Genomic DNA, 72089 nt, shown 5'->3' on the forward strand with positions numbered 1-72089 from the left:
CAGTGTCCCTGATCAGGCCTCTCTCCATACCAGTCAGTCAGTGTCCCTGATCAAGCCGCTCTCTCCTTACCAGTCAGTCAGTGTCCCTGACCTCTCTCTCTCCATACTAGTCAATCAGTGTCCCTGATCAGGCCTCTCTCTCTCCATACCAGTCAGTCAGTGTCCCTGACCAGGCCTCTGTCTCCATACCAGTCAGTCAGTGTCCCTGATCAGGCCTCTCTCTACATACCAGTCAGTCAGTGTCCCTGATCAGACCTCTCTCTCTCCATACCAGTCAGTCAGTGTCCCTGACCTGTCTCTCTCCATACCAGTCAATCAGTGTCCCTGATCTGGCCTCTCTCTCCATACCAGTCAGTCAGTGTCCCTGATCTGGCCTCTCTCTCCATACCAGTCAGTCAGTGTCCCTGATCTGGCCTCTCTCTCTCTCCATACCAGTCAGTCAGTGTCCCAGGCCTCTCTCTCTCCATACCAGTCAGTCAGTGTCCCTGATCAGGCCTCTCTCTCCATACCAGTCAGTCAGTGTCCCTGATCAGGCCTCTCTCTCCATACCAGTCAGTCAGTGTCCCTGATCAGGCCTCTCTCTCTCCATACCAGTCAGTCAGTGTCCCTGACCTCTCTCTCTCCATACCAGTCAGTCAGTGTCCCTGATCTGGCCTCTCTCTCTCTCCATACCAGTCAGTCAGTGTCCCTGACCTCTCTCTCTCCATACCAGTCAGTCAGTGTCCCTGATCAGGCCTCTCTCTCTCCATACCAGTCAGTCAGTGTCCCTGACCTCTCTCTCTCCATACCAGTCAGTCAGTGTCCCTGATCTGGCCTCTCTCTCTCTCCATACCAGTCAGTCAGTGTCCTTGACCTCTCTCTCTCCATACCAGTCAGTCAGTGTCCCTGATCTGGCCTCTCTCTCTCTCCATACCAGTCAGTCAGTGTCCCAGGCCTCTCTCTCTCCATACCAGTCAGTCAGTGTCCCTGATCAGGCCTCTCTCTCCATACCAGTCAGTCAGTGTCCCTGATCAGGCCTCTCTCTCCATACCAGTCAGTCAGTGTCCCTGATCAGGCCTCTCTCTCCATACCAGTCAGTCAGTGTCCCTGATCAGGCCTCTCTCTCTCCATACCAGTCAGTCAGTGTCCCTGATCAGGCCTCTCTCTCCATACCAGTCAGTCAGTGTCCCTTATCAGGCCTCTCTCTCCATACCAGTCAGTCAGTGTCCCTGATCAGGCCTCTCTCTCCATACCAGTCAGTCAGTGTCCCTGATCAGGCCTCTCTCTCTCCATACCAGTCAGTCAGTGTCCCTGATCAGGCCTCTCTCTCTCCATACCAGTCAGTCAGCGTCCCTGATCAGGCCTCTCTCTCCATACCAGTCAGTCAGCGTCCCAGATCAGGCCTCTCTCTCTCCATACCAGTCAATCAGCGCCTAATGAGGCAGATTGATGAGGGCTACATTTTCTGAGCTAAACTGACGCACCTCCAACAACAACACATATAAAACCTTACATAATTCTGCACAAAAACAATTACAATTTTCTCTCAACCTTTTCTCTCCATACCAGTCAGTCAGTGTCCCTGACCAGGCCTCTGTCTCCATACCAGTCAGTCAGTGTCCCTGATATGGCCTCTCTCTCCATACCAGTCAGTCAGTGTCCCTGATCAGGCCTCTCTCGCATATAGGCATTTTATGACACTTTTTACATCATGCAGGTTTCTCCGATCAAATAGCCTAACCTAAATGCCACTCAATCAAATAACAAACAACATATCCTAACCACAGGACAGGCCAAAGTAAAATATGACAATATGGAATTGACAATAACAACTGTTGACCTCGACCCCCTTGTATATAGCCCAGCTATTGTTATTTAGTGCTGCGTTTTAATGTCTAGTCTGTTGTTGTTTGCTATCTATCTATCAATTCAATTCAATTAAATTCAAGGGGCTTTATTGGCATGGGAAACATGTGTTAACATTGCCAAAGCAAGTGAGGTAGATAATATATAAAGTGAATATATAAATATATAATATATAAAGAATATATAAAGTGAAATAAACAATAAAAATGAACAGTAAACATTACAACTATCTATCTATCTATCTATCTATCTATCTATCTATCTATCTATCTATTTATTTATTTAGTTAGTTAGTTAGTTAGCATTTAGGAAAGGTATATCAACCCACCCGTTCATATTACCTTGGCTTCACGTCTCCATGCTCAGCCATGACTTCTCCCTTTCACGGTAGGGTCTCTCTGGCTGATCGACTGAGTGGCTAGCTATGGTGCCATGGCAACCCCCTTACTTCCGCATACTGTAGTTACGTCGTTACGCCGGAGAGTGGCGCTGTGACCACTTGTTTGCTTGAGTTCAAGATATCTAGATTTATTCAAGAATCTATCAAAATGAATAAAGGGGACCTAACCTAATGGTTGTTTATAGGTTTGTATTAATCTATTCTGAATAAAGAGTTGATCTATATTAGGAATATGTTTTTCATGATTGTCATTAGCCCTATGGGGTGTGTGATTCATTAAATTGGTGCATCGGTCTGTCGTGCTGTTCTGTGCATTTGTCCAGATTTGTCTTTTTTTCCCCAAAAGGTCATTAAAAAGCTCATGGCTGCAGTAACCTTTCATTGTATACAAACAAAACTACATTTCACATAATGCATGTGTCAAGCAGGCTCCGCGTGGTTCAGTTCAGTCCAAAAGATCAGTGCTGTCAGGACCGCAGGGGGCCGGATGGGGGAGCGCGGTCCACGGCAGACCGCGATGTTATCGTGGCACTGACTGTAGCCTATAAATACCGGGAGGCGCGCAGCCTACCTAAGAACACTGGCATTAATCTAAACACGGCTTGAACTGCGAGGAGAGGCGCTTACATTAGGATCCTACTACTGGGATAAACGCCTCAAGTGAAACGGAATATAAACCGCTCGAGTTCTAGTCTAGTGTCGCTCGCCTGTGCGACGCACAGCACCAGTAATACTATGGTGATCAAGGTTTACATCGCCTCCTCCTCGGGATCTGTGGCGGTGAGTGAGTTCGTGCGCTGATAGTATGTAGCCTATCCGTAATAAAATCTGTAGGATGTATTTTCTTCTGTGTGAGTTGCATCAATTGTACAGATGCAGACAGTGCCGTGAGGAGGGAATGTGTCCATCATGCCTTTTGATATTGTTGTTGACGTCGGGGGAAGGGGGGGGGGGGGGGGGGGGGGGGCTTATGTAAGTTCTCTGACTGGTCTCCTATATGCTAGTGAGGAAGTAAGAATCTGGAACGCAGCCTGCTATTGCCTTAAGTCCAAACGTGTCTAGTCTACTTTGATTTTTAAAACATGACTATAGACATAGACGTGTGATTTTTTGTTTGTTTTTGTTTTTGTTTTTTGGTGTGTGTGTGTCTGTTTAAGTTCATTCAGTGTTTTTATTCTGAATTCCAACCCATTAGCCCTCTACACCTTAACCTCCATGTTTTAGGGGGGAGTTTGAGACCTGCATCTAGTGTAGAGTCATTAAGAGGTTAGTTTTAATGACTCTACACTAGATGCAGGTCTCAGAGGTTCAACCTGCATGTTTTAGGGGGGAGTTTGAGACCTGCCTCTAGTGTAGAGTCATTAAGAGGTTAGTTTTAATGACTCTACACTAGATGCAGGTCTCAGAGGTTCAACCTGCATGTTTTAGGGGGAGTTTTAATGACTACACTAGATGCCGGTCTCAGAGGTTCAACCTGCATGTTTTAGGGGGCAGTTTTAATGACTACACTAGATGCCGGTCTGAGGTCCAACCTGCATGTTTTAGGGGGGAGTTTTAATGACTCTACACTAGATGCCGGTCTCAGAGGTTCAACCTGCATGTTTTAGGGGGGAGTTTTAATGACTCTACACTAGATGCCGGTCAGAGGTTCAACCTGCATGTTTTAGGGGGGAGTTTTAATGACTCTACACTAGATGCCGGTCTGAGGTTCAACCTGCATGTTTTAGGGGGGAGTTTTAATGACTCCACACTAGATGCCGGTCTCAGAGGTTCAACCTGCATGTTTTAGGGGGGAGTTTTAATGACTCTACACTAGATGCAGGTCTGAGGTTCAACCTGCATGTTTTAGGGGGCAGTTTTAATGACTCTACACTAGATGCAGGTCTGAGGTTCAACCTGCATGTTTTAGGGGGCAGTTTTAATGACTCTACACTAGATGCCGGTCTCAGAGGTTCAACCTGCATGTTTTAGGGGGCAGTTTTAATGACTCTACACTAGATGCCGGTCTGAGGTCCAACCTGCATGTTTTAGGGGGCAGTTTTAATGACTCTACACTAGATGCCGGTCTGAGGTTCAACCTGCATGTTTTAGGGGGGAGTTTTAATGACTCTACACTAGATGCCGGTCTGAGGTTCAACCTGCATGTTTTAGGGGGCAGTTTTAATGACTCTACACTAGATGCCGGTCTGAGGTCCAACCTGCATGTTTTAGGGGGCAGTTTTAATGACTCTACACTAGATGCCGGTCTGAGAGGTTCAACCTGCATGTTTTAGGGGGCAGTTTTAATGACTCCACACTAGATGCCGGTCTCAGAGGTTCAACCTGCATGTTTTAGGGGGCAGTTTTAATGACTCCACACTAGATGCCGGTCTCAGAGGTTCAACCTGCATGTTTTAGGGGGCAGTTTTAATGACTCCACACTAGATGCCGGTCTCAGAGGTTCAACCTGCATGTTTTAGGGGGGAGTTTTAATGACTCCACACTAGATGCCGGTCTCAGAGGTTCAACCTGCATGTTTTAGGGGGCAGTTTTAATGACTCCACACTAGATGCAGGTCTGAGGTTCAACCTGCATGTTTTAGGGGGCAGTTTTAATGACTCCACACTAGATGCAGGTCTGAGGTTCAACCTGCATGTTTTAGGGGGCAGTTTTAATGACTCTACACTAGATGCCGGTCTGAGGTCCAACCTGCATGTTTTAGGGGGCAGTTTTAATGACTCCACACTAGATGCCGGTCTGAGGTCCAACCTGCATGTTTTAGGGGGCAGTTTTAATGACTCTACACTAGATGCCGGTCTGAGGTCCAACCTGCATGTTTTAGGGGGCAGTTTTAATGACTCTACACTAGATGCCGGTCTGAGGTTCAACCTGCATGTTTTAGGGGGGAGTTTTAATGACTCTACACTAGATGCCGGTCTGAGGTCCAACCTGCATGTTTTAGGGGGCAGTTTTAATGACTCTACACTAGATGCCGGTCTGAGGTCCAACCTGCATGTTTTAGGGGGCAGTTTTAATGACTCTACACTAGATGCCGGTCTGAGGTCCAACCTGCATGTTTTAGGGGGCAGTTTTAATGACTCTACACTAGATGCCGGTCTGAGGTCCAACCTGCATGTTTTAGGGGGCAGTTTTAATGACTCTACACTAGATGCCGGTCAGAGGTTCAACCTGCATGTTTTAGGGGGCAGTTTTAATGACTCTACACTAGATGCCGGTCAGAGGTTCAACCTGCATGTTTTAGGGGGCAGTTTTAATGACTCTACACTAGATGCCGGTCAGAGGTTCAACCTGCATGTTTTAGGGGGCAGTTTTAATGACTCTACACTAGATGCCGGTCTCAGAGGTTCAACCTGCATGTTTTAGGGGGGAGTTTTAATGACTCTACACTAGATGCAGGTCTGAGGTCCAACCTGCATGTTTTAGGGGGCAGTTTTAATGACTCTACACTAGATGCCGGTCTCAGAGGTTCAACCTGCATGTTTTAGGGGGGAGTTTTAATAACTCTACACTAGATGCCGGTCAGAGGTTCAACCTGCATGTTTTAGGGGGGAGTTTTAATGACTCTACACTAGATGCCGGTCTCAGAGGTTCAACCTGCATGTTTTAGGGGGGAGTTTTAATAACTCTACACTAGATGCCGGTCAGAGGTTCAACCTGCATGTTTTAGGGGGGAGTTTTAATAACTCTACACTAGATGCCGGTCTCAGAGGTTCAACCTGCATGTTTTAGGGGGGAGTTTTAATGACTCTACACTAGATGCAGGTCTGAGGTTCAACCTGCATGTTTTAGGGGGGAGTTTTAATGACTCTACACTAGATGCAGGTCTGAGGTTCAACCTGCATGTTTTAGGGGGCAGTTTTAATGACTCTACACTAGATGCCGGTCAGAGGTTCAACCTGCATGTTTTAGGGGGGAGTTTTAATGACTCTACACTAGATGCAGGTCTGAGGTTCAACCTGCATGTTTTAGGGGGGAGTTTTAATGACTCTACACTAGATGCAGGTCTGAGGTTCAACCTGCATGTTTTAGGGGGCAGTTTTAATGACTCTACACTAGATGCCGGTCAGAGGTTCAACCTGCATGTTTTAGGGGGGAGTTTTAATGACTCTACACTAGATGCCGGTCAGAGGTTCAACCTGCATGTTTTAGGGGGGAGTTTTAATGACTCTACACTAGATGCCGGTCAGAGGTTCAACCTGCATGTTTTAGGGGGCAGTTTTAATGACTCTACACTAGATGCCGGTCAGAGGTTCAACCTGCATGTTTTAGGGGGCAGTTTTAATGACTCTACACTAGATGCCGGTCTCAGAGGTTCAACCTGCATGTTTTAGGGGGGAGTTTTAATGACTCTACACTAGATGCCGGTCTCAGAGGTTCAACCTGCATGTTTTAGGGGGGAGTTTTAATGACTCCACACTAGATGCCGGTCTCAGAGGTTCAACCTGCATGTTTTAGGGGGCAGTTTTAATGACTCTACACTAGATGCCGGTCTGAGGTTCAACCTGCATGTTTTAGGGGGCAGTTTTAATGACTCTACACTAGATGCCGGTCTCAGAGGTTCAACCTGCATGTTTTAGGGGGCAGTTTTAATGACTCTACACTAGATGCCGGTCTGAGAGGTCCAACCTGCATGTTTTAGGGGGGAGTTTTAATGACTACACTAGATGCCGGTCTGAGGTCCAACCTGCATGTTTTAGGGGGGAGTTTTAATGACTCTACACTAGATGCCGGTCTCAGAGGTTCAACCTGCATGTTTTAGGGGGGAGTTTTAATGACTCTACACTAGATGCAGGTCTGAGGTCCAACCTGCATGTTTTAGAGGGGAGTTTTAATGACTCTACACTAGATGCCGGTCTCAGAGGTTCAACCTGCATGTTTTAGGGGGCAGTTTTAATAACTCTACACTAGATGCCGGTCTCAGAGGTTCAACCTGCATGTTGGACATCTTTTACGTCATTATTCCTGGATTAGTAACCGGAAGGTTGCAAGATCGAATCCCCCGAGCTGACAAGGTAAAAAAAAATCTGTCCCTCTGCCCCCTGAACAAGGCAGTTAACCCACTGTTCCCCTGAACAAGGCAGTTAACCCACTGTTCCCCTGAACAAGGCAGTTAACCCACTGTTCCCCTGAACGAGGCAGTTAACCCACTGTTCCCCTGAACAAGGTAGTTAACCCACTGTTCCCCTGAGCAAGGCAGTTAACCCACTGTTCCCCTGAACAAGGCAGTTAACCCACTGTTCCCCTGAACAAGGCAGTTAACCCACTGTTCCCCTGAACAAGGCAGTTAACCCACTGTTCCCCTGAACAAGGCTGTTAACCCACTGTTCCCCTGAACAAGGCTGTTAACCCACTGTTCCCCTGAACAAGGCTGTTAACCCACTGTTCCCCTGAACAAGGCAGTTAACCCACTGTTCCCCTGAACAAGGCAGTTAACCCACTGTTCCCCTGAACAAGGCAGGTTAACCCACTGTTCCCTAGGCCGTCATTGAAAATAAGAATTTGTTCTTAACTGACTTGCCCTAGTTTAAATAAAGGTCAAATAAAATTCTAAAGGCCCTCTTCTTTCAGCAGGTACCTGTACGCACAGCAGAGCCAGGCATAACACCTTGTCTGTATCACAAATGGTACCCTATTCCCTATGAAGTGTGTGGGGGGGGGGGGGGGGACAACAACAACCATATTAATTTATTTATTTAAAAGACAGACAGTGGAAAGTAAGCTTACATCATGTACAGCTTGTTGTTGTTGTTGTTGTTGTTTTGTTGCGTCAACCTACATGGACCTAGGCTGCAATATCACATGGAAGTGCATCAATCTCAATAAAGCCTACAGAGTTTTATCCTCTATTAAAACTGCTGCCCAACAACACAAGGTAAAGCAACATCCCAAGCAATACCCTACTCCCTATGTAGTGCACTACTTTTGACTAGGGCCTACATGGCTCCCATTAGGGCGGCTCTGGTCAAAAGTAGTGTAGTACTATAATAGGGTGCCATAGGGCCCTGGTCAAAAGTAGTGCACTTCATAGGGAATAGGGTGCCATTTGGGAAGCACCCTGTACAACTCTCCCACTCTAGGTGTGTGTTTATCTGACCAAGGTTGACCAAAGTCCATGTTTGCCTCTTCTAACAGTGCTCCCTTTTCTCTAAACCAGGATGTCCTCCTCAACTGAGATGTGTCCCAAATGACACCAATTCTCCCTATGGGCCCTGGACAAAAGTAGTGCACTGTGTAGGGTATAGGGTGCCATTTGAGATGTGGTCCTGTAATGTACTGCAGATGGCCCTGCACCCTTGGTATGTGCTGTTCAAACTTAAGGTCGACCGATTATGATTGTGATTTTTCCACGCCGATACCGATTTATGTTTTGTGTGAATATGTATATGTGATAATTACAGCAATACTGAATTAACACTTTTTTTTTTATTTTAACTTAATATAATACCTAAATAAAATCTATTTAGTCTCAAATAAATAATGAAACCTGTTTAAATAATGCAAAAACAAAGTGTTGGAGAAGAAAGTAAAAGTGCAATATGTGCCATGTAAGAAAGCTAACGTTTCAGTTCCTTGCTCAGAACATGAGAACATATGAAAGCTGGTGGTTCCTTTTAACACGAGTCTTCAATATTCCCAGGTAAGAAGTTTTAGGGTTGTAGTTATAATAGGACTATTTCTCTCTATACCATTTGTATTTCATATACCTTTGACTATTGGATGTTCTTATAGGACCTTTAGTATTGCCAGCCTAATCCCGGGATTTGATAGGCTTGAAGACATAAACAGCTCAATGCTTGAAGCATTGCAAAGAGCTGCTGGCAAACGCAGGAAAGTGCTGTTTGAATGAATGCTTACGAGCCTGCTGCTGCCTAATACCGCTCAGTCAGACTGCTCTATCAAATCTTAGACTTAATTATAATATAATAAACACACAGAAATACGAGCCTTAGGTCACTAATATGGTTAAATCCGGAAACTATATATAATTTTGAAAACAAAACATTTATTCTTTCAGTGTAATACAGAACCGTTCTGTATTTTATCTAACGGGAGGCATCGCTAAGTCTAAATATTCCTGTTACATTGCACAACCTTCAATGTTATGTCATAATTGTGTAAAATTCTGGCAAATTAGTTCGCAATGAGCCAGGCGGCCCAAACTGCTGCATATATACCCTGACTCTGCGTGCAATGAACGCAAGAGAAGTGACACAATTCACCCTAGTAAATATTGCCTGCTAACATGCATATTTAGTTCAAATAAATTCAGGTTTAAAAATAAATGCTTGTGTATTGATTTTAAGAAAAGCATTGATGTTCGTGGTTGTACAATGGTGCAACGATTGTGCTTTTTTTCGCGAATGCTCTTTTGTTAAGTCATCACCCGTTTGGCAAAGTAGGCTGTGATTCGATGATAAATTAACAGGCACCGCATTGATTATTTGCAACGCAGGACAAGCTAGTTGAACTAGTAATATCATCAACCATGTATAGTTTGATAACATTAAACTTATCTTATAAAAAAACTATCTAGTAACTTACCTGGCTCCTTGCTGCACTCGCGTAACAGGTGGTCAGCCTGCCACTCAGTCTCCTCGTGGAGTAACAGGTGGTCAGCCTGCCACTCAGTCTCCTCGTGGAGTAACAGGTGGTCAGCCTGCCACTCAGCCTCCTCGTGGAGTAACAGGTGGTCAGCAGCCTCCTCGTGGAGTAACAGGTGGTCAGCAGCCTCCTCGTGGAGTAACAGGTGGTCAGCCTGCCACGCAGCCTCCTCGTGGAGTAACAGGTGGTCAGCCTGCCACGCAGCCTCCTCGTGAAGTAACAGGTAGTCAGCCTGCCACACAGCCTCCTCGTGGAGTAACAGGTGGTCAGCCTGCCACACAGCCTCCTCGTGGAGTAACAGGTGGTCAGCCTGCCACGCAGCCTCCTCGTGAAGTAACAGGTGGTCAGCCTGCCACTCAGTCTCCTCGTGGAGTAACAGGTGGTAAGCCTGCCACTCAGCCTCCTCGTGGAGTAACAGGTGGTCAGCAGCCTCCTCGTGGAGTAACAGGTGGTCAGCAGTCTCCTCGTGGAGTAACAGGTGGTCAGCAGCCTCCTCGTGGAGTAACAGGTGGTCAGCCTGCCTCACAGCCTCCTCGTGGAGTAACAGGTGGTCAGCAGCCTCCTCGTGGAGTAACAGGTGGTCAGCAGCCTCCTCGTGGAGTAACAGGTGGTCAGCCTGCCCCACAGCCTCCTCGTGGAGTGCAATGTAATCAGCATCCGAAAATGCCGATTGTTATGAAAACTTTAAATCGGCCCTAATTAATCGCCCACGATCGCCCAATCAGATGTGCCGACTTTAATCGGTCGAGGTCTAGTTCAGACGGCCCCGCCGCCCTGGTCTGAGAGGTTCAGACGGCCCCGCCGCCCTGGTCTGAGAGGTTCAGACGGCCCCGCCGCCCTGGTCTGAGAGGTTCAGACGGCCCCGAAGCCCTGGTCTGAGAGGTTCAGACGGCCCCGAAGCCCTGGTCTGAGAGGTTCAGACGGCCCCGTCGCCCTGGTCTGAGAGGTTCAGACGGCCCTGCTGCCCTGGTCTGAGAGGTTCAGACGGCCCCGCCGCCCTGGTCTGAGAGGTTCAGACGGCCCCGCCGCCCTGGTCTGAGAGGTTCAGACGGCCCCGCCGCCCTGGTCTGAGAGGTTCAGACGGCCCTGCTGCCCTGGTCCGAGAGGTTGAGACGGCCCTGCCGCCCTGGTCTGAGAGGTTCAGACGGCCCTGCCGCCCTGGTCTGAGAGGTTCAGACGGCCCCGCCGCCCTGGTCTGAGAGGTTCAGACGGCCCCGCCGCCCTGGTCTGAGAGGTTCAGACGGCCCTGCCGCCCTGGTCTGAGAGGTTCAGACGGCCCCGCCGCCCTGGTCTGAGAGGTTGAGACCACGTCTGAGAGGTTCAGACTTGTTTCAGTGGTTGTTTTCAATCTTCACATGCGCCGCTGAATTTCAAACCTTAAGTCTTTTAATATAAGTAAAGTCTTATCTCCCCATGATCAGTCATTTAACCACAGGGTTGTGTGTACTCTGGTTGTGTGTACTCTGGTTGTGTGTACTCTGGTTGTGTGTACTCTGGTTGTGTGTACTCTGGCTGTGTGTACTCTGGCTGTGTGTACTCTGGCTGTGTGTACTCTGGCTGTGTGTACTCTGGCTGTGTGTACTCTGGCTGTGTGTACTCTGGCTGTGTGTACTCTGGCTGTGTGTGTACTCTGGCTGTGTGTGTACTCTGGCTGTGTGTGTACTCTGGCTGTGTGTGTACTCTGGTTGTGTGTGTACTCTGGTTGTGTGTACTCTGGTTATGTGTGTACTCTGGTTATGTGTGTACTCTGGTTATGTGTGTACTCTGGTTATGTGTGTACTCTGGTTATGTGTGTACTCTGGTTATGTGTGTACTCTGGTTGTGTGTACTCTGGTTGTGTGTACTCTGGTTGTGTGTACTCTGGCTGTGTGTACTCTGGTTGTGTGTGTACTCTGGTTGTGTGTGTACTCTGGTTGTGTGTGTACTCTGGTTGTGTGTGTACTCTGGTTGTGTGTGTACTCTGGTTGTGTGTGTACTCTGGTTGTGTGTGTACTCTGGTTGTGTGTGTACTCTGGTTGTGTGTGTACTCTGGTTGTGTGTGTACTCTGGTTATGTGTACTCTGGCTGTGTGTACTCTGGCTGTGTGTACTCTGGTTGTGTGTACTCTGGCTGTGTGTACTCTGGCTGTGTGTACTCTGGCTGTGTGTACTCTGGCTGTGTGTACTCTGGCTGTGTATACTCCGGTTATGTACTCTGGTTGTGTGTACTCTGGTTGTGTGTGTACTCTGGTTGTGTGTACTCTTGTTGTGTGTACTCTGGTTGTGTGTACTCTGGTTGTGTGTACTCTGGTTGTGTGTGTACTCTGGTTATGTACTCTGGCTGTGTGTACTCTGGTTGTGTACTCTGGCTGTGTATACTCTGGTTGTGTGTATACTCTGGTTATGTACTCTGGTTGTGTGTACTCTAGTTGTGTACTCTAGTGTGCCCTGAGGAAATGGATTGATCTAAATGATACTAATTAGAAGAATACTGTATTGATGTATTCTCCTTAAAGGAAATTCTGCTTCCCTCCAACAATTTTTACCCCCTGTTGGACATGAGAGAGGGAAGGAGAGGGCAAGAGAGAGGGAAGGAGAGGGCAAGAGAGAGGGAAGGAGAGGGGTTGGACATGCAGTTTGGACTGACTGTCCCATCTCTCTAACCTCTAACCTCCCATTTCCGAAAGAACATGGCCTGTCGCTCTTCGGGTTTCACATGAGAAGAGAGAGGCAGGCCCTTCAGAGGATACTATTTATTAAAGCCTCTCTTAAGAAATGCCTCTAGTCTTAGGTAACGGGATAAATTATTAACGCATTTTAGTTTTAGCGGTATCTCTGGAAAACAAAACACAATTGCTGCTGTAGTGTTTACAGAAGTTATTTTTAACCCGGTGAGACACTCACACACTCACTCACACACTCACACACTCACACACTCACACTCTCACACACACACACACACACGCGCTTGACTACCCTTGGTGTCATCTCTGTTGAGTTTTAATGCACTCTGGGAGCCATTAAATAGAATTATAAAATGACCGTTTGACGAGGAAGAATGGAAGGTGACATGCAGCCCTCATCTGTTTCAGTACAGTGACAGGGAAAGAGAGAGGGCAAGAGAGAGGGCAAGAGAGAGGGCAGCGAGAGGGAAGCAGAGGGGTTGAGAGGGCAAGAGAGAGGGGTTGAGAGGGCAAGAGAGAGATTAGTAGTAAGGGAAAGATACAGAAATGGAGAAAGCAAGTAGGAGGGAAACAGAGGGCTAGCTGAACAGAGTGAATGTCAAACCCTGAAATGAGCAGCTCCAGATTAGATCAGATTAGTGGAGTGGTAATCATCCGCCCGGAACGGACGAGGTGACAACCACACTTCATCCTTTTAGATGGAAGGATGAAACAACCCTCATCTCTGAGTTGGGAAGATGGCACCTCGTTGTGATTCCACACAACATATGTAGAGACTTTAGTAATGTTGTTTTAGAGGCACTATGTTACTGTAAACAGTCAAGATCCCACATCCTCTTTTACAACCAAAGATGTGACCGCCCACATATTACCTCTGTATTTTTCTCTCCCACGTACTCATTCTCTCTCTCTCACGTACTCATTCTCTCTCTCACGTACTCATTCTCTCTCTCTCTCTCTCTCTCTCTCGTACTCATTCTCTCTCTCTCTATCTCACGTACTCATTCTCTCTCTCTCACGTACTCATTCTCTCTCTCTCTCTCACGCACTCATTCTCTCTCTCTCTATCTCACGTACTCATTCTCTCTCTCTCTCTCTCTCTCTCTCACGTACTCATTCTCTCTCTCTCTCTCTCTCTCTCTCTCTCTCTCTCTCTCTCACGTACTCATTCTCTCTCTCTCTCTCACATACTCATTCTCTCTCTCTCTCTCTCTCTCACGTACTCATTCTCTCTCTCTCTCTCTCTCTCACGTACTCATTCTCTCTCTCTCTCTCACGTACTCATTCTCTCTCTCTCACGTACTCATTCTCTCTCTCTTTCACAAACACACTGGTTGTGTGGTGACGTGGTGTGATGAGAAAAGGATTAGTCCTCTGTCTTAACCTCTGTTAATCTCTGAACTACAGCACAGTACAACTACACAGTAATACACTATGTCACCGTGTCCTGTCTGCCTGCCTGCCTGTCTGCCTGTCTGCCTGCCTGCCTGTCTGTCTGCCTATCAATGATTGTTCAGTACTACTACATTAATCTCCTTTACATTGCCCTGACCTCATTTGTCTTTGCGTCAAAACAATGGTTTCATTGTGCCCTCACCATCCCTAAACACACACAGACACACACACACACACGCGCGCACACACAGACACGCGCACACACACAGACACACACGCGCACACACACACAGACACACACGCACACACACACAGGCACAGGCTTACACACACAGGCACAGGCTTACACACACACACACACGGCCATGGTATCTATACACAATAGGCCTCCAGCAGAGATGAGATTGTAAGAAACTAGACCATGGTTCATGCCTGCCATGAGGAGAGAGATTTGACAGTTAAGCGTAAATCATAGTCCACAGACAGAGGACGCGATTGTCCGGTGTCCCATTGTGACATAGCTACAAGGCTCTGAGACCACACCCCCCCGAGACCACACCCCCCCGTTTCTCCTCCCCTCTCAATTCAATTTTAATTCAAAGGGCTTTATTGGCATGGGAAAAAAATGTTAACATTGCCAAAGCAAGTGAGGTAGATAATAAACATTTTACATGAAACATTAGACTCACAGAAGTTCCAAAATAATAAAGACATTTTCAAATACAGAGTTGTAACGACATGAAAATAGTTAAAGTACAAAAGGGGAAATAAATAAGCATAAATATGGGTTGTATTTACAATGGTGTTTGTTCTTCACTGGTTGCCCTTTTCTCGTGGCAACGGGTCACAAATCTTGCTGCTGTGATGGCACACTGTGGTATTTCACCCAGTAGATATGGGAGTTTATCAAAATTGGATTTGTTTTTGAATTCTTTGTGGATCTATGGCGGCCTTTCTCAATATCAGGGCTATGCTCACTGAATCTGTACATAGTCAAAGCTTTCCTTAAGTTTGGGTCAGTCACAGTGGTCAGGTGCCACAGTGCCACTGTGTACTCTCTGTGTAGGGCCAAATAACATTCTAATTTGCTGGGGGTTTTTGTTAACTCTTTCCAATATGTAAAGTAATTATATTTTTCTCACACTTGTTGTTTGTGTACATGGATTTTATAATGTTGTATGTTTTTCCCCCAACACCACTTTCCATCAGTTTGTATAGCAGACCCTCATGCCAAATTGAGTCAAAATATTTGTTGAACTTAACAAAGCATGAGAAGACTTTGTTTTGGTTCGTTTCAGGGTGAAATATGTGGTCTGTCGTATGGTAATTTGGTTTTTTTAAAAAAGGCAATTTGACATTTGCTCAGTACATTGAGGAAATGAACTAGACTGCTGTTACTGATTAATGCAGAGGATTTTCCCAAGGTTGCTGTTGATGCATATCCCCACAGTAGTTATTGAGGTCAAATTTGTCTCCACTTTTGTGGATTGGGGTGATCAGTCCTTGGTTCCAAATATCGGGGAAGATGCCAGAGCTAAGGATGATGTTAAAGAGTTTTAGTATAGCCAATAGGAATTTGTTGTCTGTATATTAGATCATTTCATTAAGGATACCATCAACACCACAGGCCTTTTTGGGTTGGAGGGTTTGTATTTTGTCTTGTAGTTCAGTCAATGTAATTGGAGAATCCAGGTCGTCTTTTAATAGTTGATTCTAAGATTTTATATGATCACATATAATTTGGGTTCTGGTAGTCTTTAATAGTTGATTCTAAGATCTGTATTTGATCATGTATATGTTTTTGCTCTTTATTCTTTGTTATAGAGCCAAAAAGATTGGAGAAGTGGTTTACCCATACATCTCTGTTTTTGGATAGATAACTTCATGTTTGTTTAGTGTTTTCCAATTTTCCCAGAAGTGTTTAGAGTCTATGGATTCTTCAATTACATTGAGCTGATTTCTGACATGCTGTTCCTTCTTTTTCCGTAGTGTATTTCTGTATTGTTTTAGTGATTCACCATAGTGAAGGCGTAGACTCAGGTTTTCCGGGTCTCTAGGTTTTTGGTTGGACAGGTTTCTCAGTTTATTTCTTATGTGTTTGCTTTCTTCATCAAACCATTTATCATTGTTGTTCATTTTCTTCAGGTTTTCTGTTTGAAATGTTTAGATTTGATTGGGAAGCTGAGGTCAAATATACAGTTAAGATTTTCTACTGCCAAGTTTACACCTTCACTATTACAGTTTAACGTTACCCAGGAAATTGTCTAAAAGGGATTGAATTTGTGTTTGCCTAATTGTTTTTTTGGTAGGTTTCCAAACTTTATTCCTTCCATCTATAGCATTTCGTAATGTTATTCAGTTCCTTTGGCTTTGATACCTCATGATTGAGTATTGCTCTGTTTAAGTAGACTGTGATTTTGCTGTGGTCTGATAGGGGTGTCAGTGGGCTGACTGTGAACACTCTGAGAGACTCAGGGTTGAGGTCAGTGATAAAGTAGTCTACAGTACTACTGCCAAGAGATGAACTATAGGTGTACCTACCATAGGAGTCCCAGATGTTTGTCCCCCTATTTGGGAGGGAATGCTGTCACCTGCACCTGTGTGCTGAGGGTGTCACGTTCTTGTCCAGTTTTGGCATTTAGGTCGCCACAGACTAGTACATGTCCCTGGGCCAGGATGGAGAAGCTGTCTTCATTAACGTATGGGGATTCTAGTGGGGGTATGTACAGTTGAAGTCGGACATTTACATACACTTAGGTTGGAGTCATTAAAACACATTTTTCAACCACTCCACAAATTTCTTGTTAACAAACTATAGTTTTGGTAAGTTGTTTAGGACATCTGCTTTGTGCATGACACAAGTCATTTTTCCAACAATTGTTTACAGACACATTATTAACTTATAATTCACTGTATCACAATTCCAGTGGGACAGAGGTTTACATACACTAAGTTGACTGTGCCTTTAAACAGCTTGGAAAATTCCATAAAATTATGTCATGGCTTTAGAAGATTCTGATGGGCCTTGAAATTAGCCTTCAAACTCAGGTCCTCTTTGCTTGACATCAAAAGAAAAGAAATCAGCCAAAACCTCAGAAAAATTGTATTAAATTATTGTAGACCTCCACAAGTCTGGTTCGTCCTTGGGAGCAATTTCCATATGCCTGAAGGTACCACATTCATCTGTACAAACAATAGTACGCAAGTATAAACAACATGGGACCACACAGCCGTCACACCACTCAGGAAGGAGACGTGTTCTGTCTCCTAGAGATGAACGTACTTTGGTGTGAAATTTTTTACCTTTTATTTAACTAGGCAAGTCAGTTAAGAAGAAATTCTTATATTCAATGACGGCCTAGGAACAGTGGGTTAACTGCCTGTTCAGGGGCAGTACGACAGATTTGTACCTTGTCAGCTCGGGGATTTGAACCTTTCGGTTACTAGTCCAACGCTCTAACCACTAGGCTACCCTGCTGCCCCAGTGCAAATCAATCCCAGAACAACAGCAAAGGACCTTGTGAAGATGCTGGAGGAAACGGATACAAAAGTATCAATATCCACAGTAAAACGAGTCCTATATCGACATAACCTGAAAGGCCGCTCAGCAAGGAAGAAGCCACTGCTCCAAAACCGCCATTAAAAAGCCAGACTACGGTTTGCAACTGCACATGGGGACAAAGATTGTACTTTTTGGAGATGCTTGCAAGCTGAAGAACACCATCCCAAACGTGAAGCACGGGGGTGGGAACATCATGTTGTGGGGGTGCTTTGCTGCAGGAGGGACTGGTGCACTTCACAAAATAGATGGCATCATGAGGAGGAAAATGTGGATATGTTGAAGCAACATCTAAAGACATTAGTCAGGAAGTTAAAGCTTGGTCGCAATTGGGTCTTCCGCCTAAGTCCCTACCCTGCTTCACACCTGGTAGTTTGGTGGATGGGACTACCAGCTCTCTGTAACCTAGAGGGCAACCAGTGGGTCCATCTCCTCTATACCAGGTTTCTTGTAGGATGACAATGTCTGTATTTCTGATTTCTTTGATGAAGTCCAGGTTCCTGCTCTTTAGGCCAAAGGCAGATGACCTCAGGGCTTGGATATTCCAGGATGAGATAGTGAAGGCTTTGTGTTCCATAAAATGTTGTTTGTTCTCGCTCTCGGTGACTGGGTCCAGCTGGAGCACTCAGCAGACTGAGACACAGGAAGGCAGCACCGTCAGCAGAGAGAGAGAGTGTGTTTCAATAACCTACAGAGAAGGGTGGGAGTTTGTGTTCTCACTGGGATGTTTTTCCTACTCGTCACAGTCACGGTTTTAAACTGTCATAGACTATCCTCTCATTACTTCTGTAGGGACAGAATCAAGCTCAGCTGACCACCCCGTAGTAGCTGGCCTGGCTTGGACCCATAGTGTGTGGCCTTTTCTAGGGAGTTTTTCCTAGCCAACGTGCTTCTACACCTGCATTGCTTGCTGTTTGGGCGTTTTTAGGCAGGGTTTCTGTACAGCACTTTGAGATATCAGCTGATGTAAGAAGGGCTTGATTTATACATTGGATTTGACCCAGTGTGTTCTACCAACAAGCTACAAACTAAACAGATTGTAATCTAGCAAACGAGTACAATTTGATTGAGGCTAATTTGAGTAAAGCCACAGCAACAACGTTCTGAAGAAGGTGTTATGTACCAATAGGGCTTTAGTCAACGGTAATGTACGAAATGGAGAACATGGTCCTTAGTTACATCCATTACCATCAGAGATGGACACCATGATCAATACAATACACTGTGTGTTTGTTTAGTCTGTCCATAAGGGAGTCTCAGCACCGCTCTCTCTCTCTACTGTTTTGCTTTTTTCAGCAGGCAGTGGGCAGGTGACACTGGGGGGAGGGGGGGGCAGGTGACACTGGGGGGGAGGGGGGGGGCAGGTGACACTGGGGGGGAGGGGGGGGGCAGGTGACACTGGGGGGGAGGGGGGGGGCAGGTGACACTGGGGGGGAGGGGGGGCAGGTGACACTGGGGGGGAGGGGGGCAGGTGACACTGGGGGAAGGGGGGCAGGTGACACTGGGGGAGGGGGAGGCAGGTGACATGGGGGGGGGGGGGCAGGTGACACTGGGGGGGAGGGGGGGCAGGTGACACTGGGGGGGAGGGGGGCAGGTGACACTGGGGGAAGGGGGGGAGGTGACACGGGGGGGAGGGAGAGGCAGGTGACATGGGGGGGGGGGCAGGTGACACGGGGGGAGGGGGAGGGGGGCAGGTGACACGGTGACACAGGGGAGGGGCAGGTGACACGGGGGGGGGGGGGGGGCAGGTGACAGACCTTCTTCAGTATGGTTCTCTTGTATATCGTGTCACTTCCTTCCAGAATCCTGTATCCTGATGATTGGAAGTCTCTTTCTCTCTCCACTACAGGTGAAGAAGCGTCAGCAAGCTGTGGTGGGGTTCCTGGAGTCCAACCGGATCTCCTTCCAGGAGGTGGACATCACCAATGTAGAGGAGAGAAGGCTGTGGATGTACCAACACATCCCCCCGGAGAAACACCCAGACAAGGGCAACCCGCTTCCCCCACAGATCTTCAATGGAGACTGCTACTGTGGGGTAAGAGATAGATACCGTAGTGATCCTCATTAACCCTAACCCAGGAGAAACACCCAGACAAGGGCAACTCGCTGCACCCACAGATCTTCAACGGAGACCGCTACTGTGGGGTAAGATGAATGGATGGATTTCTGTCCAATTCCCTGCCAAAACACAAGAACTGGTCCTGAACCCAAACGAAGCCACATTTTAGCATATAGCCTGTGTTAGTTGTTCAAATGTTAGCATGTAGCCTGAATGGTCAGTTGGTGAACGAGCTAGCTAACGTCAGCCGTCCTGTGCCTAGTGATGAATGAGCGAGCGAGCTAGCTAGCGATGCTAACGTCAGCCGTCCTGTGGCCTGTGCTTAGTGATGAATGAGCGAGCTAGCTAGCGGTGCTAACGTCAGCCGTCCTGTGCCCTGTGTTTAGTGATGAATGAGCGAGCGAGCTAGCTAGCGATGCTAACGTCAGCCGTCCTGTGGCCTGTGCTTAGTGATGAATGAGCGAGCTAGCTAGCGGTGCTAACGTCAGCCGTCCTGTGCCCTGTGTTTAGTGATGAATGAGCGAGTGAGCGAGCGAGCTAGCTAGCGATGCTAACGTCAGCCGTCCTGTGGCCTGTGCTTAGTGATGAATGAGCGAGCGAGCGAGCTAGCTAGCGGTGCTAACGTCAGCCGTCCTGTGGCCTGTGCTTAGTGATGAATGAGCGAGCGAGCTAGCTAGCGGTGCTAACGTCAGCCGTCCTGTGGCCTGTGCTTAGTGATGAATGAGCGAGCGAGCTAGCTAGCGGTGCTAACGTCAGCCGTCCTGTGCCCTGTGCTGAGTCAGGCATATTGCTGGGTAACCCCTGCGGCGTAATCCTGTTGCTCCATGGGGCAGATTATCAAGGGTGGCATCCCAAATTGCACCCTATTCCCTTCATAGTGCACTACCTTTGGCCAGAGCCCACAGGGAATGTGTGTACGAGCAAGGAACCCTACAGTATTACACACAGACATGCGCATGGAACTTCCATCTGACATAGCGCAAGTGAATGTTAATGTTATTAAATGTATGTAAATTGCAAAGTCTTTTGTCTGCAATGTGTATATATATTTTTTTTTTTTTACGTGTCGGACCCGAGTAAGACAAGCTGTTTTCAAATGGAGATCTCAACAACAACAAAAAGTGTGTGTGTGTGTGTGTGTGTGTGTCAGCTATTTCCTCACCCGCCCGCAATTGCTAATAACCGCAACCGCCTGACTATATGTGAAAACCGGAGGCCCGCAAATATAGAAAATGCGCAATAGGCTTCAGTCAAAGACTGCAACAACAACAACAAAAAATTTACAGGGGCTGCAGGAATTTCTTGTTACCTGATTTTAGATATGTTTCTGGTTCTAATTTCCAATATTTTGTTAGTCAACTTGTCTATAATTAGATGCATGCAGCTTCTCTTCTCTCGTTATATGTTGCATTAGAAGACTAAATCGACCCTTGTTAACCAGAATGAATGTCATAAATCGATAGAATGAACGAACGCTTCAATCTAGTTGACATTCGTCAAGTTTTCTGTATTTTGCGGAGCGGAAGACGTTGTAGGGACCGGGGAGAGAAAATACAACAACGCGAGGAAATAGAAACGACCCAACATGTTAATGATAATATTTCAGTTCGGCTTTGATATTTTACGTGGTTGAAATAATAGCCGTTTCTATGAAGCTTTTATCATAAAGACGTCACCTCTACAGATGGTACCTAATTGAGCATTCATTCTCTCAAGACGTATAAATAAATAAATCGCTCCTGTTTCCAAGTCCAAATTTTGTGTATCATTTAACTGCAAGAAAATCTTAATTCTGCAGGAGTTAATGATATTTGAGAGGTTAAATACCTACAGTCAGTGTCCAGATTTCCGTTTCCATTTAACCTGAACAGTAGGCTACAGTTCCCTTGACGTGCCACGGACCTCATTTGAAGTCCTGTCTTGTGACTGTCTAACGTAGTCAGCACTGCTGTCACATCCTATTTTAAAACTTCAGTCCAATATTTTCCAAACACAACTTTTCTGGCCCTCACTCCCTTTTATTTTCAACTCTACATTTCGAGAGCTTTTGTCTTATTGAATTAAACTTCAACAGTGCCCTTTTTGCCTCCGTGGATTGACGTAAACGGGTTTTTGCCTGTTCCCAAAAGCATTATTTGTCGATTGGCTGTGTAGGGTATTCGGCGTATGTACAGTTCAGCCCTAAAGCTTAGGCTTATACACTAATACCAGAGCCTCAAATAATGAAAGAAAACCTCAATGTAGCCTATAGATATATAAATTGCACAAGAATGATTCATTTATGGATTTTTTTCTTAAGGTATTGCTTGTCTTTTATTCAATCCGCCCTTTAGCCACATAATATTTATTGACGCTAAACCCCGTCCAACGCGCAGATATAACGGCAAATTATGACTCAACCCGCGCATCGTGTGTGTGGTGTGTGTGTGCGTGCGTGTGTACTATCCTTGTGGTGAATAGAAGACCTCACAAGGATAGTAAAACAAAGAAAATATCTAATTTTTCCACAAGGAGAAAGGCTATTTTTGGGGTTAGGGTAAGGGGTAAAAGTATCGCAATATTTATTTTTCATGGCAAAATGAAAACGGACGTGTGTGTGTGTGTTCATTCCATCAGGACTATGAGGACTTCTTCCAGTCCAAGGAGAACAACACTGTGTTTACATTCCTAGGTCTCAGCTCACCGCCCTCAGTAAAGGTATGACACACACACACACACACACACACTGTTTGCAAGGGAAAGGTCTGAAGACTAAGGCTCCACTAGTTGTACAGCTACGGTGGTGGGGGGAGCCCTCGGCAGCTACAGGGCTGGGGGGGCCCCCTCCGGGCAGCTACAGGGCTGGATGGGCCCTCGGCAGCTACAGGGCTGGGGGGGGCCTCGCAGCTACAGGGCTGGAGGAGCACACTTCCATTGTTCTCCTAGAGTGGCTGAATATGTTACTGTCTTCTAGACGACTCGTGTCTGATTCCTGAGAATATACAGGATGTTACTGTCTTGATAAATTACCCTGAGAAGGAACACAGTCTGAGTCACTCGTCCAGCAGACATCACATGGTCTGACCACATGTCCCAAATGGCACTTTATAGGCTCTGGTCCAATGTAGTGCACTACCTGGGCTCTATAGGCTCTGGTCTAATGTAGTGCACTACCTGGGCTCTATAGGCTCTGGTCTAACGTAGTGCACTACCTGGTCTCTACAGGCTCTGGTCTAACGTAGTGCACTACCTGGGCTCTATAGGCTCTGGTCCAATGTAGTGCACTACCTGGGCTCTATAGGCTCTGGTCTAACGTAGTGCACTACCTGGGCTCTATAGGCTCTGGTCCAATGTAGTGCACTACCTGGGCTCTATAGGCTCTGGTCTACCGTAGTGCACAATATAGGGAATAGGGTGCAAATTGGGACGATATCATTGTCTCCTTTTCCACAGATTTATCAGTAACCAGGATCATTAGATTTTCCTCCAATCACATGCCTGGTCTGTCTCCAGTCTGGCGGCTGATTTGGAGAACTCCACTAATTGGCTGGGATGTGATCAACATAGACCAGTGGACTTTAATGAGTGATTCGTCCCAAATGACACTCTATTCCCTATACAGTGCACTACTTTTTACCTGCACCGTGTGGCCCCCTTTACGGCCCTATGAGCCCTGTTCTAATGTAGTGCACTCGTTAGGGAATAGGCTGTAATTTGGGACGCCTCCTGGTTTGTTTGTTGATGAGGACTTTTAATAAGGTTGATGTTGCTGACAAACAGAACATGGTGATCTCTCTCTCTCAGGAGACTCCTGAATTAACAGGGTCCCTTATGAACCTTTCAGCTTGGATTCAGCATGCTGTGGTAATGTATTGTGTTAATGCAGTATGTTCTGACAATGTATTGTATTGATTCAGCATGCTGTGGTAATGTATTGTGTTAATGCAGTATGTTCTGACAATGTATTGTATTGATTCAGCATGCTGTGGTAATGTATTGTGTTAATGCAGTATGGTCTGAAAGTATTGTATTGATGCAGTATGTTCTGATAATGTATTGTATTGATGCAGTATGTTCTGATATCAAATCAAAATCAAATTTATTTATATAGCCCTTCGTACATCAGCTGATATCTCAAAGTGCTGTACAGAAACCCAGCCTAAAACCCCAAACAGCAAGCAATGCAGGTGTAGAAGCACGGTGGCTAGGAAAAACTCCCTAGAAAGGCCAAAACCTAGGAAGAAACCTAGAGAGGAACCAGGCTATGTGGGGTGGCCAGTCCTCTTCTGGCTGTGCCGGGTGGAGATTATAACAAAACATGGTTAAGATGTTCAAATGTTCATAGATGACCAGCATGGTCGAATAATAATAAGGCAGAATAGTTGAAACTGGAGCAGCAGCACAGTCAGGTGGACTGGGGACAGCAAGGAGTCATCATGTCAGGTATTCCTGGGGCATGGTCCTAGGGCTCAGGTCAGTTGAAACTGGAGCAGCAGCACAGCCAGGTGGACTGGGGACAGCAAGGAGTCATCATGTCAGGTAGTCCTGGGGCATGGTCCTAGGGCTCAGGTCCTCCGAGAGAGGAGAGAGAGAAGGAGAGAATTAGAGAACGCACACTTAGATTCACACAGGACACCGAATAGGACAGGAGAAGTACTCCAGATATAACAAACTGACCCTAGCCCCCCGACACATAAACTACTGCAGCATAAATACTGGAGGCTGAGACAGGAGGGGTCAGGAGACACTGTGGCCCACTCCGAGGACACCCCCAGACAGGGCCAAACAGGAAGGATATAACCCCACCCACTTTGCCAAAGCACAGCCCCCACACCACTAGAGGGATATCTTCAACCACCAACTTACCATCCTGAGACAAGGCCGAGTATAGCCCACAAAGACCTCCGCCACGGCACAACCCAAGGGGGGGGGGGGGGCAACCCAGACAGGATGACCACATCAGTGACTCAACCCACTCAGGTGACGCACCCCCTCCAGGGACGGCATGAGAGAGCCCCAGTAAAGCCAGTGACTCAGCCCCTGTAATAGGGTTAGAGGCAGAGAATCCCAGTGGAAAGAGGGGAACCGACCAGGCAGAGACAGCAAGGGCGGTTCGTTGCTCCAGAGCCTTTCCGTTCACCCTCCCACTCCTGGGCCAGACTACACTCAATCATATGACCCACTGAAGAGATGAGTCTTCAGTAGAGACTTAAAGGTTGAGACCGAGTTTGCGTCTCTGACATGGGTAGGCAGACCGTTCCATAAAAATGGAGCTCTATAGGAGAAAGCCCTGCCTCCAGCTGTTTGCTTAAAAATTCTAGGGACAATTAGGAGGCCTGCGTCTTGTGACCGTAGCGTACGTGTAGGTATGTACGGCAGGACCAAATCAGAGAGATAGGTAGGAGCAAGCCCATGTAATTCTTTGTAGGTTAGCAGTAAAACCTTGAAATCAGCCCTTGCTTTGACAGGAAGCCAGTGTAGAGAGGCTAGCACTGGAGTAATATGATCAAATTTTTTGGTTCTAGTCAGGATTCTAGCAGCCGTATTTAGCACTAACTGAAGTTTATTTAGTGCTTTATCCGGGTAGCCGGAAAGTAGAGCATTGCAGTAGTCTAACCTGGAAGTGACAAAAGCATGGATTAATTTTTCTGCATCATTTTTGGACAGAAAGTTTCTGATTTTTGCAATGTTACGTAGATGGAAAAAAGCTGTCCTTGAAATGGTCTTGATATGTTCTTCAAAAGAGAGATCAGGGTCCAGAGTAACGCCGAGGTCCTTCACAGTTTTATTTGAGACGACTGTACAACCATTAAGATTAATTGTCAGATTCAACAGAAGATCTCTTTGTTTCTTGGGACCTAGAACAAGCATCTCTGTTTTGTCCGAGTTTAAAAGTAGAAAGTTTGCAGCCATCCACTTCCTTATGTCTGAAACACATTCTTCTAGCAAGGGCAATTTTGGGGCTTCACCATGTTTAATTGAAATGTACAGCTGTGTGTCATCCGCATAGCAGTGAAAGTTAACATGATGTTTTCGAATAACATCCCCAAGAGGTAAAATATATAGTGAAAACAATATTGTATTGTATTGATGCAGTATGTTCTGATAATGTATTGATGCAGTATGGTCTGATAATGTATTGTGTTGATGCAGTATGGTCTGATAATGTATTGTGTTGATGCAGTATGGTCTGATAATGTATTGTATTGATGCAGTATGTTCTGATATTGTATTGATGCAGTATGGTCTGATAATGTATTGTGTTGATGCAGTATGTTCTGATATTGTGTTGATGCAGTAATGTTCTGATAATGTATTGATGCAGTATGGTCTGATAATGTATTGTGTTGATGCAGTATGTTCTGATATTGTATTGATGCAGTATGGTCTGATAATGTATTGTGTTGATGCAGTATGTTCTGATATTGTGTTGATGCAGTATGGTCTGATAATGTATTGTGTTGATGCAGTATGGTCTGATAATGTATTGTATTGATGCAGTATGTTCTGATATTGTATTGATGCAGTAATGTTCTGATAATGTATTGATGCAGTATGTTCTGATAATGTGTTGATGCAGTATGGTCTGATAATGTATTGTGTTGATGCAGTATGTTCTGATATTGTGTTGATGCAGTAATGTTCTGATAATGTATTGATGCAGTATGGTCTGATAATGTATTGTGTTGATGCAGTATGGTCTGATAATGTATTGTGTTGATGCAGTATGTTCTGATATTGTGTTGATGCAGTAATGTTCTGATAATGTATTGTGTTGATGCAGTATGTTCTGATAATGTATTGATGCAGTATGGTCTGATAATGTAATGTGTTGATTTACATTTCTGTAAATGTTATGAACACAATCAGATGGTTGCTTGTTTGATTAATTTATTGTTTTGAGTGATTGGTTGACCCTTTTTCTACCTCATATCTCCTCAGGATTCCGAGTCGTAGGCAGTAGCGTGGGGAGTCGGAGGTCGCAGAGCACATCACTTCCTGTATTACATCACTTCACCTCTCCCGGAGATCTCACCATAATGACGCCACCGTGTTGCCAAACACTCTGACCTCTCTGACCCCCCCCCCACCCACCCTGAAAAAACACCTCACCCTCCTCCCCCACCTACAGCCATCTAACCTGACACAGGAGGAGGGGAGGAGCTTCAGACCAATAGAAGGAGCTTCAGACCATGGGAGGCGGGGCTTCACCCCAAAAACAATGTACAATGATTTCCTGATTTAAAAAAAAAAAAAAAAAAAAAAAAAAAATGTATTTAAATTTTGTACAACTGCTGGTAATCATGACGATCTAGTCAGTGGTTCCTGTTTGTGTTTGCGGTAAATAATTACTAGTTTTCTTTTACTTCTATGTATTCTTTGGTCCGTTGTTCAGGCCACTTCTGTTGCAGCTCTTCCACCAATAGCAGCATGTAGCTCTCCTGTCAGAGTAGCCAGGTTCTGTACGCAGTCAGACAGTTAAAGCTGACCTGAGGTCGTAACTGGAAACACTGAAGTTGGACTTGTGGTTAAAAATCGAGGCGTGAAATGGAGTCCACTACAGCTGTATTTGGATGCGACTTTGAACATTTTCGATTAAAAAAATTCGCAAATCTAAAATAAACGTTCTATCAACATTGACCATATTATTTTTGTGAAATTTAATTTTGATTCTGAGTTCGGGCATATTAAGTTTTATCTGTCAAATACACTTTTTAGAAATAGTTCTTCCAGAACTCACTTCCTCAGTTTAAATCACTTGTGCTGATCACATATCGGCTTCCACAATGTAGGGGGAGGTTTTAAGGGTTATGGTAGGTGGATATGGACTGAGAGATCAGCCAATTAAAACCCAGCGGTTGTTTTCACCGATCCTGCCATAGGCCATGTTCGAGAGAACCAAAACCGTAATGCATCATGGGTAAATTGTGACTGACTGATCTACAAATAATAATTCTATAATGAATGCTTATTCATGGTGGAAGGTGATTTGTAGATCAGGCAGTCGACAGTCGCCTGCAGTGTCCAACAGTCCATATAGACTCATTCAAGTCCCATTCTGAATCGCTGTGAAACCAGATGTCTTGACATACGAAGGACCGGCTGGTGGGATTGTAATGAGACCAATGAAGGCTGTGTTAAGTAATGGAAGAGGAGACCAACTGGGAACGGGTGTGTTTTTAATTACTCCTTCCTCTCTCCTCTCTTCCCCCTCTCTCTTTCTCTCCCCTCTTCTGTTTCCCTCTTTCCCCTCTTCCCTGTCTCTTTCCTGTCTCTTCCCCCTTTCTCTCCCCTCTTCCCCCTCTCCTCATTCCCTCTTCCCCTAGTCTCTCTCCCCTCTTCTCTTTCCCCCTCTCCTCATTCCCTCTTCCCCTAGTCTCTCTCCCCTCTTCTCTTTCCCCCTCTTCTCATTCCCTCTTCCCTCTCTCCTCATTCCCCCTCTCCTCATTCCCCCTCTCCTCATTCCCTCTCCCTCTCTCCTCATTCCCCCTCTCCTCATTCCCCCTCTCCTCATTCCCTCTCCCTCTCTCCTCATTCCCTCTCTCCTCATTCCCTCTCCCTCTCCTCATTCCCTCTCCCTCTCTCCTCATTCCCTCTCTCCTCATTCCCTCTCTCCTCATTCCCTCGCTCCTCATTCCCTCTCCCTCTCTCCTCATTCCCTCTCTCCTCATTCCCTCTCCCTCTCCTCATTCCCTCTCCCTCTCTCCTCATTCCCTCTCTCCTCATTCCCTCGCTCCTCATTCCCTCTCCTCATTCCCTCTCCCTCTCTCCTCATTCCCTCTCCCTCTCTCCTCATTCCCCCTCTCCTCATTCCCTCTCCCCTCTTCCCCCTCTTTTATTAAATGATCATGGATGGGTGACTCATTGTGTATTGTTTACACATGGCAGGCTTACACTCTGCCCCTACACACACACTCTCGTGTTTCCTCACTGACTCAGAGACCCATTCCTAGTGAACGTAGTGCCATCTTGTGTTTTGTTCTGTCACTGTTAACCTGATCTAAAAACAACATTCCTTTTGATACGTGCCATTTATATGTATATATATATATGTATATATATATATATATATATATATATATATATATATATATATATATATATATATATATATATATAGTAGAATCAACACCTGTTTTTAATATGAGAACTCTGTTTGTACCCGCCCGTCTGTGACAATCACTACGGCCTGGTTTCCCGGACCCAGATTAAGACAATAGACCTGAGATTCTCAAGGGGCGGAAGGGTAGCCTAGTGGTTAGTGCGTTGGACCAGCCGGCCCTCCGAAAGCTTGCAAATTCGATTCCCTGAGCTGACAAGGTACAAATCTGTCGTTCTGCCCCTGAACAGGCAGTGTAACCCACTGTTCCTAGGCCGTCATTGAAAATACGAATTTGTTCTTAACCGACGTGCCTAGTTAAAGGTATAAAAAATTTTTTTTTTTACTAAATTCTCCATAGATTTTTTTTTCCCCAGGGGCTAGACTTAATCTGGATCTGGGAATCCGTCCCTATAAATTATTTTAGTTGTCTGTCCTCTGTGTGTTTTGGCTTTGGCCGTGTTCAAGAGCATCACAACCGCAATGTATCATGGGTAAATTGTGACTGACCAAACATGTCCTTTTTGACCTGGCTAACTAGAACTGTCATTGATGAATCGACACCAGTGTTTTCCCAACTCCCGGTCCTCCAGTACCCCCCAACAGTACACATTTTTTTTTATTGTAGTCCCGAAACAAGCACACCTGATTTCAACCTGTCAACTAAATCATCAAACCTTCAATGACTTGAATTAGAAGTGCTTATCCAGGACTACAATAGAGATGTGTGTTGTTGAGGGGGTACAGGAGGACCCGGAGTTGAGAACCAATGCTCCTCACGATGTTGAGAAAACAAAATAAACCTTTTTTTGTTACAATGACTTTGTTGTATGTTGATAGACCATCTGTAGATGCTTCCCCCAAACTATAAAAATAAAATATTACTGGAGATCCCTCAAACTCAACTCTGGACCTCGCAGACAGTTCCTGTCGTTGTTGTCGTTGTTCCTCTCTAGTCAGAGACTGGTTTAGACCTGGGACACCAGGTGGGTGATTCCCCCTCTAATCAGGGCCTGATTTAGACCTGGGACACCAGGTGGGTGATTCCCCTCTAATCAGGGACTGATTTAGACCTGGGACACCAGGTGGGTGATTCCCCTCTAATCAGGGACTGGTTTAGACCTGGGACACCAGGTGGGTGATTCCCCTCTAATCAGGGACTGATTTAGACCTGGGACACCAGGTGGGTGATTCCCCCTCTAATCAGGGACTGGTTTAGACCTGGGACATCAGGTGGGTGATTCCCCTCTAATCAGGGACTGGTTTAGACCTGGGACACCAGGTGGGTGATTCCCCTCTAATCAGGGACTGATTTAGACCTGGGACACCAGGTGGGTGATTCCCCCTCTAATCAGGGACTGGTTTAGACCTGGGACATCAGGTGGGTGCAATTTACTTATCAGGTAGAACAGACATCGAGCCAACTTGACACAACTGTGGGAAGCATTGAAATCAACATTGGAGTCAACATGGGACCAGCATCCCTGTGGAACGCTTTTGACACCTTGTAGAGTCCATGTCCTGACGAAATCTGCCTAAGTCTAAAAAGGTGGGGGTGCAACTCAATATTTTAAAAGGTGTTCTTAATGTTTTGTCCACTCAGTGTGTGTGCCCACGTCTACCCCACTGATTCTTGAAATATACAGTACATTCGACTGTCGTACCCCCGTCAGATCCCATAATACCAAATCAGAACTTGTTTTACTGCAAACACTAACTCTTCAAAACATGGTTAAAAAACCAACGTGTCAAAAAAATATATATATACATTTCCTTCTGAAATGTTTGGACTTTGTCAAGCCAACTAGTTGCCAACATTAATAAATATTTGCTATAATTTCTGTGTTTTTTTATTAACATTTTATTTTACCTTTATTTAACTAATAATGTATTTTGTATGCTAGTTTGTATGCTATGCCATAAATTAAACATCTGGATGTCTAATTTTGAATAAGGACGCCTCACGTTTAACCGCATTTGTTGATGCCTCTGGAGCTTTAATGGATCTTGAGCATTTTCCCCCACCTTACGGCCTTCAGAATAAAAAAGTCAGATGCTATCAGCTCTATCAGCTCTACCCCAGGCGGGCGAGTGTGATTGGAGTGTGATTGGAGTGTGATTGGATCCAGGAGGAGGAAGTGACCTCGGTGTTCTGTTTTTTTTCTTCTCTCGCAGCGTCGAGAGACACACTCTCTAATCGTTTTGAGCCACTGTCCCCACTGTTTTCCTCAGGGCGTACGGACACCGGGTACACAGATGCTGTATCAAATCAAATACAACAGGTGTAGTAGACCTCACAGTGAAATGCTGAGTACAACAGGTGTAGTAGACCTCACAGTGAAATGCTGAATACAACAGGTGTAGTAGACCTCACAGTGAAATGCTGAATACAACAGGTGTAGTAGACCTCACAGTGTAATGCTGAATACAACAGGTGTAGTAGACCTCACAGTGAAATGCTGAATACAACAGGTGTAGTAGACCTCACAGTGAAATGCTGAATACAACAGGTGTAGTAGACCTTACAGTGAAATGCTGAATACAACAGGTGTAGTAGACCTCACAGTGAAATGCTGAATACAACAGGTGTAGTAGACCTCACAGTGAAATGCTGAATACAACAGGTGTAGTAGACCTCACAGTGAAATGCTGAGTACAACAGGTGTAGTAGACCTTACAGTGAAATGCTGAGTACAACAGGTGTAGTAGACCTTACAGTGAAATGCTGAATACAACAGGTGTAGTAGACCTCACAGTGAAATGCTGAATACAACAGGTGTAGTAGACCTCACAGTGAAATGCTGAGTACAACAGGTGTAGTAGACCTTACAGTGAAATGCTGAGTACAACAGGTGTAGTAGACCTCACAGTGAAATGCTGAATACAACAGGTGTAGTAGACCTCACAGTGAAATGCTGAGTACAACAGGTGTAGTAGACCTCACAGTGAAATGCTGAATACAACAGGTGTAGTAGACCTTACAGTGAAATGCCGAATACAACAGGTGTAGTAGACCTCACAGTGAAATGCTGAATACAACAGGTGTAGTAGACCTCACAGTGAAATGCTGAATACAACAGGTGTAGTAGACCTCACAGTGAAATGCTGAATACAACAGGTGTAGTAGACCTCACAGTGAAATGCTGAATACAACAGGTGTAGTAGACCTTACAGTGAAATGCTGAATACAACAGGTGTAGTAGACCTTACAGTGAAATGCTGAATACAACAGGTGTAGTAGACCTCACAGTGAAATTCTGAATACAACAGGTGTAGTAGACCTCACAGTGAAATGCTGAATACAACAGGTGTAGTAGACCTGACAGTGAAATGCTGAATACAACAGGTTTAGACCTCACAGTGAAATGCTGAATACAACAGGTGTAGTAGACCTGACAGTGAAATGATGAATACAACAGGTTTAGTAGACCTTACAGTGAAATGCTGAATACAACAGGTGTAGTAGACCTTACATTGAAATGCTGAATACAACAGGTGTAGTAGACCTTACAGTGAAATGCTGAATACAACAGGTGTAGTAGACCTTACAGTGAAATGCTGAATACAACAGGTGTAGTAGACCTCACAGTGAAATGCTGAATACAACAGGTGTAGTAGACCTCACAGTGAAATGCTGAATACAACAGGTGTAGTAGACCTCACAGGGTAATGCTGAATACAACAGGTGTAGTAGACCTCACAGTGAAATGCTGAATACAACAGGTGTAGTAGACCTCACAGTGAAATGCTGAATACAACAGGTGTAGTAGACCTTACAGTGAAATGCTGAATACAACAGGTGTAGTAGACCTCACAGTGAAATGCTGAATACAACAGGTGTAGTAGACCTCACAGTGAAATGCTGAATACAACAGGTGTAGGTAGATCTTACAGTGAAATGCTGAATACAGCAGGTGTAGTAGACCTTACAGTGAAATGCTGAATACAACAGGTGTAGTAGACCTGACAGTGAAATGCTGAATACAACAGGTGTAGTAGACCTCATAGTAAAATGCTGAATACAACAGGTGTAGTAGACCTTACAGTGAAATGCTGAATACAACAGGTGTAGGTAGACCTTACAGTGAAATGCTGAGTCTAGTGGTTAGAGGAGGCAGGTAGCCTAGTGGTTAGAGGAGGCAGGTAGCCTAGTGGTTAGAGGAGGCAGGTAGCCTAGTGGTTAGAGGAGGCAGGTAGCCTAGTGGTTAGAAGAGGCAGGTAGCCTAGTGGTTAGAAGAGGCAGGTAGCCTAGTGGTTAGAAGAGGCAGGTAGCCTAGTGGTTAGAAGAGGCAGGTAGCCTAGTGGTTAGAAGAGGCAGGTAGCCTAGTGGTTAGAAGAGGCAGGTAGCCTAGTGGTTATAAGAGGCAGGTAGCCTAGTGGTTATAAGAGGCAGGTAGCCTAGTGGTTAGAAGAGGCAGGTAGCCTAGTGGTTAGAAGAGGCAGGTAGCCTAGTGGTTAGAAGAGGCAGGTAGCCTAGTGGTTAGAAGAGGCAGGTAGCCTAGTGGTTAGAAGAGGCAGGTAGCCTAGTGGTTAGAAGAGGCAGGTAGCCTAGTGGTTAGAAGAGGCAGGTAGCCTAGTGGTTAGAAGAGGCAGGTAGCCTAGTGGTTAGAAGAGGCAGGTAGCCTAGTGGTTAGAAGAGGCAGGTAGCCTAGTGGTTAGAAGAGGCAGGTAGCCTAGTGGTTAGAAGAGGCAGGTAGCCTAGTGGTTAGAGGAGGCAGGTAGCCTAGTGGTTAGAGGAGGCAGGTAGCCTAGTGGTTAGAGGAGGCAGGTAGCCTAGTGGTTAGAGGAGGCAGGTAGCCTAGTGGTTAGGGGAGGCAGGTAGCCTAGTGGTTAGGGGAGGCAGGTAGCCTAGTGGTTAGAGGAGGCAGGTAGCCTAGTGGTTAGAGGAGGCAGGTAGCCTAGTGGTTAGAGGAGGCAGGTAGCCTAGTGGTTAGAGGAGGCAGGTAGCCTAGTGGTTAGAGGAGGCAGGTAGCCTAGTGGTTAGGGGAGGCAGGTAGCCTAGTGGTTAGAGGAGGCAGGTAGCCTAGTGGTTAGAGGAGGCAGGTAGCCTAGTGGTTAGAGGAGGCAGGTAGCCTAGTGGTTAGAGGAGGGAGGTAGCCTAGTGGTTAGAGGAGGTAGCCTAGTGGTTAGAGGAGGCAGGTAGCCTAGTGGTTAGAGGAGGGAGGTAGCCTAGTGGTTAGAGGAGGTAGCCTAGTGGTTAGAGGAGGCAGGTAGCCTAGTGGTTAGAGGAGGTAGCCTAGTGGTTAGAGGAGGCAGGTAGCCTAGTGGTTAGAGGAGGCAGGTAGCCTAGTTGTTAGAGGAGGGAGGTAGCCTAGTGGTTAGAGGAGGTAGTCTAGTGGTTAGAGGAGGCAGGTAGCCTAGTGGTTAGAGGAGGTAGCCTAGTGGTTAGAGGAGGGAGGTAGCCTAGTGGTTAGAGGAGGTAGTCTAGTGGTTAGAGGAGGGAGGTAGCCTAGTGGTTAGAGGAGGTAGTCTAGTGGTTAGAGGAGGCAGGTAGCCTAGTGGTTAGAGGAGGCAGGTAGCCTAGTGGTTAGAGTGTAGAGGCGGCAGGTATCCTAGTGGTTAGAGTGTAGAGGCGGCAGGTAGCCTAGTGGTTAGAGGAGGTAGCCTAGTGGTTAGAGGAGGCAGGTAGCCTAGTGGTTAGAGGAGGTAGCCTAGTGGTTAGAGGAGGCAGGTAGCCTAGTGGTTAGAGGAGGGAGGTAGCCTAGTGGTTAGAGGAGGTAGTCTAGTGGTTAGAGGAGGCAGGTAGCCTAGTGGTTAGAGGAGGCAGGTAGCCTAGTGGTTAGAGGAGGTAGCCTAGTGGTTAGAGGAGGGAGGTAGCCTAGTGGTTAGAGGAGGTAGTCTAGTGGTTAGAGGAGGCAGGTAGCCTAGTGGTTAGAGGAGGGAGGTAGCCTAGTGGTTAGAGGAGGTAGTCTAGTGGTTAGAGGAGGCAGGTAGCCTAGTGGTTAGAGGAGGCAGGTAGCCTAGTGGTTAGAGTGTAGAGGCGGCAGGTAGCCTAGTGGTTAGAGCGTTGGACTAGTCATTCTGCCACTGAACTTGTCAGTTAACCCACTGTTCCTAGGCCGTTGTTGAATGTATTCTTAACTGACGTGGTTAAATAAAGGTTAATAATAACAAATAAACTTCTGCAAAACAAATGAGTTCGTCGCCATAGAAATGCAGCAGAGGAACTCAATTCATCACTCACTACCCCCATATAGTCAGATTTACTTCCCAGCTAACAATTCTAGGGAGAGAGAACATTTTTTTGTAATGTTCCCCTAATGTTTCAGTGTCCAGTTTTCCTTTAGTTGCGAGAACATTCAATTTGTTTTACAAAAAAAATCTTCCGATAACCTTTTTAGCATGTTTTGTTGTTAAGAGTTAGGAGAACATTCCCTTAATGTCGAACAGAACATACCCAGAACGCGTTTGCCATGTTCTCATAATATACAATATTAATGTTCTAGACACGTTTCATGGGAACGTTGCAAGAGCATTAATGTTTCCAGTTTTTCTGTGGGTTAGCAGAACATTCCATCAACATCCCAACAAACATACACAGAACTCATACACACAGTGGCATGCCATGGCAGAGTTTATGGAATATTTGGCATGGCCCATAGACTTCCACTTTCACAGTACAGCAACAAAAATCCCAGTTTTACATTTTGAAGAAAATGTGAAAATGTGCATTCAAAAATATGCATGTTATGCATACTACAATCACAGTAAACTACAGCCAAATTCAAAACACGTCAGTCGACAAAATATAATAAAATTACGCAAATAAACATTTAATGTTTTGTATGTGAACTGTTAATTTTAAATATAGTTCAACGAATTGTATATTTCTGTTTTACAACGGAAACTCTACAAACTTCTGTTTTCTGAGCCGTTATTATTAGACAGGCAGAATCATGACTACCTACTTCTCGGGTCCTCCTTCTGCCCTTAAATGAATGTCGCCGACTGCGTGACGTTCTCTTTTACCCACCGTCAGAGAGGAGATTGGGTGGGTTTCTACATCTTCAGCAAATAATCCGTCGGATTTATCAAACATCGTTTGTTGAAAATTCACCACAATCACTGTATTATCATGAATAGTAACGTTTCTTTCATGTTTGATCAATATTGCAGAACTTTTAGGTCCCCCATCCATCGATAATCTACAATGGCCGAGGAAGGGTAAGCGTGACGGTTGTACTCCGGTTTAGTTCCTGAACCAAGGCTAGCTAGCCAACACATGTGCACGTTTAAAAGTTTAATTGCGTGTCAAGTGGTGCTTTGTTCCGAAAATATAATTTCCATGTTTCTACTTGCACTTTTAATACTCTTGACAACACTATGACATATAGTCCGGTGGCTGCAACCAAGTATATATTTATATGTGAATGTAGCTGCATTGCTAACGGAGTAGTTAGATTGTTCCCGGCGCTTGTGTGATGATTTACTTTCTTTAGTCGGATACCCCTTCACTTCAAATTATGAGTGAGATCCCCTGTCTGACACGCCGGTTGATTGCGCACATTCAACCCGGAGGACTAGCGCCTTTACCGGTCAGTTGCAGCCAACTAACTGTTGTATCCCCTTTCCCATCCCACGCGTCTCCCCATGTCCTCTCCTGTCGTTCCCCTCTCCTCTACCTTGTCTTCCTCGTCTCCCCATGTCCTCTCCCGTCGTTCCCCTTTCCCATCCCACGCGTCTCCCCATGTCCTCTCCTGTCGTTCCCCTCTCCCATCCCACGCGTCTCCCCATGTCCTCTCCTGTCGTTCCCCTCTCCTCTACCTTGTCTCCCCATGTCCTCTCCCGTCGTTCCCCTCTCCTCCACCTTGTCTCCCCATGTCCTCTCCTGTCGTTCCCCTCTCCTCCACCTTGTCTTCCTCGTCTCCCCATGTCCTCTCCCGTCGTTCCCCTTTCCCATCCCACGCGTCTCCCCATGTCCTCTCCTGTCGTTCCCCTCTCCCATCCCACGCGTCTCCCCATGTCCTCTCCTGTCGTTCCCCTCTCCTCTACCTTGTCTCCCCATGTCCTCTCCCGTCGTTCCCCTCTCCTCCACCTTGTCTCCCCATGTCCTCTCCCGTCGTTCCCCTCCTCCACCTTGTCTCCCCATGTCCTCTCCCGTCGTTCCCCTTTCCCATCCCACGCGTCTCCCCATCTCCTCTCCTGTCGTTCCCCTCTCCTCCACCTCGTCTCCCCATGTCCTTTTCCCCCCTCAGCATCGCTGCCGGAGGTGTGATGGATGTCAACACCGCTCTCCCTGAGGTGCTCAAGACCGCACTCATCCACGACGGTCTGGCCCGCGGTATCCGTGAGGCCGCCAAGGCGCTAGACAAGTGAGTCTGAACATCTCTGGTCATTAGTTTGTTCCCTAAGTGGCACGCCTTTCATTCCATGTGTAGTGGCTGGCGCATGTTGCACTGCTTTTGCCTAGAGCATTTATGTAGGGAATAGGGTGTAATTTGGGACAGACAGGAAATTGATTCTTTTTTTTCCTCCTGCTGTGTTCTATTAGTTGGTGAAGTACGGCTGATAGTTGGGTTGCCATCGTTACCCAAACTCTGAAATATCTCTGTCCCAAATGATACCCTAGTCCCTAGCTGGTGCACTACTTTTGAAAGGAGTGTTCTATATACTTGGGGAATTAGGGTGTAATTTGGGAGGTAAACACAGGGGAATAGATGCGGTTACAGTTTAGGATATTATTTTCGGCGCTGTATCGTTTTGACAGCATGTTAACGTTGGTGCTCTACCAGCACCAAAACTCGTGTTTTTCTTTCATAGCTTGTTTCCGTCTTTTTAAATGGGGAGCCAATTTGTTTTCAGCACCTATTTACATGACTGATCAAAATGTGTTGTCACGGCTCTCTGGTCCCTCTGCAATATGTTTTGGACCATTGAATCGTAATGCATATAGAATCACAATACATAGCATATCGGCACCTAGATATCGTGAGGTCTCTGGTAATTTCCCAGCTCTAAGCACACTAACGTAGTTACCTAGTTATAATCCTCATGTTAACTGAGCCTCGCTCTCTCGTCCTCTCCTGTGTCCAGGCGCCAGGCCCACCTCTGCGTCCTTGCGGCCAACTGTGACGAGCCCATGTACGTCAAGCTGGTGGAAGCCCTCTGCGCTGAGCATCAGATTAACCTCATCAAGGTATAAATTCTGGGATGGATAGATGGGGGGGGTGTACTGGTTACACCAATGAGAACGCAGAAACTGGTGCATATTTACAAGTCGAGAGAAAGTTGTTTTGACCTGTGGGAAGTGTTGTTATGGTGCAGAACGAAGGGGGTCCATGATGATACTGGACTGAGTGGAGGTTATACTGCTCCCTATCCTCTCTATAGTGCACTACTTTCGACCAGAACCCTATGGACCCTGTTCAACAGCAGTGCACTATATAGGTTTCTGTTTGGGACACAACCACTAGCACTGCCAAATCCTTCCATATTTTCTCCTGTCTTCACCTCTCTCTCTCTCCTCCCGCCTCTTCCCTGTGCACCAGGTCGATGACAACAAGAAGCTTGGCGAGTGGGTTGGTTTGTGTAAAATCGACCGCGAAGGCAAACCCCGTAAGGTGGTGGGCTGCAGCTGTGTTGTAATCAAGGTATATTTAAAAAAAAAAAAACATTTGACTGTAAATCTTTCTGGAAACGTCTGGGGAGATCTTACGGAGGGCTTGGAATGCTCCCTGTGGCGTAACGGCGTTATGAGGGTTGAATGTCCACTGTGTGATCAGAGCTGTTGGTGCCAGTCGAGTGCAGGTGCTGTGCCCTCAGTGCCATGCAGCTGCTTGTTCTATACATCTGGCCAGAGTGTTTCTGCCAGAGTACGAGCCCCGACACCTCGCTGTGGTGTCTGGGGTCCCAATAAATGGCTACATTGACAATTTTTATTAGTTACTTTACCATACTGACCACAATGTACATACAGTGTTGGACTTTATCCACATTTTTGTTACATTACAGCCTTATTCTAAAATGTTTATCCCCTCAGTGATCGACACACACTACCCCATAATGACATCACAATACCTCATAATGACATCACAATACCTCATAATGACATCACAATACCCCATAATGACATCACAATACCCCATGACATCACAATACCTCATAATGACATCACAATACCCCATAATGACATCACAATACCTCATAATGACATCACAATACCCCATAATGACATCACAATACCCCATAATGACATCACAATACCTCATAATGACATCACAATACCTCATAATGACATCACAATACCCCATAATGACATCACAATACCCCAAAAGCAATTTTTTAGAAATATCACATTTACATAAGTATTCAGACCCTTTACTCAGTACTTTGTTGAAGCACCTTTGTCAGTGATTACAGTCTCGAGTCTTCTTGGGTATTGACGCTACAAGCTTGGCACACCTGTATTTGGGGAGTTTCTCCCATTCTTCTCTGCAGATCCTCTCAATCTCTGTCAGGTTAGATGGGGAGCGTCGCTGCACAAATATTTTCAGGTCTCTCCAGAGATGTTTGATCTTGTTCAAGTCCGGGTTCTGTCTGGGACACTCAAGGACATTCAGAGACTTGTCCCGAAACCACTCCTATGTTGTCTTGGTTGTGTGCTTAGGGTCGTTGTCCTGTTTGAAGGTGAACCTTTGCCCCAGTCTGAGGTCCTGAGTGCTCTAGAGCAGGTTTTCATCAAGGATCTCTCTTTGCTCCGTTCATCTGTCCCCGATAATGACTAGTCTTCCAGTCCCTGTCGCTGAAAAACATCCCCACAACATGATGCTGCCACCACCATGCTTCACCGTAGGGATGGTGCCAGGTTTCCTCCAGACGTGACGCTTGGCATTCAGGGCAAAGAGTTCAATCTTGATTTCATCAGACCAGAGACTCTTGCTTCTCATGGTCTGAGAGTCCTTTAGGTGCCGTTTGGCAAACTAAGCGGGCTGTCAAAAAAAGTGGCTTCGGCCGGTCCACTACCATAAAGGCCTGATTGGTGGATTGCTGCAAAGATGGTTGTCCTTCTAGAAGGTTCTCCCATCTCCACAGATGAGCTCTGTCAGTGACCAGCTGACATCAAGAATGATCAGATGCTCCTGAGCTCAATTTCAAGTATCCTAGCAAAGGGTCTGAATAATTATGTAAATTAGGTATTTCTGGTTTATTTTAAATTTGCTAATTTCTCAACCTATTTTTGCTTTGTCATTATGGGGTATTGTATGTAGACGAGGAAAATAATTTATTTATACAATAGGGCTGTAACGAAACAAATTATGTCAAGTGGTCTGAATACGCTCAGAATGCAGTGTATGACCCTATTTAGTGCCATTTAGGACTGTAAAACTGTCTTGTAGGTAGCTCCTTTATAACATTTAGTTTATACCCCCCCCCCCCCCCCCCCCCCCCCCTCTGTCTCTCTAGGACTATGGCAAGGAGTCTCAAGCCAAGGATGTGATTGAAGAGTACTTCAAGGCCAAGAAATGAGATGTCCGTTTTCAATAAAAGCTTGTGGAAATACGTGTCTTTCTGGAGTTTTTATTAAATGAAAGGTTCACCCATTTTGATATTTTTGTGTGCATCTTAGTGTTCCTTTGATTTTCCCCCTGGGTCATTTAATGTTTTCATGTGTATCTGATCGAAAACATCTTATCATGCATGTCAGATTTCAATACTGTCCGATGTCAACTCGAATGAGACATTTTTTTGCGGTGTTCTTACCTCAACTGTGTAATTTATCGGATGGATCAGCACGTTTCTCCGGATTTTCGCCTCTAGTCCAGGGTGCATTACATGGTGCTGTTACCAGAGATATTATAGAGAGGAGATGGCAATGTATGACGCCTCAGACTGCCGACCAATCGCGTGTACGTTGTTATGCCGCGTCACGTGGTTGCTAAGCTAATCGTCATGCAATGCCTTGTGGGTGTGTGTAAAGAAACGTGCCTGTTTTCCTCGGAAGTACAGTGCCTTGCGAAAGTATTCGGCCCCCTTGAACTTTGCGACCTTTTGCCACGTTTCAGGCTTCAAACATAAAGATATAAAACTGTATTTTTTTGTGAAGAATCAACAACAAGTGGGACACAATCATGAAGTGGAACGACATTTATTGGATATTTCAAACTTTTTTAACAAATCAAAAACTGAATAATTGGGCGTGCAAAATTATTCAGCCCCCTTAAGTTAATACTTTGTAGCGCCACCTTTTGCTGCGATTACAGCTGTAAGTCGCTTGGGGTATGTCTCTATCAGTTTTGCACATCGAGAGACTGACATTTTTTCCCATTCCTCCTTGCAAAACAGCTCGAGCTCAGTGAGGTTGGATGGAGAGCATTTGTGAACAGCAGTTTTCAGTTCTTTCCACAGATTCTCGATTGGATTCAGGTCTGGACTTTGACTTGGCCATTCTAACACCTGGATATGTTTATTTTTGAACCATTCCATTGTAGATTTTGCTTTATGTTTTGGATCATTGTCTTGTTGGAAGACAAATCTCCGTCCCAGTCTCAGGTCTTTTGCAGACTCCATCAGGTTTTCTTCCAGAATGGTCCTGCATTTGGCTCCATCCATCTTCCCATCAATTTTAACCATCTTCCCTGTCCCTGCTGAAGAAAAGCAGGCCCAAACCATGATGCTGCCACCACCATGTTTGACAGTGGGGATGGTGTGTTCAGCTGTGTTGCTTTTACGCCAAACATAACGTTTTGCATTGTTGCCAAAAAGTTCAATTTTGGTTTCATCTGACCAGAGCACCTTCTTCCACATGTTTGGTGTGTCTCCCAGGTGACTTTAAACGACACTTTTTATGGATATCTTTAAGAAATGGCTTTCTTCTTGCCACTCTTCCATAAAGGCCAGATTTGTGCAATATACGACTGATTGTTGTCCTATGGACAGAGTCTCCCACCTCAGCTGTAGATCTCTGCAGTTCATCCAGAGTGATCATGGGCCTCTTGGCTGCATCTCTGATCAGTCTTCTCCTTGTATGAGCTGAAAGTTTAGAGGGATGGCCAGGTCTTGGTAGATTTGCAGTGGTCTGATACTCCTTCCATTTCAATATTATCGCTTGCACAGTGCTCCTTGGGATGTTTAAAGCTTGGGAAATCTTTTTGTATCCAAATCCGGCTTTAAACTTCTTCACAACAGTATCTCGGACCTGCCTGGTGTGTTCCTTGTTCTTCATGATGCTCTCTGCGCTTTTAACGGACCTCTGAGACTATCACAGTGCAGGTGCATTTATACGGAGACTTGATTACACACAGGTGGATTGTATTTATCATCATTAGTCATTTAGGTCAACATTGGATCATTCAGAGATCCTCACTGAACTTCTGGAGAGAGTTTGCTGCACTGAAAGTAAAGGGGCTGAATAATTTTGCACGCCCAATTTTTCAGTTTTTGAATTGTTAAAAAAGTTTGAAATACCCAATAAATGTCGTTCCACTTCATGATTGTGTCCCACTTGTTGTTGATTCTTCACAAAAAAATACAGTTTTATATCTTTATGTTTGAAGCCTGAAATGTGGCAAAAGGTCGCAAAGTTCAAGGGGGCCGAATACTTTTGCAAGGCACTGTACATATCACGATTACAAAGCTATACATTAATACAGCTGGCGAGTTAAATATCTCACAAATGTTTGAGTATTTTTTTGAGCTAGCGGCCAATGGACCCCCCCCCCCCCTCCCCCCATTGACTCCTTGAAGAGCGCTCCTTGTTCCAGAAATAACCCAGAATGCACCGTAGCATTGGCAACGTTTCCATCTTAACTACATCTGCCGTTGAGACACACTGATCTGCCGGTTGATGGTGAGATTTTAGAAACTCTTAATTAAACACTTCACGAGAGGCCATGAGCTCAAGTTGCTCAACATTTCCATAGGCTATGCATTTGTGTGAGGAAAATAGAGTGATGGCCTCTAATAAAAAGAGGAGGATCCCATCAGCTTTCTATAGCCCAGGCCTATTATATTTCTCAACTTTCCTAATATTAAGCACATTGTTTCACTTTACAACAGGAGTATAGCCTACCTGGCTGGCATGAAAATGAACCAAGGGAAAATCTTCCTCCATTCACTATTTAACTGTATAGATGACGTGTATTTTTTCACGCTGACCCTGTTTCCAGACAGGTCCATTCTAAATCAAAACAAATTTCACACATCAGCTTCCTCTTATTGCTAAGAGAACTGGCCATCCAGGACCGATATACTAGGCGATGTCAGAGGAAGGCCCAACATCTTTTCATAAACGGTTCTCTCTGCTACCTCCACGGCAATTGGTACCGGAGCGCCAAGTCTAGGTCCAAAATGCTCCTTAACAGCTTCTACCCCCAAGCCTTAAGATTGCTGAACAATTATTTACATTGATATTGCTACTCGCTGTTTATTATCTATGCATAGTCACTTTACCCCTACCTACATGTACAAATTACCTCGACTGAGCTGTACCCCTGCACATTGACTCAGTACCGGTACCCCCTGTATATAACCTCCTCATTGACTCTGTACCGGTACCCCCTGTATATAACCTCCTCATTGACTCTGTACCGGTACCCCCTGTATATAACCTCCACATTGACTCTGTACCGGTACACCCTGTATATAACCTCCTCATTGACTCTGTACCGGTACCCCCTGTATATAACCTCCTCATTGACTCTGTACCGGTACCCCCTGTATATAACCTCCTCATTGACTCTGTACCGGTACCCCCTGTATATAACCTCCACATTGACTCAGTACCGGTACCACCTGTATATAGCCTCCACATTGACTCTGTACCGGTACCACCTGTATATAGCCTCCACATTGACTCTGTACCGGTACCCCCTGTATATAACCTCCACATTGACTCAGTACCGGTACCACCTGTATATAGCCTCCACATTGACTCTGTACCGGTACCCCCTGTATATAGCCTCCACATTGACTCTGTACCGGTACCCCCTGTATATAACCTCCACATTGACTCAGTACCGGTACCCCCTGTATATAGCCTCCACATTGACTCAGTACCGGTACCTCCTGTATATAACCTCGTTATTGTTATTTTATTGTGTTACTTTTTATTTCGTTTTTAACTTTAATTTGTTTAGTATACCTTTTCTTAATTCTATTTTTTGAACTGCATTGTTGGTTAAGGGCTTGTAAGTAAGCATTTCACGGTTGTATTCGGGGGATGTGACAAATGATATTGGATTTGATTTTATGAAGGTCAATAATCATTCTCTTAACTTGTATGCCCTCTAGTGGATTTAGGTGGTACTGACGTACATTTTTATAAACGTCGATGGCAATGGGGGCGTTAGGCGGCTACAGGCTATACTGAATGAACTACATAATACCGGAGGGGAAAAAACGAGCGTGAACTAAAAATAGATATCCTACGATCTCCAATGATAGCTTTTAGACTTATAAACTCAAACTATGGCGGATAAAAATTATAATTAGCTATGGCTGTGTTGCGTTTGTACCATAGATTAATGACATGGGTTAGCTACATGGTAAACTTAAAACGGAAGCAAAAAAAAAAAAAAACAAGCATTAAAACCTAAACAGTGAAACCCTGTAAGTTATACATTAGCAAATGGTTTCCTGTAAAATGTAGAGCTAAACAAAATAGTGGGTAACACTTTACTTGAGACACAGCGTCAGAACACTGTCATGACCCCATACAGTACCAGTCAAAAGTTTGGACACCTACTCATTCAAGGGGTTTTTCTTTATTTTTACTATTTTCTACATTGTAGAATAATAGTGAAGACATCAAAACTATGAAATAACACATATGGAATCACGTAGTAACCTTAAAAAGTGTTAAATAAATCAAAATATATGTTATATTTGAGATTTTTCAAAGTAGCCACCCTTTGCCTTGATGACCGCTTTGCACACTCTTTAGCATTCTCTCAACCAGCTTCTCCTGGAATGCTTTTCCAACAGCCTTGAAGGAGTTCCCACATATGTTTTGTATTGAAGTCAATGTACCCAGAGGAGGACGGACGCTAGCTATCCTCTGGCTACACGCTGGTGCTACCCTATTACTAGTGACATCACCAAGCATCAACCATTACTAGTGACATCACCAAGCATCAACAGGTGACTGGGGACTACTGTAATCTTCATAATATTGTGACTAGTGACTGGGGACTACCGTAATCTTCATAATAATGTGACTGGGGACTACCGTAATCTTCATAATAATGTGACAGGTGACTACCGTAATCTTCATAATAATGTGACAGGTGACTACCGTAATCTTCATAATAATGTGACAGCTGACTGGGGACTACCGTAATCTTCATAATAATGTGCCAGGTGACTGGGGACTACCGTAATCTTCATAATAATGTGACAGCTGACTGGGGACTACCGTAATCTTCATAATAATGTGACAGCTGACTGGGGACTACCGTAATCTTCATAATAATGTGACAGCTGGATGTGTTGAACCCTACATTAATCTGTAGGAAACAGCTGGATGTGTTGAACCCTACATGAATCTGTAGGAAACAGCTGGATGTGTTGAACCCTACATGAATCTGTAGGAAACAGCTGGATGTGTTGAGCCCTACATTAATCTGTAGGAAACAGCTGGATGTGTTGAGCCCTACATTAATCTGTAGGAAACAGCTGGATGTGTTGAGCCCTACATTAATCTGTAGGAAACAGCTGGATGTGTTGAGCCCTACATTAATCTGTAGGAAACAGCTGGATGTGTTGAGCCCTACATTAATCTGTAGGAAACAGCTGGATGTGTTGAAACTACATTAATCTGTAGGAAACAGCTGGATGTGTTGAACCCTACATTAATCTGTAGGAAACAGCTGGATGTGTTGAGCCCTACATTAATCTGTAGGAAACAGCTGGATGTGTTGAGCCCTACATTAATCTGTAGGAAACAGCTGGATGTGTTGAAACTACATTAATCTGTAGGAAACAGCTGGATGTGTTGAACCCTACATTAATCTGTAGGAAACAGCTGGATGTGTTGAGCCCTACATTAATCTGTAGGAAACAGCTGGATGTGTTGAAACTACATTAATCTGTAGGAAACAGCTGGATGTGTTTAGCCCTACATTAATCTGTAGGAAACAGCTGGATGTGTTGAACCCTACATTAATCTGTAGGAAACAGCTGGATGTGTTGAACCCTACATTATTCTGTAGGAAACAGCTGGATGTGTTGAGCCCTACATTAATCTGTAGAAAACAGCTGGATGTGTTGAAACTACATTAATCTGTAGGAAACAGCTGGATGTGTTGAGCCCTACATTAATCTGTAAAAAACAGCTGGATGTGTTGAGCCCTACATTAATCTGTAGAAAACAGCTGGATGTGTTGAACCCTACATTAATCTGTAGGAAACAGCTGGATGTGTTGAACCCTACATTAATCTGTAGGAAACAGCTGGATGTGTTGAACCCTACATTATTCTGTAGGAAACAGCTGGATGTGTTGAGCCCTACATTAATCTGTAGAAAACAGCTGGATGTGTTGAAACTACATTAATCTGTAGGAAACAGCTGGATGTGTTGAGCCCTACATTAATCTGTAGAAAACAGCTGGATGTGTTGAGCCCTAAATTAATCTGTAGAAAACAGCTGGATGTGTTGAACCCTACATTAATCTGTAGGAAACAGCTGGATGTGTTGAACCCTACATTAATCTGTAGGTAACAGCTGGATGTGTTGAGCCCTACATTAATCTGTAGGTAACATGTGGATGTGTTGAGCCCTACATTAATCTGTAGAAAACAGCTGGATGTGTTGAGCCCTACATGAATCTGTAGGAAACAGCTGGATGTGTTGAACCCTACATTAATCTGTAGGAAACAGCTGGATGTGTTGAACCCTACATTAATCTGTAGGAAACAGCTGGATGTGTTGAACCCTACATTAATCTGTAGGAAACAGCTGGATGTGTTGAACCCTACATTAGTCTGTAGGAAACAGCTGGATGTGTTGAGCCCTACATTAATCTGTAGGAAACAGCTGGATGTGTTGAGCCCTACATTAATCTGTAGGAAACAGCTGGATGTGTTGAACCCTACATTAATCTGTAGGAAACAGCTGGATGTGTTGAACCCTACATTAATCTGTAGGAAACAGCTGGATGTGTTGAACCCTACATTAATCTGTAGGAAACAGCTGGATGTGTTGAACCCTACATTAATCTGTAGGAAACAGCTGGATGTGTTGAAACTACATTAATCTGTAGGAAACAGCTGGATGTGTTGAACCCTACATTAATCTGTAGGAAACAGCTGGATGTGTTGAACCCTACATTAATCTGTAGGAAACAGCTGGATGTGTTGAACCCTACATTAATCTGTAGGAAACAGCTGGATGTGTTGAGCCCTACATTAATCTGTAGGAAACAGCTGGATGTGTTGAACCCTACATTAATCTGTAGGAAACAGCTGGATGTGTTGAACCCTACATTAATCTGTAGGAAACAGCTGGATGTGTTGAACCCTACATTAATCTGTAGGAAACAGCTGGATGTGTTGAAACTACATTAATCTGTAGGAAACAGCTGGATGTGTTGAACCCTACATTAATCTGTAGGAAACAGCTGGATGTGTTGAAACTACATTAATCTGTAGGAAACAGCTGGATGTGTTGAACCCTACATTAATCTGTAGGAAACAGCTGGATGTGTTGAAACTACATTAATCTGTAGGAAACAGCTGGATGTGTTGAGCCCTACATTAATCTGTAGGAAACAGCTGGATGTGTTGAAACTACATTAATCTGTAGGAAACAGCTGGATGTGTTGAACCCTACATTAATCTGTAGGAAACAGCTGGATGTGTTGAAACTACATTAATCTGTAGGAAACAGCTGGATGTGTTGAGCCCTACATTAATCTGTAGGAAACAGCTGGATGTGTTGAACCCTACATTAGTCTGTAGGAAACAGCTGGATGTGTTGAACCCTACATTAATCTGTAGGAAACAGCTGGATGTGTTGAACCCTACATTAATCTGTAGGAAACAGCTGGATGTGTTGAAACTACATTAATCTGTAGGAAACAGCTGGATGTGTTGAACCCTACATTAATCTGTAGGAAACAGCTGGATGTGTTGAGCCCTACATTAATCTGTAGGAAACAGCTGGATGTGTTGAACCCTACATTAATCTGTAGGAAACAGCTGGATGTGTTGAGCCCTACATTAATCTGTAGGAAACAGCTGGATGTGTTGAGCCCTACATTAATCTGTAGGAAACAGCTGGATGTGTTGAAACTACATTAATCTGTAGGAAACAGCTGGATGTGTTTCACTGTATTTTCGTCATCAAATCATCACATGAGGTCTTTGACTTTTCACGTAGTTATTTTTTATCTACTTATATAGACATTTCCAAATGAACAAAAAACTGACAAAGTAAACACACAAACATGTTTATAAGACACGACACATCATGACGCACATTCTCCTTAATTAAACCTTACAAAAAAAACTAAGAGAACCCCAAAAAAAAAAAAAAAAAACTCAAAAAGAATGAAGCTTCTTTTTCATTCAAAAACACAATTATCCACCTCCGCCATTTTAAAAGGACTTGCTGTGAAATAATTTACATGAGTGAGTGAGCGGTTCAGACAGGCTAGAGCATCTTCATATTGAGAGTGCAGATCTGTAGGTTACAGCTGAAGCATTAGTGCACTACTGTTGACTAATATCCTAATGGGTGCCCCATGGGCCCTGGTCAACAGTAGTGCACTACATAGGGAATTAGGGTGCCACTTGGGATGCATGTCTTGGATGTTATTTCATGGGCTCGTCCAGCAGGAGTGATAAGTGTTCCAGTTCAGGTCCTCCTCCTCTCCTCTCCTCTCCTCTCCTCTCCTCTCCTCTCCTCTCCTCTCCTCTCCTCTCTCAGTCCTAGTTGTCTTAAGACAGTTCAGTCTCAAATCCAGATGTATTGTTTTTAAAGACACAAAGAAATGAAGACAAAACAAAAAAGTTGCAGTGTACTGTGGTTGTTTTCTTAAATAGATATACAAAAACAAGAAGGTCGGGGGAAGGGGACTACAGTCTGTCTCCCGTTGCCATCGCCATGGTAACCATTACAGGTGGTAGCAGTAGTAGTAGTACTGGTGTGTTCCGTCTGTTGCTATAGTTACAGAACAGTTACAGAAACAGTCCGTTGCTACAATTACAGTCTGTTGCTATAGTAACAGTTACAGTAACATTCCGTGCTCTAGTAACAGTTGCAGTAACAGTCCGTTACTACGGTAACGGTTACAGTAACAGTCTGTTGCTACGGTAACAGTTACAGGTATTCAAACTCCAGTGCTTGGTGTAACGCCAGCAGGTCAGAGTGACTGGATATCCTCCAGAATGGCATGTTGTGCTGCAGGAGGGAAGGATAGAGGGGGGGAGAGAGAGATGGGGAGAGAGAGAGAGAGAGAGAGAGAGAGAGAGAGAGAGAGACAGAGAGAGAGACAGACAGACAGACAGACAGACAGACAGAGAGAGAGAGAGACAGAGAGAGAGAGACAGAGAGAGAGAGACAGAGAGAGAGAGAGAGAGAGAGAGAGAGAGACAGACAGAGAGAGAGAGAGACAGAGAGATTAGATACCTGCGGAGGGACCAACACAACACACACAACCCCAAGTCGTCATGCAAGCTACTGTACGCTAGCCTACATATACCTCTAGGGGTTTGCCAAAGAACTGCAGTTAAAACGCATGCAGCATCCCTTATAGAACCACTGACCTGTAGAACCACTGGCCTGTAGAACCACTGACCTGTAGAACTACTCACTGACCTATAGAACCACTGACCTGTAGAACCACTGCCCTGTAGAACCACTGACCTGTAGAACTACTCACTGACCTATAGAACCACTGACCTATAGAACCACTGACCTGTAGAACCACTGACCTGTAGAACCACTGGCCTGTAGAACCACTGACCTGTAGAACCACTGGCCTGTAGAACCACTGACCTGTAGAACCACTGACCTGTAGAACTACTCACTGACCTATAGAACCACTGACCTGTAGAACCACTGACTGACCTATATAACCACTGACCTATAGAACCACTGACCTGTAGAACCACTCACTGACCTATAGAACCACTGACCTGTAGAACCACTGACCTGTAGAACTACTCACTGACCTATAGAACCACTGACCTGTAGAACCACTGACCTGTAGAACCACTGACCTGTAGAACTACTCACTGACCTATAGAACCACTGACCTGTAGAACCACTGACTGACCTATATTACCACTGACCTATAGAACCACTGACCTGTAGAACCACTCACTGACCTATAGAACCACTGACCTGTAGAACCACTGCCCTGTAGAACCACTGACCTGTAGAACTACTCACTGACCTATAGAACCACTGACCTGTAGAACCACTGACCTGTAGAACTACTCACTGACCTATAGAACCACTGACCTGTAGAACCACTGACTGACCTATATAACCACTGACCTGTAGAACCACTGACCTGTAGAACTACTCACTGACCTATAGAACCACTGACCTGTAGAACCACTGCCCTGTAGAACCACTGACCTGTAGAACTACTCACTGACCTATAGAACCACTGACCTGTAGAACCACTGCCCTGTAGAACCACTGACCTGTAGAACCACTGACCTGTAGAACCACTGACCTACTGAACCACTGGCCTGTAGAACCACTGACCTACAGAACCACTGGCCTTTAGAACCACTGACCTACAGAACCACTGACCTGTAGAACCACTGACCTGCAGAACCACTGACCTACAGAACCACTGACCTGTAGAACCACTGACCTGCAGAACCACTGACCTACAGAACCACTGGCCTTTAGAACCACTGGCCCTTAAAACCACTGACCTGTAGATCCACTGACCTGTATAACCACTGCCCTGTAGAACCACTGACCTGCAGAACCACTGACCTACAGAACCACTGACCTACAAAACCACTGCCCTGTAGAACCACTGACCTGCAGAACCACTGACCTACAGAACCACTGACCTACAAAACCACTGCCCTGTAGAACCACTGACCTGCAGAACCACTGACCTACAGAACCACTGACCTACAGAACCACTGACCTACAGAACCACTGGCCCTTAGAACCACTGTATATAATACTTATTAATTAATTTCTATCATTATTATTATTGTGTCTGTAATCAATTATTGTGGTTGAGTTTTATAATCCCAATCAGTCGGTCTAAGGAACCAGAGTCTACTTTCATTTCATCATTCGGTCTAAGATGCTAAATCAATTTAAACATACACGTTATTCAATTACTGCACCCACACTGCTCGCGCTGGCCAACGAGCGTCTGCGTTGCCAAGGGCTAAAATAGAAGTCAGTTCTATTTCTGACGCAGATCGCGCTGCAAGTCCTGCCTCTCCCATCTCCTCATTGGTTTATAGAAGCAGATAGATGAAAGATGAACTGTTTTGCCGGTCGTCGTGGTAATACTATGAAAGTGTAGTTGCCAATCACCATATAAAGTCTAAAGAAGAAAAAGCCTGGAAGGAGGAGAGATGACTAGAAACGATTCGGTTGGCCGTTTTATGTGTGGATTAATTGTCGGAGTAGAGGACCTTGTGCATTTCAGGTAAAATAACAACTCAATGTTTATATCCCAGGACAAATTAGCTACGAACAGCAAGCTAACTAGCTAAATTGCCATAAATGTTTAATTCTTTTCGACCTGTCCCCAAATTAATATAATTGGTTCAGAGTTTGCTTTGATATTTCAACCTGCGTGTCGTGATCGCGTTTGGTGTGCGGGGGGGGGACGACAAAATCAATTTGCGCACGATGGTAGTGCTCCGCCCGGTTTAGGTACGGTCTCAAGAACCAGAGTCTACTTTTGTTTCATGGAAATAACAAAGGAACAAACCCAAACAGAACACAAAGCGACAGTAAGGAGAAGAAAGCCCCAAACCAAAAACCATAAACGTTACTACATCCACTACTGCATGTACACCACTCAGAGCTCACACAAACACCATAGGAGTAGGGTGAAGTTGCCCCTTGACCCTGATCTTTGGTCCATTTTTGAATCCCCCCCCCCCACTAATGGGTACGGTTAGAATTGGGGAAGGGGGGGGGGGGATTATTTTAGATCTGTACCTAGGGGAAATTTCACCCCAGAGCTCACCAAAACCCCAAACCAAAACCCCCCCCTCTAAAGGTTACTAAAAGTTACTACTGCAGGAAGGCAGGCTTGTCCACCACTCCGAAGCCCTCACACCACAACACACTCTACAGGGTCACGGCGAGGTTTTCAAAAGGTCACCTCCGCATTGTTTACCTTTTTGGCTGCCTGCTCCTCCTCCACACCATCTCCTACTACAACATAGACTACCTTCCTGCCATACCTCTGCATTATGCGCTCAAAGCAACCCTCTTTGCCTGCAATATAAACAAAGGGGGGTGGGGGGGGGGGGGGAGGTCAAGGGTTAGAGGTCAGGAGAGAGAGAGAGGGGTCAGGGTGAGGTTACCTGGCTGGCTGCATGCTCCTCGTCCCGCCCGTCGCCAACCACAACATAGGTAATGTTATTGCCGAAGCGGGAGACTATTCTCTCAAAACAGCTCTCTTTGCCTGGAGACAACAACAAAGGATGTGTACCTAGTGGCACCCTAATCGTAGTGCACTAGCTTTTGACCAGAGCCCTATGGGTGTGTTTTACGGGGTCTGGTCAACAGTAGTGCACTATGAAGGGAATAGGGTGCCAAAGAGCCCTGGTCAACAGTAGTGCACTATGAAGGGAATAGGGTACCATAGAGCCCTGGTCAACAGTAGTGCACTATGAAGGGAATAGGGTACCATAGAGCCCTGGTCAACAGTAGTGCACTATGAAGGGAATAGGGTACCATAGAGCCCTGGTCAACAGTAGTGCACTATGAAGGGAATAGGGTGCCACTTGGGACTAAAAGCTTAAACACAGATGTTTTTCTAACAAAGAGAGAGGATGAGACATTTCTGTAGATCAAGGATGGAGGAGTGGAATGAGAGGAGACGGGGAGAGAGAACAAACACACACACACACACTGATATAGCCATCTGTAAACACACATTGGTTGTTGTATTTTCCATGATAGTTCCTGACAACACACCTGGTCGCCACGGAGATGCTTCACATAAACAATGTCATCATAACAACCCTCCCCTCCCAGGCCAATGCCTGTCTCCCAAATGGCACCCTATTCCCTATGCAGTGCACTACTTTAGACCAGAGCTCATAGGGGTCCATATAGCCTCATACAGAGGTCAGATCCCTGGTCAATTTGGGTTTAGTTCCGCTTGAGGTTAATTCCATTTCCCGTTCAGGAAGTAAACTTAAATACCAATTTTGTGTGTGTGTGTGTGTGTGTGTGTGTGTGTGTGTGTGTGTGTGTGTGTGTGTGTGTGTGTGTGTGTGTGTGTGTGTGTGTGTGTGTGTGTGTGTGTGGTTCTTACCTATTTTCGTTGCGCTGTATATGTTCTCAATAGGGAAGGCAGATCCTAAACTATACAACAGAACTTTAGCCACTGCTGGTATCAGCTGGGTTGTTGTTACCAACACATTTACACAGTTACTCCTGGACACAGAGAGAGAGAGATGGGAGAGAGAAAGAGAGAGAGAGAGAGAGAGGGAGAGAGACAGGGAGAGAGAGAGAGACAGAGAGAGAGAGAGAGAGACGGAGAGAGAGATGGGAGAGAGAAAGAGAGAGAGATAGACAGAGAGAGAGAGACAGGGAGAGAGAGAGAGACAGAGAGAGAGAGAGAGAGAGAGAGAGAGAGACGGAGAGAGAGATGGGAGAGAGAAAGAGAGAGAGAGAGAGAGAGAGAGACAGAGAGACAGAGATAGAGAGAGAGACAAGGAGAGAGAGAGAGGGAGAGACAGGGAGAGAGAGAGAGAGGGAGGCAGAGAGAGAGAGAGAGAGAGAGAGAGCGAGAGAGGGAGGGAGGGAGGGAGGGAGGGAGGGAGGGAGGGAGGGAGGGAGGGAGGGAGGGAGGGAGGGAGGGAGGGAGGGAGGGAGGGAGGAAAAGAGAGGGAGGGAGGAAGGGAGAGAGAGGAGGAAGAGGGAGAGATGGAGGGAGAGAGAGGGAGGAAGAGAGAGAAAGGAAGAGAGAGATGGAGGGTGAGAAACAGAGAGAAAGGAAGAGGGAGGGAGGGGGAGAGAGGCAGAAAGAGAGAGAGGGTGAGAAACAGAGAGAGAGGAAGAGAGGGAGAGAGACAGAGAGAGAGAGAGAGAGGCGAGAAGAGAGAAAGACAGATAATTAGTATCAGTATTGACTGTTCCATTACATAAAATTAGCTCTGATCTCTGTTTTATTTGTCCAGTTCATGTTCATGTCAGAGACCGACTCAGTGTGTCGGCAGCCATTTTGTGTGCGGGGTGGGAGGCGTGTCCAGTGTGGGTGGAGGGGGCGGGGCACCTGGAGCTGATGATTGACAGGGACTTGAGTGCGTTGGTGAGCCAGGAGTCTGTTAAAGCCTCTACTTCAGCTCTCAGTTGTAACCACGCATCCCTCTTAGCCGGGCCCAACAGGCCTGTCAACAATAAACAACATCAACAATAAACAACAACAATAAACAACATTAGGGGCAGGATTTAATCTGACCACACTTTGTCCACAATGCGCCATATCAAAGGTTTTTCCAATCGAGCCGACATATGCCATTTTGTTTTTACAGTGAACGCTGTCTTCATGAACACAGAAACATTGTCTTTTAAACCACTAAGAAACATTTAGTATTGTCCTGTACTAAAGTACTAAAGTACTAAAGTACTAAAGTAAAGTACTAAAGTACTAAAGTACTAAAGTAAAGTACTAAAGTACTAAAGTACTAAAGTAAAGTACTAAAGTACTAAAGTAAAGTACTAAAGTACTAAAGTAAAGTACTAAAGTACTAAAGTACTAAAGTACTAAAGTAAAGTACTAAAGTACTAAAGTACTAAAGTAAAGTACTAAAGTACTAAAGTACTAAAGTAAAGTACTAAAGTACTAAAGTACTAAAGTAAAGTACTAAAGTACTAAAGTAAAGTACTAAAGTACTAAAGTACTAAAGTACTAAAGTAAAGTACTAAAGTACTAAAGTACTAAAGTAAAGTACTAAAGTACTAAAGTAAAGTACAGGACGATACTAAATGTTTCTCAGTGGATTAAAATGTACACACTATACATATCAGTTGACAGTTAAAAAAAAAAAAATCTATATATTTATCCCACCCCCTGCCTAAAAAAGAGCTCTCTGATTGGCTCCTCTCCAGTATACTCTTCTCCGATTGGCTTACCCCCCACATTGTTTTTGTATGTGCTATACATCTCTTTGACTCTTCTGTAGCGGAAGGCTAGTTTCCTCATCCAGTCCACCCCTCCGCGGACGCCCGTCGCCAGGCACAGACTCGCGCTGGTCGCCGCTGCATGGAAGCCATCAGTTGCAAAACTGTAAGTACTGTCAATAATAATAATAATAATAATGTTTTATTATAAAAACTGTCAATAATGATAATAATAATAATGTTTTATTATAAAAACTGTCAATAATGATAATAATAATATCATTTATTATAAAAACTGTCAATAATAATAATAATAATAATGTTTTATTATAAAAACTGTCAATAATGATAATAATAATATCATTTATTATAAAAACTGTCAATAATAATAATAATAATAATGTTTTATTATAAAAACTGTCAATAATGATAATAATAATATCATTTATTATAAAAACTGTAAGTACTGTCAATAATAATAATAATAATAATGTTTTATTATAAAAACTGTCAATAATAATAATAATAATAATAATATAATATAATATAAACTGTAAGTACTGTCAATAATAATAACAATGATGTGTTTTATTATAAAAATGGTAAGTACTGTCTATAATAATAACAATGATGTGTTTTATTATAAAAATGGTAAGTACTGTCTATAATAATAACAATGATGTGTTTTATTATAAAAATGGTAAGTACTGTCTATAATAATAACAATGATGTGTTTTATTATAAAAATGGTAAGTACTGTCTATAATAATAACAATAATAACAATGATTCCTAATGGTTGACTCAAATGATTTAAGCCTGATTTTGCTGTCGATCCTGCGTGCTTGTCGTTGAGTTTATAATTGCAAACATCAGCAGTTTTTTTTTGTTACGCAACTACGCAGGATGGACATTTGCGTAGTTACTTGTAGTTCTTGCATTGTCTACGTACCACAGGAGGTTGGTGGCACCTTAATTTGGGAGGACGGGCTTGTGGTAATGGCAGGAGAGGAATTTAATTACATTATTTTTTTTTTAACTAGGCAAGTCATTTAAGAACAAATTCGTATTTACAATGACCGCCAAACCCAGGACGACGCTTGGCCAATTGTGCTCCGCCTTATGGGACTCCCAATCACGGGCCAGATTTGATACAGCCTGGAATTGAACCAGGGACTGTAGTGATGCCTCTTGCACTGAGATGCAGTGCCTTAGACCGCTGCGCCACTCGGGAATTACTAGAATGGCATTCCATTCGCTCTGTTCCGGACATTATTATGAGCCGTCCTCCCCTCACCAGCCTCCTCTGGTATGATGTAGGCTTAAATGAGTAGTTGAGGATGTTTACAACTTGATGTTAGGTGACGTTTGTAGTGGCTGCTTAAAGAAAAGCATCCCATGGATTCCAGTTTCTCCTGACCCACAGACGGTTCTCAGAGCGAGGAACCGTCTGATCTCAAGTTGTTCACATCCTGAACTCCTCATTTAACTGCGAAGAAGAAAACGTAGGGATGTTGAACGCTCACCTCAGGTCCTGTCCGTTGTCGTCCGATGACACATCATCAATATGGACCTGATCACACTCCTGCACACCCACCCACACATACAGACAGAAACACACACACACACAGAAACACACACAGACAGAAACACACAGACAGACAGACAGACAGAAACACACACAGACAGACAGACAGAAACACACACAGACAGACAGACAGAAACACACACAGACAGACAGACAGAAACACACACAGACAGAAACACACAGAAACAGAAACACACACAGACAGACAGACAGAAACACACACAGACAGACAGACAGAAACACACACAGACAGACAGACAGAAACACACACAGACAGAAACACACAGAAACAGAAACACACACAGACAGACAGACAGAAACACACACAGAAACACACACAGAAACACACACAGAAACAGAAACACACAGAAACAGAAACACACACAAACAGACAGACAGAAACACACACAGAAACACACACAGACAGAAACACACACAGACAGACAGGCAGACACAGACACAGACAGAAACACATACAGACAGAAACACACAGACAGACAGACAGACACAGACACAGACAAGTTTAAGTCTTTAGTTTGTGTCACTAGGGGGCAGTGTCTACACATGAAGGAGCTACACACGTATCACAACCTCTCAGAGGAGGAGGAATGCTGATCTAGGATCAGTTCGACCTTTTTAAAATCACAATGCATTAGATTACACTGTCAGTGGGGATCTGATCCCAGATCAGTAGCTGTATCTATACAGTGTGTGTGTGTGTGTGTTCCTGAGCTCACCTACCTCTAAGTCATTGAAGAACAGGTGTGTGTACCTACCTCTAAGTGGTTGAAGAACAGGTGTGTGTACCTACCTCTAAGTCATTAAAGAACAGGTGTGTGTACCTACCTCTAAGTCATTAAAGAACAGGTGTGTGTACCTACCTCTAAGTGGTTGAAGAACAGGTGTGTGTACCTACCTCTAAGTGGTTGAAGAACAGGTGTGTGTACCTACCTCTAAGTGGTTGAAGAACAGGTGTGTGTACCTACCTCTAAGTCATTAAAGAACAGGTGTGTGTACCTACCTCTAAGTCATTAAAGAACAGGTGTGTGTACCTACCTCTAAGTGGTTGAAGAACAGGTGTGTGTACCTACCTCTAAGTGGTTGAAGAACAGGTGTGTGTACCTACCTCTAAGTGGTTGAGGAACAGGTGTGTGTACCTACCTCTAAGTCATTGAAGAACAGGTGTGTGTCTGCCAGGTTAAAGATCATCTCTTCCATCCTCAGTCCCAGTGTCACCGCCATGGGAGGGTCCTGTCAATCAATCAATACAACCGTCAATACATCCGTCAATACAGTCTCCATGTGTCGGGGGGCTAGGTTAAGTCTGTTATATCTGGTGTAATTATCCAGTGTCCTGTAATTATCCGGTGTCCTGTGTGAATTGAAGTATGCTCCCTCTAATTCTCTCTCCCTCCCTCTCCCTCCCGGAGGACCTGAGCCCTAGGATCATGCCTCAGGACTACCTGGCATGATGACTCCTTGCTGTCCCCAGTCCACCTAATCGTGCTGCTGCTCCAGTTTCAACTGTTCTGTCTGCGGCTATGGAATCCTGACCTGTTCACCGGACGTGCTACCTGTCCCGGACCTGCTGTTTTCAACTCTCTCTCTCTCTCTCTCTCTCTCTCTCTCTCTCTCTCTCTCTCTCTCTACCGCACCTGCTGTCTCGACCTCTGAATGATCGGCTATGAAAAGCCAACTGACATTTACTCTTGAGGTGCTGACCTGTTGCACCCTCGACAACCACTGTGATTATTATTATTTGACCCTGCTGGTCATTTATGAACATTTGAACATCTTGGCCATATTCTGTTATAATCTCTACCCGGCACAGCCAGAAGAGGACTGGACACCCCTCAGAGCCTGGTTCCTCTCTAGGTTTCTTCCTAGGTTTTGGCCTTTCTAGGGAGTTTTTCCTACAACCGTGCTTCTACACCTGCATTGCTTGCTGTTTGGGGTTTAGGCTGGGTTTCTGTACAGCACTTTGAGATATCAGCTGATGTACAAAGGGCTTTATAAAATAAATTTGATTGATTGATCAAACAAACAATCGAACAATCAATCAATCAATCAATCAATCAATCAAATGTATTTTATAAAGCTCTTTCTACATCAGCAGTTCTCAAGTGCTTGTACAGAAACCCAGCCTAAAACCCTCAACTGTTCTGGGTAGAGAGGAACCAGGCTCTGAGGGGTGACCAGTCCTCTACTGGCTGTACTGGGTAGACCAGAGGAACCAGGCTCTGAGGGGTGACCAGTCCTCTACTGGCTGTACTGGGTAGACCAGAGGAATCAGGCTCTGAGGGGTGACCAGTCCTCTACTGGCTGTACTGGGTAGAGAGGAACCAGGCTCTGAGGGGTGACCAGTCCTCTACTGGCTGTACTGGGTAGAGATGAACCAGGCTCTGAGGGGTGACCAGTCCTCTACTGGCTGTACTGGGTAGACCAGAGGAACCAGGCTCTGAGGGGTGACCAGTCCTCTACTGGCTGTACTGGGTAGAGATGAACCAGGCTCTGAGGGGTGACCAGTCCTCTACTGGCTGTACTGGGTAGACAAGAGGAACCAGGCTCTGAGGGGTGACCAGTCATCTACTGGCTGTACTGGGTAGAGAAGAACCAGGCCATGAGGGGTGACCAATCCTCTACTGACTGTGACAAATGAGGAGCCTTCATCACCACCATCATCATCACCACCATCACCCCCCCCCCCCCCCCCTGCCCTCCTCCCCCCTCTGCCTGGTATGTTCAACTAATCTCAGTAGATGCTGAGAGAGAGAGAGAGCGAGAGAAAGACATGTCACACTTGTTCTGTCCCATCAACATTATGTCCCTTTAAAAATCCTTGGGGGACTGGGTGGGTGTGAGAGAGGTTTGGGGGGCAGCCCTGCCAACCCGCAGCTCAGCTGCAAAAACCATCATCTGCGATAGATAGGCGATTCGCTGACACGGTGAGACTCCCAGAATAGACACATACCGAGCACAGAGATAAATGGAGAGAGGGAGGGAGAGAGAGAGAGAGAGATGTAGAGAGAGGGAAGGAGAGAGAAAGAAATGGAGAGAGATGGAGGGAGAGAGAGAGACATGGAGAGAGAGGGAGGGAGAGAGAGAGACATGGAGAGAGAGAGGGAGGGAGAGAGATGTAGAGAAAGACATGAAGAGAGAGACATGGCGTGGGAGGGCAAGGGGTGAAAAGAAGGAAAGTTGGGTAAAGAGGGAGAGACATGAAGAGAGAGAGAGACATGTAGAGAGAGAGAGAGAGAGAGACATGTAGAGAGATGGAGGGACATGGAGAGAGAGACATGGAGAGAGGGAGAGACATGTAGAGAGAGAGAGAGACATGTAGAGAGAGAGAGAGAGAGAGACATGTAGAGAGAGGGAGAGACATGGAGAGAGAGAGAGACATGTAGAGAGAGGGAGAGACATGGAGAGAGGGAGGGAGAGAGAGAGACATGGAGAGAGAGAGAGAGAGAGAGAGAGAGAGACATGTAGAGAGAGGGAGAGACATGGAGAGAGGGAGGGAGAGAGAGAGACATGGAGAGAGGGAGAGACATGGAGAGAGGGAGGGAGAGAGAGACATGGAGAGAGAGAGAGAGACATGTAGAGAGAGGGAGAGACATGGAGAGAGGGAGGGAGAGAGAGAGACATGGAGAGAGGGAGAGACATGGAGAGAGGGAGGGAGAGAGAGAGACATGGAGAGAGAGGGAGAGACATGGAGAGATGGAGAGAGAGAGAGACATGTAGAGAGAGGGAGAGACATGGAGAGAGGGAGGGAGAGAGAGACATGGAGAGAGAGGGAGAGACATGGAGAGAGGGAGGGAGAGAGAGATACATGGAGAGAGAGGGAGAGACATGGAGAGATGGAGAGAGAGAGAGACATGTAGAGAGAGGGAGAGACATGGAGAGAGGGAGGGAGAGAGAGAGACATGGAGAGAGAGGGAGAGATGGAGAGAGAGAGAGACATGTAGAGAGAGGGAGAGACATGGAGAGAGGGAGGGAGAGAGTGAGACATGGAGAGAGAGGGAGAGACATGGAGAGATGGAGAGAGAGAGAGACATGTAGAGAGAGGGAGAGACATGGAGAGAGGGAGGGAGAGAGAGAGAGACATGGAGAGAGAGAGAGAGAGAGAGAGAGAGAGACATGGCGTGGGAGGGCAAGGGGTGAAAAGAAGGAAAGTTGGGTAAAGAGGGAGAGACATGAAGAGAGAGAGAGACATGTAGAGAGAGAGAGAGAGAGAGAGACATGTAGAGAGAGGGAGGGAGAGAGAGACATGGAGAGAGAGGGAGGGAGAGAGATGGAGGGAGAGAAAGACATGTAGAGAGAGGGAGGGAGGGAGAGAGAGATAAAGGTGAAGGAGAGCGATAAAGAGAGGAAGAGAAGGGTGCCAGAGCCAAGACCACCCTGCTATTAACTCAGTCTGTTCCATCACATCTCCTTTCCCTCGTTTCAAATACCACATCGTCTAAACCAATGACCAGCCTGCGGCTTCTTCAGGTAAATATTTGATAATTATTTTATCAGTCACCTGTGCCAAGGAGAGGTATACAGTAGGAGAGGTATACAGAAGGAGAGGTATGGAGAGGTATACAGTATGAGAGGTATGAAGAGGTTTACAGTAGGAGAGGTATACAGTAGGAGAGGTATACAGAAGGAGAGGTATACAGTAGGAGGGGTATACAGTAGGAGGGGTATACAGTAGGAGAGGTATACAGTAGGAGAGGTATGGAGAGGTATACAGTATGAGAGGTATGGAGAGGTTTACAGTAGGAGAGGTATACAGTAGGATAGGTATGGAGAGGTATGCAGTAGGAGAGGTATACAGTAGAAGAGGTATACAGTAGGAGAGGTACACAGTAGGAGAGGTATACAGTAGAAGAGGTATACAGTAGAAGAGGTATGGAGAGGTATACAGTAGGAGGGATATACAGTAGGAGAGGTATGGAGAGGTTTACAGTAGGAGAGGTATACAGTAGGAGAGGTATACAGTAGGAGGGGTATACAGTAGGAGAGGTATACAGTAGGAGGGGTATGGAGAGGTATACAGTAGGAGAGGTATACAGTAGAAGAGGTATACAGTAGGAGGGGTATACAGTAGGAGAGGTATGGAGAGGTATACAGTAGGAGAGGTATGGAGAGGTATACAGTAGGAGAGGTATGGAGAGGTATGGAGATGTATACAGTAGGAGAGGTATGGAGAGGTATACAGTAGGAGAGGTATGGAGAGGTATGGAGATGTATACAGTAGGAGAGGTATCTACAAGGTGTTGGAAAGTGTTCCACAGGGATGCTGGCCCCATGTCAACTCCGACGCTTCCCACAGCTGTGTTAAATATGCTGGATGTCCTTTGGGTGGTGGACCATTCTTGATACACACACGGGAAACTGTTGAGCGTGGAAAAACTCAGCAGTTTTTGCAGTTCAAAGGCAGTTAAATCTGCTGTCTTGCCAATTCACCCTCTGAATGACAATAGGGCTGTGGCGGTCATGACATTTAGTCAGCAGATGATAGTTGTGCAAATGACTTCTGGTCTCGTGGTATTTGACCTTTAATTAGCATAAACACGTTTAGCATATCCTGGCTTCCACGCAAAGCCTACAAGCTGATGCAGACCTTAGGAACATCTACACTTATTAAATCCATGTAATATAGCCTACACCATCACAATAAATCCATGTAATATAGTCTACCTACACCATCACAATAAATCCATGTAATATAGTCTACCTACACCATCACAATAAATCTATGTAATATAGTCTACACCATCACAATAAATCCATGTAATATAGCCTACCAACACCATCACAATAAATCCATGTAATATAGTCTACACCATCACAATAAATCCATGTAATATAGTCTACACCATCACAATAAATCCATGTAATATAGTCTACCTACACCATCACAATAAATCCATGTAATATAGCCTACCAACACCATCACAACAAAATCCATGTAATATAGTCTACACCATCACAATAAATCCATGTAATATAGCCTACCTACACCATCACAATAAATCCATGTAATATAGCCTACCAACACCATCACAATAAATCCATGTAATATAGTCTACACCATCACAATAAATCCATGTAATATAGTCTACCTACACCATCACAATAAATCCATGTAATATAGTCTACCTACACCATCACAATAAATCCATGTAATATAGTCTACCTACACCATCACAATAAATCCATGTAATATAGTCTACACCATCACAATAAATCCATGTAATATAGTCTACACCATCACAATAAATCCATGTAATATAGTCTACCTACACCATCACAATAAATCCATGTAATATAGTCTACACCATCACAATAAATCCATGTAATATAGTCTACCTACACCATCACAATAAATCCATGTAATATAGTCTACACCATCACAATAAATCCATGTAATATAGTCTACCTACACCATCACAATAAATCCATGTAATATAGTCTACACCATCACAATAAATCCATGTAATATAGTCTACCTACACCATCACAATAAATCCATGTAATATAGTCTACCTACACCATCACAATAAATCAATGTAATATAGTCTACACCATCACAATAAATCCATGTAATATAGCCTACCTACACCGTCACAATAAATCCATGTAATATAGTCTACCTACACCATCACAATAAATCCATGTAATATAGTCTACACCATCACAATAAATCCATGTAACATAGTCTACACCATCACAATAAATCCATGTAATATAGTCTACCTACACCGTCACAATAAATCCATGTAATATAGTCTACACCATCACAATAAATCCATGTAATATAGTCTACCTACACCATCACAATAAATCCATGTAATATAGTCTACACCATCACAATAAATCCATGTAATATAGTCTACCTACACCATCACAATAAATCCATTGTAATATAGTCTACACCTTCACAATAAATCCATGTAATATAGTCTACACCATCACAATAAATCCATGTAATATAGTCTACACCATCACAATAAATCCATGTAATATAGTCTACCTACACCTTCACAATAAATCCATTGTAATATAGTCTACACCATCACAATAAATCCATGTAATATAGCCTACACCTTCACAATAAATCCATGTAATATAGTCTACACCTTCACAATAAATCCATGTAATATAGCCTACACCTTCACAATAAATCCATGTAATATAGTCTACCTACACCATCACAATAAATCCATGTAATATAGTCTACCTACACCTTCACAATAAATCCATGTAATATAGTCTACCTACACCATCACAATAAATCCATGTAATATAGTCTACCTACACCATCACAATAAATCCATGTAATATAGGCTACCTACACCATCACAATAAATCCATGTAATATAGTCTACACCATCACAATAAATCCATGTAATATAGTCTACACCATCACAATAAATCCATGTAATATAGTCTACCTACACCATCACAATAAATCCATGTAATATAGTCTACCTACACCGTCACAATAAATCCATGTAATATAGTCTACCTACACCGTCACAATAAATCCATGTAATATAGTCTACCTACACCATCACAATAAATCCATGTAATATAGTCTACACCATCACAATAAATCCATGTAATATAGTCTCCCTACACCATCACAATAAATCCATGTAATATAGTCTACACCATCACAATAAATCCATGTAATATAGTCTACCTACACCATCACAATAAATCCATGTAATATAGTCTACACCATCACAATAAATCCATGTAATATAGTCTACACCATCACAATAAATCCATGTAATATATTCTACACCTTCACAATAAATCCATGTAATATAGTCTACACCATCACAATAAATCCATGTAATATAGTCTACCTACACCATCACAATAAATCCATGTAATATAGTCTACACCATCACAACAAATCCATGTAATATAGTCTACCTACACCATCACAATAAATCCATGTAATATAGTCTACACCTTCACAATAAATCCATGTAATATAGTCTACACCATCACAATAAATCCATGTAATATAGTCTACACCATCACAACAAATCCATGTAATATAGTCTACCTACACCTTCACAATAAATCCATGTAATATAGTCTACACCATCACAATAAATCCATGTAATATAGTCTACACCATCACAATAAATCCATGTAATATAGTCTACACCATCACAATAAATCCATGTAATATAGTCTACACCATCACAATAAATCCATTGTAATATATTCTACACCTTCACAATAAATCCATGTAATATAGTCTACACCATCACAATAAATCCATGTAATATAGTCTACCTACACCATCACAATAAATCCATGTAATATAGTCTACACCATCACAACAAATCCATGTAATATAGTCTACCTACACCATCACAATAAATCCATGTAATATAGTCTACACCATCACAATAAATCCATGTAATATAGTCTACATACACCATCACAATAACTCCATGTAATATAGTCTACACCATCACAACAAATCCATGTAATATAGTCTACCTACACCATCACAATAAATCCATGTAATATAGTCTACACCATCACAATAAATCCATGTAATATAGTCTACATACACCATCACAATAACTCCATGTAATATAGTCTACACCATCACAACAAATCCATGTAATATAGTCTACCTACACCTTCACAACAAATCCATGTAATATAGTCTACCTACACCATCACAATAAATCCATGTAATATAGTCTACCTACACCATCACAATAACTCCATGTAATATAGTCTACACCATCACAACAAATCCATGTAATATAGTCTAACTACACCATCACAATAAATCCATGTAATACAGTCTACCTACACCATCACAATAAATCCATGTAATATAGTCTACACCATCACAATAAATCCATGTAATATAGTCTACATACACCATCACAATAACTCCATGTAATATAGTCTACCTACACCATCACAATAAATCCATGTAATGTAGTCTACCTACACCATCACAATAAATCCATGTAATATAGTCTACCTACACCGTCACAATAAATCCATGTAATACAGTCTACCTACACCATCACAATAAATCCATGTAATATAGTCTACACCATCACAATAAATCCATGTAATATAGTCTACCTACACCATCACAATAAATCCATGTAATATAGGCTACCTACACCATCACAATAAATCCATGTAATATAGTCTACACCATCACAATAAATCCATGTAATATAGTCTACACCATCACAATAAATCCATGTAATATAGTCTACACCATCACAATAAATCCATGTAATATAGTCTACACCATCACAATAAATCCATGTAATATAGTCTACCTACACCATCACAATAAATCCATGTAATATAGTCTACACCATCACAATAAATCCATGTAATATAGTCTACCTACACCATCACAATAAATCCATGTAATATAGTCTACACCATCACAATAAATCCATGTAATATAGTCTACCTACACCATCACAATAAATCCATGTAATATAGTCTACACCATCACAATAAATCCATGTAATATAGTCTACACCATCACAATAAATCCATGTACTATAGTCTACACCATCACAATAAATCCATGTAATATAGTCTACCTACACCTTCACAATAAATCCATGTAATATAGTCTACCTACACCATCACAATAAATCCATGTAATATAGTCTACACCATCACAATAAATCCATGTAATATAGTCTACCTACACCATCACAATAAATCCATGTAATATAGTCTACCTACACCATCACAATAAATCCATGTAATATAGTCTACCTACACCATCACAATAAATCCATGTAATATAGTCTCCCTACACCATCACAATAAATCCATGTAATATAGTCTACACCATCACAATAAATCCATGTAATATAGTCTACACCATCACAATAAATCCATGTAATATAGTCTACACCATCACAATAAATCCATGTAATATATTCTACACCTTCACAATAAATCCATGTAATATAGTCTACACCATCACAATAAATCCATGTAATATAGTCTACCTACACCATCACAATAAATCCATGTAATATAGTCTACACCATCACAACAAATCCATGTAATATAGTCTACCTACACCATCACAATAAATCCATGTAATATAGTCTACACCTTCACAATAAATCCATGTAATATAGTCTACACCATCACAATAAATCCATGTAATATAGTCTACACCATCACAACAAATCCATGTAATATAGTCTACCTACACCATCACAATAAATCCATGTAATATAGTCTACCTACACCTTCACAATAAATCCATGTAATATAGTCTACACCATCACAATAAATCCATGTAATATAGTCTACACCATCACAATAAATCCATGTAATATAGTCTACACCATCACAATAAATCCATGTAATATAGTCTACACCATCACAATAAATCCATTGTAATATATTCTACACCTTCACAATAAATCCATGTAATATAGTCTACACCATCACAATAAATCCATGTAATATAGTCTACCTACACCATCACAATAAATCCATGTAATATAGTCTACACCATCACAACAAATCCATGTAATATATTCTACCTACACCATCACAATAAATCCATGTAATATAGTCTACACCATCACAATAAATCCATGTAATATAGTCTACATACACCATCACAATAACTCCATGTAATATAGTCTACACCATCACAACAAATCCATGTAATATAGTCTACCTACACCATCACAATAAATCCATGTAATATAGTCTACACCATCACAATAAATCCATGTAATATAGTCTACATACACCATCACAATAACTCCATGTAATATAGTCTACACCATCACAACAAATCCATGTAATATAGTCTACCTACACCTTCACAACAAATCCATGTAATATAGTCTACCTACACCATCACAATAAATCCATGTAATATAGTCTACCTACACCATCACAATAACTCCATGTAATATAGTCTACACCATCACAACAAATCCATGTAATATAGTCTAACTACACCATCACAATAAATCCATGTAATACAGTCTACCTACACCATCACAATAAATCCATGTAATATAGTCTACACCATCACAATAAATCCATGTAATATAGTCTACATACACCATCACAATAACTCCATGTAATATAGTCTACCTACACCATCACAATAAATCCATGTAATGTAGTCTACCTACACCATCACAATAAATCCATGTAATATAGTCTACCTACACCGTCACAATAAATCCATGTAATACAGTCTACCTACACCATCACAATAAATCCATGTAATATAGTCTACACCATCACAATAAATCCATGTAATATAGTCTACCTACACCATCACAATAAATCCATGTAATATAGGCTACCTACACCATCACAATAAATCCATGTAATATAGTCTACACCATCACAATAAATCCATGTAATATAGTCTACACCATCACAATAAATCCATGTAATATAGTCTACACCATCACAATAAATCCATGTAATATAGTCTACACCATCACAATAAATCCATGTAATATAGTCTACCTACACCATCACAATAAATCCATGTAATATAGTCTACACCATCACAATAAATCCATGTAATATAGTCTACCTACACCATCACAATAAATCCATGTAATATAGTCTACACCATCACAATAAATCCATGTAATATAGTCTACCTACACCATCACAATAAATCCATGTAATATAGTCTACACCATCACAATAAATCCATGTAATATAGTCTACACCATCACAATAAATCCATGTAATATAGTCTACACCATCACAATAAATCCATGTAATATAGTCTACACCATCACAATAAATCCATGTAATATAGTCTACCTACACCATCACAATAAATCCATGTAATATAGTCTACACCATCACAATAAATCCATGTAATATAGTCTACACCATCACAATAAATCCATGTAATATAGTCTACCTACACCATCACAATAAATCCATGTAATATAGTCTACACCATCACAATAAATCCATGTAATATAGTCTACCTACACCATCACAATAAATCCATGTAATATAGTCTACACCATCACAATAAATCCATGTAATATAGTCTACACCATCACAATAAATCCATGTACTATAGTCTACACCATCACAATAAATCCATGTAATATAGTCTACCTACACCTTCACAATAAATCCATGTAATATAGTCTACCTACACCATCACAATAAATCCATGTAATATAGTCTACACCATCACAATAAATCCATGTAATATAGTCTACCTACACCATCACAATAAATCCATGTAATATAGTCTACCTACACCATCACAATAAATCCATGTAATATAGTCTACCTACACCATCACAATAAATCCATGTAATATAGTCTCCCTACACCATCACAATAAATCCATGTAATATAGTCTACACCATCACAATAAATCCATGTAATATAGTCTACCTACACCATCACAATAAATCCAAGTAATATAGTCTACACCATCACAATAAATCCATGTAATATAGTCTACCTACACCATCACAATAAATCCATGTAATATAGTCTACACCATCACAATAAATCCATGTAATATAGTCTACCTACACCATCACAATAAATCCATGTAATATAGTCTACACCATCACAATAAATCCATGTAATATAGTCTACACCATCACAATAAATCCATGTAATATAGTCTCCCTACACCATCACAATAAATCCATGTAATATAGTCTACACCATCACAATAAATCCATGTAATATAGTCTACCTACACCATCGCAATAAATCCATGTAATATAGTCTACCTACACCATCACAATAAATCCATGTAATATAGTCTACCTACACCATCACAATAAATCCATCTAATATAGTCTACCTACACCTTCACAATAAATCCATGTAATATAGTCTACACCATCACAATAAATCCATGTAATATAGTCTACCTACACCATCACAATAAATCCATGTAATATAGTCTACCTACACCATCACAATAAATCCATCTAATATAGTCTACCTACACCATCACAATAAATCCATCTAATATAGTCTATCTACACCATCACAATAAATCCATGTAATATAGTCTACCTACACCATCACAATAAATCCATCTAATATAGTCTACCTACACCATCACAATAAATCCATCTAATATAGTCTATCTACACCTTCACAATAAATCCATTGTAATATAGTCTACCTACACCATCACAATAAATCCATTGTAATATAGTCTCCCTACACCATCACAATAAATCCATTGTAATATAGTCTACACCTTCACAATAAATCCATGTAATATAGTCTACACCATCACAATAAATCCATGTAATATAGTCTACCTACACCATCACAATAAATCCATGTAATATAGTCTACCTACACCTTCACAATAAATCCATGTAATATAGTCTACACCATCACAATAAATCCATGTGATATAGTCTACACCATCACAATAAATCCATGTAATATAGTCTACACCATCACAATAAATCCATGTAATATAGTCTACCTACACCATCACAATAAATCCATGTAATATAGTCTACCTACACCATCACAATAAATCCATGTAATATAGTCTACACCATCACAATAAATCCATGTAATATAGTCTACACCATCACAATAAATCCATGTAATATAGTCTACACCATCACAATAAATCCATGTAATATAGTCTACACCATCACAATAAATCCATGTAATATAGTCTACCTACACCATCACAATAAATCCATGTAATATAGTCTACACCATCACTATAAATCCATGTAATATAGTCTACACCATCACAATAAATCCATGTAATATAGTCTACCTACACCATCACAATAAATCCATGTAATATAGTCTACACCATCACAATAAATCCATGTAATATAGTCTACCTACACCATCACAATAAATCCATGTAATATAGTCTACACCATCACAATAAATCCATGTAATATAGTCTACACCATCACAATAAATCCATGTACTATAGTCTACACCATCACAATAAATCCATGTAATATAGTCTACCTACACCTTCACAATAAATCCATGTAATATAGTCTACCTACACCATCACAATAAATCCATGTAATATAGTCTACACCATCACAATAAATCCATGTAATATAGTCTACCTACACCATCACAATAAATCCATGTAATATAGTCTACCTACACCATCACAATAAATCCATGTAATATAGTCTACCTACACCATCACAATAAATCCATGTAATATAGTCTCCCTACACCATCACAATAAATCCATGTAATATAGTCTACACCATCACAATAAATCCATGTAATATAGTCTACCTACACCATCACAATAAATCCAAGTAATATAGTCTACACCATCACAATAAATCCATGTAATATAGTCTACCTACACCATCACAATAAATCCATGTAATATAGTCTACACCATCACAATAAATCCATGTAATATAGTCTACCTACACCATCACAATAAATCCATGTAATATAGTCTACACCATCACAATAAATCCATGTAATATAGTCTACACCATCACAATAAATCCATGTAATATAGTCTACACCATCACAATAAATCCATGTAATATTGTCTACACCATCACAATAAATCCATGTAATATAGTCTACCTACACCATCGCAATAAATCCATGTAATATAGTCTACACCATCACAATAAATCCATGTAATATAGTCTACACCATCACAATAAATCCATGTAATATAGTCTACCTACACCATCACAATAAATCCATGTAATATAGTCTACACCATCACAATAAATCCATGTAATATAGTCTACCTACACCATCGCAATAAATCCATGTAATATAGTCTACACCATCACAATAAATCCATGTAATATAGTCTACCTACACCATCACAATAAATCCATCTAATATAGTCTACCTACACCATCACAATAAATCCATCTAATATAGTCTATCTACACCATCACAATAAATCCATGTAATATAGTCTACCTACACCATCACAATAAATCCATCTAATATAGTCTACCTACACCATCACAATAAATCCATCTAATATAGTCTATCTACACCATCACAATAAATCCATGTAATATAGTCTACCTACACCATCACAATAAATCCATTGTAATATAGTCTCCCTACACCATCACAATAAATCCATTGTAATATAGTCTACACCTTCACAATAAATCCATGTAATATAGTCTACACCATCACAATAAATCCATGTAATATAGTCTACCTACACCATCACAATAAATCCATGTAATATAGTCTACCTACACCTTCACAATAAATCCATGTAATATAGTCTACACCATCACAATAAATCCATGTGATATAGTCTACACCATCACAATAAATCCATGTAATATAGTCTACACCATCACAATAAATCCATGTAATATAGTCTACCTACACCATCACAATAAATCCATGTAATATAGTCTACACCATCACAATAAATCCATGTAATATAGCCTCCACCTTCACAATAAATCCATGTAATATAGTCTACCTACACCATCACAATAAATCCATGTAATATAGTCTACCTACACCATCACAATAAATCCATGTAATATAGTCTACACCTTCACAATAAATCCATGTAATATAGTCTACACCATCACAATAAATCCATGTAATATAGTCTACACCATCACAATAAATCCATGTAATATAGTC

At 43.4% G+C, this 72089-nt stretch overlaps 3 protein-coding genes and 1 non-coding gene across 11 annotated transcripts in view; 3 read left to right on the forward strand and 1 right to left on the reverse strand.

Annotated features, from left to right (window-relative positions):
• The first annotated feature begins 2723 nt into the window (after positions 1-2723).
• sh3bgrl2 (SH3 domain binding glutamate-rich protein like 2) lies at positions 2724-27147 on the forward strand. Of its 2 annotated transcripts, XM_036976397.1 has the most exons (4): positions 2724-3025; positions 19313-19498; positions 22139-22219; positions 26444-27147. In XM_036976397.1, exons 1-4 carry the CDS (start codon positions 2981-2983, stop codon positions 26456-26458), a joined length of 327 nt encoding a protein of 108 aa, XP_036832292.1. In that variant the 5' UTR covers positions 2724-2980; the 3' UTR covers positions 26459-27147. The 2 variants fall into 2 exon arrangements, with proteins under 2 accessions (XP_036832292.1, XP_036832293.1); XM_036976398.1 differs by lacking the exon at positions 22139-22219.
• An 8336-nt stretch (positions 27148-35483) lies between these two features.
• rps12 (ribosomal protein S12) lies at positions 35484-40100 on the forward strand. The gene is made up of 6 exons (XM_036976399.1): positions 35484-35592; positions 35718-35765; positions 36797-36913; positions 37635-37737; positions 38090-38191; positions 40005-40100. Exons 2-6 carry the CDS (start codon positions 35752-35754, stop codon positions 40065-40067), a joined length of 399 nt encoding a protein of 132 aa, XP_036832294.1. The 5' UTR covers positions 35484-35592; positions 35718-35751; the 3' UTR covers positions 40068-40100.
• Positions 36014-36091, forward strand: LOC118964509. Its single transcript, XR_005051570.1, has one exon. It is a non-coding gene; the product is annotated as a small nucleolar RNA SNORD101 (small nucleolar RNA).
• Positions 40101-47772: 7672 nt separating the features above from the next.
• The window catches only part of eya4 (EYA transcriptional coactivator and phosphatase 4), a 143092-nt gene continuing 118775 nt past the window's right edge, over positions 47773-72089 (reverse strand). For 2 of the 7 annotated variants that reach the window (XM_036976404.1, XM_036976400.1), the window contains 7 exons: positions 57585-57674; positions 56362-56432; positions 54850-55010; positions 53990-54104; positions 53027-53148; positions 51878-51978; positions 47773-48939 (listed from right to left, as the gene is read on the reverse strand). In XM_036976404.1, the coding sequence (XP_036832299.1) occupies positions 48859-48939; positions 51878-51978; positions 53027-53148; positions 53990-54104; positions 54850-55010; positions 56362-56432; positions 57585-57674 (741 nt within the window). In that variant the 3' untranslated portion in view covers positions 47773-48858. Of the gene's footprint in view, positions 48940-51877; positions 51979-52067; positions 52169-53026; positions 53149-53989; positions 54105-54849; positions 55011-56361; positions 56433-57584; positions 57675-72089 lie in introns of all 7 variants that reach the window. The other 5 variants (XM_036976401.1, XM_036976402.1, XM_036976403.1 and 2 more) reach the window with 5 other exon arrangements.

This window comes from Oncorhynchus mykiss, chromosome 4 (assembly GCF_013265735.2).
Source record: "Oncorhynchus mykiss isolate Arlee chromosome 4, USDA_OmykA_1.1, whole genome shotgun sequence".
Taxonomy (NCBI): domain Eukaryota; kingdom Metazoa; phylum Chordata; class Actinopteri; order Salmoniformes; family Salmonidae; genus Oncorhynchus; species Oncorhynchus mykiss.

Coding starts and splice junctions, on each gene's coding strand:
- sh3bgrl2 (XM_036976397.1), top strand. CDS start 2,981: ATGGTGATCAAGGTTTACATCGCCTCCTCCTCGGGATCTGTGGCG. Junction 3,026..19,312: donor CCTCCTCGGGATCTGTGGCG/GTGAGTGAGTTC, acceptor TCTCCACTACAG/GTGAAGAAGCGTCAGCAAGC. Junction 19,499..22,138: donor ATGGAGACTGCTACTGTGGG/GTAAGAGATAGA, acceptor TCATTCCATCAG/GACTATGAGGACTTCTTCCA.
- rps12 (XM_036976399.1), top strand. Junction 36,914..37,634: donor GCCGCCAAGGCGCTAGACAA/GTGAGTCTGAAC, acceptor TCCTGTGTCCAG/GCGCCAGGCCCACCTCTGCG. Junction 38,192..40,004: donor GCAGCTGTGTTGTAATCAAG/GTATATTTAAAA, acceptor CTGTCTCTCTAG/GACTATGGCAAGGAGTCTCA.